At 36.8% G+C, this 72,089-nt stretch overlaps 1 protein-coding gene across 1 annotated transcript; it reads right to left on the bottom strand.

Moving 5' to 3' along the window:
• Positions 1–2,924: 2,924 nt before the first annotated feature.
• LOC143230095 (transmembrane protein 65-like) lies at positions 2,925–32,789 on the bottom strand. The gene is made up of 6 exons (XM_076463139.1): positions 32,502–32,789; positions 31,189–31,295; positions 28,707–28,761; positions 25,644–25,686; positions 17,146–17,251; positions 2,925–6,722 (listed from the first exon to the last, which is right to left on the bottom strand). The coding sequence occupies exons 1-6, from the start codon at positions 32,785–32,787 to the stop codon at positions 6,597–6,599; spliced, it is 723 nt and encodes a 240-aa protein (XP_076319254.1). The 5' UTR covers positions 32,788–32,789; the 3' UTR covers positions 2,925–6,596.
• Positions 32,790–72,089: the final 39,300 nt, after the last annotated feature.

The following is a 72,089-nucleotide window of genomic DNA, read 5'->3' on the forward strand; positions in this document are numbered from 1 at the left end:
TCTGAAAGTCAGCATCTTCATAGAGGTTTTATAAACATTAAAATCTCAGACAGAAACTGGACCACAGGTTAATTATACTAACATTTACATAAATCAACTAACCAATAAAAATAGATACCTGAATAACAGCTCAACAATAAAACACACTAGCCAAAAATATCTTATAAACTAGCAACAAACATTATCTTTGGAAGTAGGTACACTGAATATATTATAAATATTATTTCATAACTTAATCAAACTACTTTAAAAATCAGCAAAAACAGTAACTTATAAACTAACACGATAAACCGTCTTATAATCTCTACATTAGCATATCAGTGCAGGTTAAATGGAGGGTAGGATGGGGCTGCAGCCCTGAAGCCCCAAAATAAATGGGGGATCCTAATATTTTAGGAAAGGATATTATATGTAAAAAAGTGATTAGATATCAGTATGTCTGGACTGATGTGCAGAACACATAATTTTTAATCAGTTTCAGAGCAAATAGTTAATTTATAACAGTAGTTTGTAGATGGTGATATAGAAAAATATTAAAAAGTGCAACCTACATGACACAGTAGGAACCTACCACTTCATTTGGTGTTACTCTGATGGAAGTAGCTTAATCACAGTTAACTTATGAGTAATAGGCAGGAATGAAGAGTCTATGTTTTGTTAACATGGTCAAAAGAAGGATTTCCAAAAAGTTACATAAATTATTTGTTGAAAATGCAAGTCAGTTGGTAAGTCACATAAAATTATGATAAAAATGAATAAACTTAAGAACAAGTAATGAAAGACATGGAACACAAAATGTTAATTAAATAGATTATTTTAATTATGGATACCCAACACATGCATTTTAATGAAGTAATTGTCTGCTACTTCAATTAGTTTAATTAATATTGCTTAATTATAAATATAATAATGATGTTCTTTTTTGACAAGTATTTAAAATTATAAATTAGCAATTTTAATGTCTATCAATTTTTATGTGAAAAGACAAACATTTAGAGTTAACAGTTAAAAATAATAAAACTTAGAGTTCACAACTAAAAATACAGTTAAAAGTTAATAAAGACAATAATTATCTGTTTTCTTCACAAATGAACATAAGTATACATATGTAACATGTCGAGTTAGTATATTTAAATATTACATACAATAAATATATATCACATATGTATGTAATACAAACTGTTTATATATAAATGTTATGAAACATTTGTGTGTGTGTATATATATATATGTATATATAACACAAGAATTTAATTGCATTCCACACTTTATATACTAATTTAAAATTGTCTTTCAAACAGTTTCTGCCTTACAGTTCGGGAGTTATTTACACAGATTGCAGACATGGAATTATCCATTATTATATTCATCATAAATGTGGAACATGGAGAAAAACAGTGGAATTATGAAAAGGCAAAGAAAGATAAACAGTAACCAAATTATCCTTGAAACTGTCTTAGAAATTGTAGAAGCTAAACACTTCTTATGTAGTATTGATTTCACTAACACTGACCACCAAATTGTGGTAGTTCACTGACTGACCACAGAGGAGAGGTTCCCTACGTTTCTACCTACTGAAAGCCACACACACAATGTCTAGATGTCATAAAGGAAAGCAGGCACAAATGTTTCAAGTATATGTCCGAGCTCATATATACTCAAGGTGCTACTTATTTAATGAACTTGGTTCATTCTTCTCAATTTTCATGTTTGTTCAGCAGGTTTTTATATTCTTCTCATCTTTGTGTTCTTAAGAGATATTAGGATACTAGATGGTCTGCCCATGCAGTTAGAACTACAACTCTTTACAATGATTACAATAAAAGAAACATTGAAAGGATGGCCACATATGTGAGAGAATACACACTGAAATTTGCTGTGAAGCTATTCTTGATGACGAGAAACCCACCTGAAATAAAAATGTATTTCAGAATGGCTGGTATGGGTATTAACACGTTTATTGATAAGCAGAGAACATCTAGAGAACATCCTAGTTGTTTTGAGATACATTTTTACTGTGGGCTCAATCTCTATAAGCAGTTGATGCAGCCGAGACAGTTTTCCTAGCCAACCATTAGTAGTGTAGTTTGGAACAGTTTGATGCAGTCAACTAAGCCATTCAGCACGAGGATACTGAGCTAAGCATGGCAGTTAACTGTTTAAAATAATTGCAATGATACATAGATTCCTTACACACTGATTTTACAAGCCTTGAGAATGATGCAAAAAGAAAGTCCTTAACCCAAAAATATTAGGAGACTACAAAACAAAATAAATTTAAAAAGCAGCTATTAGCTAATGTAAATGCTGAAGAAACAGTTTTTTCTGGAAATGAAAAGTTCAGAGTGAAAACTAATGTTCCTAATCTCGATCAGCCTTAGCACAAACATTATAAGCCTGTGATAAGCATTTAAGAAGTTTGGATTTTCATTGAACATAAAAGTAGAATAGCTACAGAGGAAAAAAATCCTGTAATGTATTACAAACAAATGTATGAAAATGATTTGGATGAAAATTTTCCACATGAATTAAAACATTTTTGTTTTTCCCATCAGACTCCAAAAACTTTCTAGTTTGAACATATCAGCTTCAAACATGTATTCACTTATATTCAAAAATAACCTGTAATAAACTCTTCCCAATACTGAAGTACCTATGTAAATATACCTGTGCCTGATAATTACAAATTTAACTGTGGAAAGGTTAAAGATAAAACTAAAGACACTAAAACTCTACAATAGTGCCAAACTGTTTTAACTCAAGATTGACTTTCATTCACAGAAGTTTTGTGGAGAAAAGGAATCACAAAGTTAATGTACAACAATAAATAATGATATATATGTAAAACGGCTCGCTTTTACATATATATTCTCTACAAGTGGGTTTTCTCGACATCACTGAATAAATAATAATGTCCTTTTATCAAAGTGTGTTGTTAAAAACAGAAGAATAACCAGAAAGGAAGGGAGCAAACATTTTTTGTTTTTTAATTGGGAGTGATATTTGAAATTTTATAATAGTTATGAATGAATTGTTTTTTCAAGCAACATTTATGTTGTTAAAATAGGATTAACAATTAAAAATGTACATATAAATGAAATTTAATTATAAATATATACACAACTGTAGATAAAGGTGTATATTTTAATCATAAGGTAGTGTTTGTCTCATTAAACAAAAATAATATGCATGATGAACACCCCAAGATGTCTCAGACACTGAGACAAATAATCTAATACACAACCAGAACAGAAAAGCTAGAACACCATGCAGTGCACAACTGCAGAATTTCCTCCAAAGGACAACAAAGACTAGAAGCAAAGGAAATGGAGTACCACTTTACTGTCCTAATCTGGAAGTACCAGATGCCTAGGAGACCAATATGACTGAAAAGAATGAATCAAAATGACAAGGACAGGGGAAACAAAATGTGTGTGTTTTCTAATAACAAAGCCACATTGAGCAATCTGCTATTTCCACCAAGAAGAATTGAACCTCTAATTTTAGCATTGTAAATCAGTAAACTTACTGCTGTCTCAGTTGGGAATGGGAAAGAAAGACTGTGCTGCAACTAAGAAAATGAAAAGTATTGGATAGAGCTGCCTAATAACCTGACATTGAGGAGACTGAAAACCCCTTCTCAAAAAGCCACATAAGAAATACCAGCAACTGTGGGACGAGAAGCTGGAATACTTCAAGCCAGGGCCCAGGTGCAAAAAACATTCCATTTCTGCTGATACACAGCCAGAGATGAAGGAAGAATGGAATGAGTTAAGTGAAATGTCACCCAACACAAGAAACTGGATCCCCTCACCAAAAAAGGCATGAAGATTAGATGTAGAACTGGCAACTGTGGTGGAGGAAGGTTGGAGAATAATGAAAGAGAGAACAACTGTAACTGGAGAAGGTGACGAAACCATGGCTGATCAGTCAGTAAGAAGAATCAGATAAACTTTGCATGGAGTGGTATGAATGAGGGAGACTATCCAATGAAAGAATCAGATAGGAAGATAAACATAAAAAAACTGGTTCAAGCCAAATTTAGCTGAAGTCATCTATAGGCAAAGCCCAAGGATAGGGAACAAAGAACCAAAATAAAGGTAACTGGTGATTGAGGGCTGTGGCAATGCATCAATATGAAGAATACCCCACCAATCACAAAGCCACAAATAAATAAAAGGATGAAGAAACAACTTTGTTAGGTAATCCCTATTAGAACGACCATCTGGAACCAGATTGAAAGCACCATGGGTGCCACCACTGTTGAATAATCATGAAGATAGGAAGAAAGTGACCCAAAGCCTAATGACAACAAAGAGTTTGAGAACACTGATATGAAGAGAATATTCCCCTACAGACCAATGACTCAAAGCATCCTGATGATCAATCCATTCACTCCAATTCCGAAGGAATGCATCTGTGAACAGATGTAAATCTGGCTGCAGAGGAAGAAGTTGAACACTAACCAGTGTACATGTCTTGTCCAAGCACCACCAGAGATTGTTCACAATGTAGAAGTGAAGGGTTACAGGAATATCCAAGGAATCCCCATTGAAGGGATTGCATATGAGCCCAGCTGAGGAGTCACAGGAGACTACATCCACAAAAGTGATAGAACCTCACATGCAGAAAGTGTAGCAGCAGACAGGTCATTCCAATTAGGCAATTCCATTGAACAGAGCCAGAGAGAAGATTGGGCTTGATGGAGATGGGTATTGAAGAAAACAGAAATACATAAAGCATAATAATCTATCTCTCACCAAAACAAATAGAACAAGAAAACAGAAATACATAAAACATAATAATCTATCTCTCACCAAAACAAATAGAACAAGAAAACAGAAATACATAAAACATAATAATCTATCTCTCACCAAAACAAATAGAACAAGAAAACAGAAATACATAAAACATAATAATCTATCTCTCACCAAAACAAATAGAACAAGAAAACAGAAATACATAAAGCATAATAATCTATCTCTCACCAAAACAAATAGAACAAGAAAACAGAAATACATAAAGCATAATAATCTATCTCTCACCAAAACAAATAGAACAAGAAAACAGAAATACATAAAGCATAATAATCTATCTCTCACCAAAACAAATAGAACAAGAAAACAGAAATACATAAAGCATAATAATCTATCTCTCACCAAAACAAATAGAACAAGAAAACAGAAATACATAAAGCATAATAATCTATCTCTCACCAAAACAAATAGAACAAGAAAACAGAAATACATAAAGTATAATAATCTATCTCTCACCAAAACAAATAGAACAAGAAAACAGAAATACATAAAGCATAATAATCTATCTCTCACCAAAACAAATAGAACAAGAAAACAGAAATACATAAAGCATAATAATCTATCTCTCACCAAAACAAATAGAACAAGAAAACAGAAATACATAAAGCATAATAATCTATCTCTCACCAAAACAAATAGAACAAGAAAACAGAAATACATAAAGCATAATAATCTATCTCTCACCAAAACAAATAGAACAAGAAAACAGAAATACATAAAGCATAATAATCTATCTCTCACCAAAACAAATAGAACAAGAAAACAGAAATACATAAAACATAATAATCTATCTCTCACCAAAACAAATAGAACAAGAAAACAGAAATACATAAAACATAATAATCTATCTCTCACCAAAACAAATAGAATATTTTTTCAGTACTAATTCTTGTTCCTAAAATCAGGAATAATTAGATTTACATCTATTTTAATACTCAACATTTTACACAATTAGAAACAAATTAAACATTTAGATTATGTGATAAAACACAAAGTAAGAAGAAATATGAAACACTTGGAATGCTCACACTGTGGACAATGCTGTGTTTTGAAAACAAAACTACAAATCTAAACTGCAGTGCATGTCTTGCAATTATCTCAGCAATATTAGAATGCATATTACTTAATTTCATACCCGTAAGAAATGTTTTATCTCTAATCAGCTACTAACACTTTGAAGTATTGAGCAAAGCTAACAAGAAAACCAATAAAAAACTTTAACCTCCCATCAGGGAAGGGAAAATAAATCATTAACCAAAAATCATAAGACTTGGTTCATGATTTACTTTTAGCAACCTGATGTTAACATTTTGAGAAGTTCAATAAAAATACAAAACTGAAACTGAATTTTCTTCAGTTTTCAAAACTGTTCTAAATAAATATGTGAAAAAAAGACATTAAATGTTATTTATAAACAAGTGCTAAAATTTTAATTTACTCTTGGAGCTAAAATACAAAAAAAACCTTGACAAAAGAAAATATTTAAGAAAAAGACATTTGAGGCTGAGAATAGATACAATACTGTGAATGTGTACACCAAACCTCAGGTAATCCAATTCTATGTAAGATACTAAAGGTCAGGTTTCTGTCACTCCCTGTGGAAATGTAAGCAACATGATTTATGCTGCAGATAAATTCAAAACGTTGAACAAATATAAATATATTCGTGTGGCAATCACTATAACTAACAGTGCAAAAATTATGAAACTATTGGTTTCCAAAATTCCAGTGACACCAATGGGAGCATAATGGTACAGTTTTAAACATGGTGATACAGCTTTAGTTAGGTGTTTTGGTATCTACACTGTTATCATCCAGTCCTTCCTTTAGTTTCCCCCTGTCATGAAGAAAAAGAAGTGGCACCATGCCTAATAAACATCCCAGGGTGATACCGACAGCTCGACCCTAGAACGTACATCACGTAAGTATTAAAGTTTAAGACATCTTGATTAAGAGACAAATTATTTAGTAAATAAAACATAACTGGGTGATCAAAAATTGTACATTATTAGCTTTTAATTGCCTAATCATCTGTAGAAATAATAATAGCTACATACAAGTTACTCATCAATAACTAATGTTTAGATACTGAGTTGTAGTCTTATGTCAATATTCTTTCTGAGACAGTTTAGTTGCTTGTTTGGAGTTTATTGATGCAAAGCAACTAGGCTATCTGTGGCAAACAACTGTTAAAAAATCATAAATTGTTACTAAATGTAAAAATGAATAAAGTTAAAACTAAACAATAAAATTTCAGATAAAAGATTTAAACAGAATTAAAAAGGCAAATGGCTCATAAAAAGTTAAAAAAGACAATCCAGTTGAACAGTGTCAATACTTCCAATAACACTGTCCAATATTAGGACTAAACCTGAAGAAAATGTGTTTAAAATCTTGCTGTTGCTCAGTGTCATAACAACAGCCTGACAGTAAAAGGTTGGCTATTGTAACTTGGTATCACAAACACCATACATTAGTGAGTCAGTCCCTAATAAAAGAAAACAATGGGTTATTGTGACTAATGCATAGCCTAGCTAGGATAACTTATTCCTTGTGGAATAAAAACAACCAAAGATTAACAGAGGTTTGATCTGGAAAAACTTATCACATTGCTCATGCCATGTAGACTGGCAACTGGATGGTAAAGAAAAACTTATCACATTGCTCATGCCATGTAGACTGGCAACTGGATGATAAAGAAAAACTTATCACATTGCTCATGCCATGTAGACTGGCAACTGGATGATAAAGAAAAACTTATCACATTGCTCATGCCATGTAGACTGGCAACTGGATGGTAAAGAAAAACTTATCACATTGCTCATGCCATGTAGACTGGCAACTGGATGGTAAAGAAAAACTTATCACATTGCTCATGCCATGTAGACTGGCAACTGGATGGTAAAGAAAAACTTATCACATTGCTCATGCCATGTAGACTGGCAACTGGATGGTAAAGAAAAACTTATCACATTGCTCATGCCATGTAGACTGGCAACTGGATGGTAAAGAAAAACTTATCACATTGCTCATGCCATGTAGACTGGCAACTGGATGGTAAAGAAAAACTTATCACATTGCTCATGCCATGTAGACTGGCAACTGGATGATAAAGAAAAACTTATCACATTGCTCATGCCATGTAGACTGGCAACTGGATGATAAAGAAAAACTTATCACATTGCTCATGCCATGTAGACTGGCAACTGGATGATAAAGAAAAACTTATCACATTGCTCATGCCATGTAGACTGGCAACTGGATGATAAAGAAAAACTTATCACATTGCTCATGCCATGTAGACTGCCAACTGGATGATAAAGAAAAATTGGCCAGCCAGTTTTAAATATCAATGAGAACAGGGTGAGAAGTAAGATGAAGTAGAGAGCTAAGCAAGTCAGTATAAATAGTACAATTTGAGTTCTGCTTAGCTTCTATGTAATCCAAAGCAAAAGAAATAGTGTACAATTGGTTGGTTGGTTGGTTGATTTAGTGTTTTATGGCACAAAGCACCTAGGCTATCTGTGCCAAATGTCCAGCAAAAAGTAAAAGTAAATTCAGTAAAAATTCATAAAAGGAAATTAAGGTAAAACAAAACAAAGTTAAAAATAAATAAATAGCATAAAACTAATGTTTACATCTAGTCTACAATGTTAAGAGAAAAACTACAGTAATTCAAGTTGTAAAGGAATTTCTGTAGCGTAATTGTAATTATCATAACTCGCCACAAAGACTAACAGGTCAGTACAAAAACCACCGTCAGTCACCTGAAGTTGGCCTTTCCAGTCCTGGTTTCCAGTTACTTAATGTTACAGTCAGTTTCTAATTTCAAATTGAACTAGATCAATTGTGATTTTTAAAATGGAGCCACAATAAAAAGGTGTAAAGTATATATTAAAAAACTTAAGTGGCATTAAAAAGATTAATGGCCTTCAAAAACTAAAAACACTACCAAGGTGGACAGTGTCACCATCACCAGTAACACTGTCTAATGTTATGGACAAACCTTGGTACAAAACATGCTTAAAATGGTGTCATCATTGTCAATCATAATGATGACAAGACAGTAAAATGTGTCTTATTGTGATCTGAGTGTTACACGGACTACACACTGGTGCATCAGTTCCAGACAAAATAAAACGCTGAGTTAAAAACTGTGACCAATGTGTAGTCTAGTTAGAACAACTTCCTCTTTCCGATCCTTACGGGAACAAGATGGCAAAAGTCCAATATACGGGTTTCATTTGGAGAAGCTTGTTTTTGCATTGCTCACTCCAAGTCAACTGCCAGATGGCACAGAGCCGAGCCTTGAATACAGGACCATAGCCCATGTATGGGACAGGCACAGCGATAATAGTGCCAGAGCAGATAGACTTAGCTGCAGTGTCTGCGAGCTCATTCCCATGAATACCAATGTGGCCTGGTATCCAGAAAAACTGGATAGAAGTAGATGTTAAAGAGGAATGGGTGAGTCGGTTTTGAATATCGGTGAGAACAGAGTGTGAACCACGTGAAGCAATTCCAGGGCCAGTGGAGAACTAAGAAAGTAAATATAAATTGTGCAGTTTGAGTACTGCTTAGCTTCTATGTGATCCAGAGCAAGAGAAATGACATACAGTTGAGCAGTGAACACATAGAGGGGATTCTGCACGTTACCACCAAACCACAACAAACCATGACAGAGCCCACACAGTCACCTGATTTCGAACCATTTATATAAATAGGAATGGAAGGATGGTTCAAAAGATGTTCAGCAAATAGCGGACAGTATTTCCAATCAGGAGTGTCTACTTTTCTCAGATGACTTAAAGATAGGTCACAATTGGGGACTGTAAGAAGCCATGGTGTGATGGGCTCACCAGTGGATACAGTAATGTTATCCAAGGACAGACTCAATAAATCTAACTGCACCTGGATACGAAGGCCCAAAGGAGGAATAGCAGCCCATCTGGTCTGAAAATACATGGCCCATCAAGAAAGGAAAATACAACCCCAGGTGGGATGCTTTAGTAAGAAACAAAGTTTCAAAGCATATAGTAGAAACAGTTGCAAATGGAGGAGGTACAAAGAAGGTTCATGAGCCTATATGTATATGCTCTGAACTGGGGAAGTGCAGAAAGCCCCAATACAGAGCCGAAGACCTTGATGATTAATAGGGTCAGCATCTTTAAGGCTGACGGTCTGGCAGAGCCATAGACCAGTGATTGATAGTTGATCATTTCCATCGATTAAGAGCACGATATATCTCTAGCATAGAATGTCGACCCGCTCCCCAAGTGGTGATAGAGAGGACACTGGGAATGTTCAGTGCTCTTGTACATTTGACCTGTAGCTGCTTGACGTGTGGTATAAGGTTTGCTTACAATCAAAGATAAGCCCCAAGAACTTAGTCTCAGAGACCACAGGCAGTGCAACTTCACCAATACAGAGTTCAGGGTGAATACCCCATTGGTACAAAAATGCATGCAAACGGTGTTAGAGAGAGAGAAGGTAAAGCCATTTGCTGTGGTCCACTTCAGTAAACAATTGAGGGCATTTTGTAGCTGCTGCTCGATATACCTCATGTTCAACGACTGACATGAGATGTGAAAGTCGTTGACATAGAGCCTGTTAGCAACAGTGAGAGGGAGTTGTTCAGTGATGGCATTAATTTTTATACTGAAAAGTGTGACACTCAGAACACAGCCCCGAGGGAATCCAAGTTCCTGTAGAAAGGAACAGGAAAGTGTCGAACCCACACAAACTTGGAATCTTCTGTCCATTAAAAAATGTTAATAAAAATGGGCAAATGGCTATGTAACCCATATATACGGAGGTCTCGCAAAATACCATACCTCCATGTTATATCATAAGCCTTCTCAATGTCAAAGTATCTTGATACAAGATGTTGTCATTTGAGAAAGGTGGTCCATGGTGAAGCAACGTCGTCAAAACTCACACTGGGTGGACGAGAGGAGGTTGGTTGTTTCGAGGAACCAAACAAGATGAGCATTAACTATCCTCTCTAATGTCCTACAGAGACAGTTTGTGAAAGCAACTGGATAGTAGTTTGAAGGAATCTTGGGATCCTACCCAGGCTTGGAGAAAGGCAGGACAATAGCCTGGTGCCAGGCATCAGGAAAAACATACTCCTGCCAGATCCTGTTAAAAACAACCAGAAGGATAGCAAGAGAAGCAGCAGATAGATGGCGCAGCATCTCATAGTGTATATCATCTGGTCCAACCAATGTACTGCCAGGCCAATGAAGGGCCAGTTTGAGTTCTACCAGTGTAAAGAGACGATTATTGTCATAGAGACAATCAATTCGAAGGGAAAGAGGTGATTGCTCTGCCCAGGTCTTGATGGCTAAGAAGGTAGAAGAAGAAACAGAAGTGCTAGATACCTGGCAAAAACTTTCATCTAGAGTACTGGCGATGCTCTGGGTATCAGTTACTTCCTGGCCATCAGAGAGCAAGATCGAGAGGGAGACAAAGTGATATTGTTGCCCACTGACCTTTCGAATCTTGTCCCAAAAGACTTTGGAACTGGTGGTAGAGGATACGCTGGTTGTGAACTCAATCCAAGATTCCTTCTGGCTTTGACATCTTATGAATCGAGCATGTGCACAGGCCCGCTGAAAAGCTATGCAGTTCGAGAGTGTGAGATATCCACGAAAGTATCCCAGGTCTTCCATGCCATGTGGCAGGCAGGGTTCTACCATGGGCAAGGATATAGTGGAAAACGTGTCGAGGTTTTAGAAATACATTGAGCAGCTGTTTGTATAATACATTCAGTTACTGCTGCCACACAGTCATCTATTGATAGCTTACAGACAATGGCAGGATCAAGTTCTGGGAGAGCAGTAAAAGAGGGCCAGTTTGGCTGATCCAGCTTTCACTGGGGCACGCGGGTTGTGTGACATCGACCACAGCCGGCCATTCTCTCTCAAGATTATAGGAAAATAATCCACTGCCACGTGGATTATTGTCAACCCTCCATTAAAAATGGGAAAATAAGGAAGGAGAGCAGATTGAGAGATCAATAGTAGTAAAGGACTGACTAGGTGCATGGAAATAAGTAGAAAATCCAGTATTCAAAAGAGAAAGATTGTAATCAAAGAACATACGCTCTACAGAGCACCCCTCCTATCAATACCAGCACTTCCCCAGAAGGGATGATGTCCATTGAAGTCCCAAAGGATGAAAAAGGGAGGCAGCAACTGTTCAATGACAGCATCAAGGACTGATTGATCATATGTCTCTCCAGGCAATGGGTAGAGAAAACAAACAGTGATGATATGACTCAAGAATACACGGATGGCTACGACCTCCAAGGGAGTGTTGAGCAGCAAAGACAGGGTGGGCACATGCTGATCAACCAACAGTGCCACCCCTCCAGGCACTCGTCCATCACACAGCCTGTCATTTCTGTATAAAGGAAACTGCTGAAAAGTGACTGTATCTGCAAGTTTCAGAAATGTTTCCTAGATCTTAAGGTTTGGTGGAATGATTATAAGGGACAGAGATAGGTGTCAAAGTTGATTCATCAACTATTTTAACCATGAAAGTCAACAGACTTTCCATTTACTGCACTTTCACATTAGTTGTGGAATGAAGTGCAGCAGCATGTCCGATGTGAGGTGGTGGACAACAATTTTCAAGCCTCAGGATAGGTAATGTTATGAATTGTTTTCAAATGCTGCACCTCTTTTTCTTCCAACCATTTAGGGTAAGAACGAAAGTAGGATGGGTGAGAGCCTTTGCAATGGACATAATGAGGGTCCATTTCACACTCATAGGCATTGTGGTCCTTGCCACTGCAACGAGCAGACATCAAGGAACCACGACATGACATCTTCGAGTGATCAAACTGTTGACACTGAAAACATCAGAGAGGGTTCAGAACGTATGGCCATACTCTGCAATTAAGACAACTTGCCTTGATGGTGGCAGGTGGACGTGGTGATGTAAATATCAGAATGAGGACATTGCTCGGCACCATAATTCCATCTTTGAGAGTGGAGATACGTCTCACTGCAGAATGAGGTACAACAGGTGGTACAGATGATGAGGATTGTTGCTCAGAATCTTCAAGACATTGTCATTTACCTATAGAGTGTTTTTCACTATTTTATTTAGATTTTTAATTTTAGTATCCATAATAAAGAAAGGGAAATTTTTGTGCCCATTGACCCCACCCACCATGGAGCCCTACGAGGGGATGCACTGCAATGTCAAACAAAAACACCGCAGCAATGCCAGGGTTCCGTGAGCACTGTTCCCAAATATCAGCATAGATATAATGTCCACAACACCTGTTAAGAACATCCAACTCTGGTACTTGTTTGACTCTAGCCCGAGTGATCCAGCCAATTGACCCAAAGGGGACCAACCCAAGGCCACTTGTCTACAGGAATTCAAGGCCAAAGTGGTGTGTTAGGGTTGGACACCCTCAACCACCAGGATCTTCTCTTCCTCTTCACAGGTTGCCATGCACGGCAAACACGTGGGTGGATGTTTAGATCCCAGAGGAGGTAAACTGAAAGAACAGGACCTTCCCTGGGAGGTCCCCTCACCACGTACAGGAATCCACACCAAGGAGGTATCACTGAAATGAAGCTTGGGGTGTAGATCCAGTTGGTGGCAAAACAAACGCAAACAGTTTTAAAAACAGAAAAGGTAAATGTGTTTGCTATGGTCCACTTCAACAAGTAACTGAGGGCAGTCTTAAGCTGCCAAACAATAAACCTCATGTTCAGCAAACAACATGAGAAGCAGAAGTCATCAACATAGAACCCATTTATAACAGTAGGAAAAAGGTGTGCAGTAACAACATGAATCTTCACACTGAAAAGTGTGATACTCAAGACACAACCCCTTGGGGGACTCCAAGTTCCTATGGAAAAGAACAAGAATGTTTTGAGCCAATGTGAACTAAGAATCACCTTTTCTTCTACACATGTATGGGTTGCATGGTAATTTACCCATCCATGTGTAGGTCATGCAAATTTCTGAACCTCCACGTAGTGTCATAAACCTTCTCAATGTCAAAGAACATGGAAACAAGATGTTCTCTCTGAGGTGCGCTTTCCAGACTGAGGTTGAGTTGAATTAGGTGGTCCATGTTGAAGCACTGCCAACAGAACTCACACAGTAGGAAAAGATGTTTGATTCAAAGACCCAAACAAGACAAGCATTAACTATTATCTCCAAGACCTTACAGAGACAAAGCAATTAGGGAACAATCAGGAATCTTTTCCCAGGCTTAGAGAAAGGGAGAACAATTGCCTGATAAAACATTCTCCTGCAAGATCTGGTTAAAAATAACCAATAGAATAGGACAGATATTTGGCACATAATTTTATAGTGAATAACATCAGGTATTGCTAGACAGATGAATAGTGAGTTTGAGTTCAACCAGTATAAAGGGGCAATCATAGTTGTAGAGATGACCGCATGAAAGGAAAGAAGCGATCATTCTGCCCAAGACTTGATGGCAAAGAAAGCACAGGAAGAGACAGAAGTGCTGGAAAGATAAGCAAAGTTGTTGCCAAGAGTACTGGTGATGCTTTATACATCAGCAACTTTCTGGGCATTGGAGAGCAAGATGGGAAGAATACCTCCCACTAACCTTCTGCATCTTGTCCTAGATTACTTTAGAACTGGTGATAGAAGAGATGCTAGCTGTAAACTTGTTGTTGCCAAGAGTACTGGTGATGCTTTATACATCAGCAACTTTCTGGGCATTGGAGAGCAAGATGGGAAGAATACCTCCCACTAACCTTCTGCATCTTGTCCTAGATTACTTTAGAACTGGTGATAGAAGAGATGCTAGCTGTAAACTTGTTGTTGCCAAGAGTACTGGTGATGCTTTATACATCAGCAACTTTCTGGGCATTGGAGAGCAAGATGGGAAGAATACCTCCCACTAACCTTCTGCATCTTGTCCTAGATTACTTTAGAACTGGTGATAGAAGAGATGCTAGCTGTAAACTTAATCCTAGATTACATTTGGCCCCAACATTTGACCAGCCATTCATGGGCACAGGCCTCTAGAAAGAAATGCAGTTTAAAATAGTGGGATATCTAGGAAAGGTAACCCAGGCCCATTTCTGAGCCTTCCATGCCTGCTGGTTGGCTGGAGACCACCATGGATGAGGCTACCATGGGAAATGTGTCAAGATTATATGTATAGAACAAACAGCTGCTTGCACAATGCAATCAGTTACTGTTGCTACATGATCATTAATAAATATTAGATTTACAACAGCAGAATTAAGTTGCAGAAAAGAGGTGAAAGACAGCCAGTCAGCCAGTTCTGACTTCCACAGTGGCACTCGGGTCAGATGACATCAACCACAGCCAATCTCCCTCAAAATGACAGAAAATGATCACTGTGAACCCTCAAAGAAAAATAAGAGATTGTGAAGGGGGAGCAAATAAAGATCAATGGTGGTAAAAGACTGACTGAAAATAAATAAAAGAACCAGTATTAAAAAGAGAAACATTGTAATTTAAGAGTACTTGGTTTATGGAATGGCCCCTCCCATCAGTATCAGTGCCACTGCAGAAGGAACTGTGTCCAATAAAGTCTCCCAGGATTTAAAAGGAAGTGAGTAATTGTTCAATGACAGCATGAAGATCTAACTGATCATAAATCACTCCAAGAGAACAAATAGTGATGGTACAACCGAAGGAGAAATACCTAGATGTGGCTTCCAAAAGCATATTGAGTGGTATAAACAAGTTGAGCACATGCTGATTGACCAGCGATACTACCTCATCATAAATTTGTCTGTTACATAACCTATAATTCCAATATAAAGAAAACTGCCAAAAGGTGACAGCATCAACAGGTTTTAGGAAAGTTTTCTCTAAGGAGAGAGAAATGTAAAGATAGGAGTCAACAAAGGCTTTAATAACATCTTGATTAGAAAGAAAACTTCGACAGTTCTACTTTACCAAATTGACAATATTTACCTATAGGGAGAAGATTTGGGTGGAAAACCCTTTGGTTTATGACGACACCATTTTACTTTACTAGTAGAAGGTCTCTAGTCCTCCATGAATCCTGCCCTGAAATGAGTAGGCAAGTTTCTGTCAGTATACATAGGTTCCTATGACTAAGAACAAGAACAAATAATTGTCCTGCATCTTGAAACCAAAGAAGATGGACCAAAGCAAACACCAGAAACTGACACCAAAGGAAATGGACATGGGTTGTCACTGGAAAGAAAGAAGGGGAGAGAGACAGGAGAAGAGGCTGATTTGTCAGGTACAGAGAGCACTGTCTGCAGTATGTTCTGCTACTACAGGGGGTGTGCAGACAGTGATTTCTGTACCTGACAAGTTCGACAAAAACTTTCACATCTCTGGATAAGAAATGTTGTTAACTCTTTTTAATTACTGTACACCATTCTCCTGCACGCACTCAGAGCAAAATCAATACCAAGAAGGGTGTGAACTAGTACAATTAACACAGTGAAAGTTCAGTATGCACTTGTAGGCAGTGTGATCTTTTCCTCCAGAACAAGCACATCACAGAACCACAACAAGACATTTTTGAATGACTGAACTGCTGACACTTAGGGTTGAGAATATATGACCATATGTTGCAGTTTGGATAACATATATTCACAGAAGCTGTTTTTTTTTATGGTATTTTTTGGAGGATTTGTGGGATCCATAAGGAAAGGAATATGATTCAGTTCTCACTGGCCCCACCCACCAAGGTATTCTGTGAGATGACTTACTACAATGCTATACAAGGACACTGCAGCAATTCCAGGGTTTCATTAGCACAATACTCAAACACAAGCATCAGAGACAATGTCTGCAATATCTGTTGAAAATGTCCAAAACTGGTACTCGTTGGACTCTGGCCCAGCATGACCAGTGCACTGATTCTGGAGGGCCACATTAAGGCCACCTGTCTAGAGGAAATCAAGGCCAAAGGTATGTGTTGGGGTTGAACCCTTCAACTACAATGAGGTATGACTTTGAGCAAGTATTTAACATGAAAAGTTAACTAACAGTAAAATAGATTACTTCTAAACAATCAAATCATTAACTAGTTCTTAGAAAGGTGGTTAAATTTTGAGAAAGAGAGCTTACAATAATTAGATAACTAAATTAAATTCATTTTGACAAATTTCACATCTATTTAGAAAAAATATTCACTTTCTCTAAATAATTAGATAGAACAGTGTTTAATCATTTGCACTAATTTGCTTTTTGTCAATTTATAAATGAAATGTTCTTGTCCTATGAGTAAAGTAGTTACAGTGCTTGCATTTCTAAATAAAAAAACGTTTATATTTTTTGTCATTGTGCATAACATGACAATTACCATGTTGATACTCCACCGAGTGGATGACATCTCTAACTGTGCTGGGGTCAGTTCTGGCATGTGTACTCCAACTCGAGATGCCAAATTTTCAACATACCATGCCGAGCTGAGTATAGAATGAGATAAAAATATTGAAATAATTTCACGAGAGATAAATATTCAAAATTAAGAAAAATCTATTTCATATACAAAGACACAAAAGAAAAATAGTGGGTAAAACATTAAACCTGTGGTGACAGCAGCTACATTAGCATTACAATTAGTCAGATAAAATAGTGGGTAATATATTAAACCTGTGGTGACAGCAGCTACATTATCATTATAATTAGTCAGATTATTAGTGGGTAATACATTAAACCTGTGGTGACAGCAGCTACATTATCATTACAATTAGTCAGATAAAATAGTGGGTAATACATTAAACCTGTGGTGACAGAAGCTACATTATCATTACAATTAGTCAGATAAAATAGTGGGTAATACATTAAACCTGTGGTGACAGCAGCTACATTATCATTATAATTAGTCAGATTATTAGTGGGTAATACATTAAACCTGTGGTGACAGCAGCTACATTATCATTATAATTAGTCAGATTATTAGTGGGTAATACATTAAACCTGTGGTGACAGCAGCTACATTATCATTACAATTAGTCAGATAAAATAGTGGGTAATACATTAAACCTGTGGTGACAGAAGCTACATTATCATTACAATTAGTCAGATAAAATAGTGGGTAATACATTAAACCTGTGGTGACAGCAGCTACATTATCATTACAATTAGTCAGATAAAATAGTGGGTAATACATTAAACCTGTGGTTACAGAAGCTACATTATCATTACAATTAGTCAGATAAAATAGTGGGTAATACATTAAACCTGTGGTTACAGTTGCTACATTATCATTACAATTAGTCAGATACCAATGGTGACAGCAGCTACATTATCATTACAATTAGTCAGATACCAATGGTGACAAAATTTTGAAGCATACAGTAAAAACAGTTGCAAACAACAGAGGTGTAGAAGAAATTCCCGTATACTTTGTATACAAGCTCTGAACTGGAAAGTGAAAAAAGCTTCAGTGCAGAGCTGAAGTCCGTGATGATGAATGGGGACCAGAACCATAGACCTGTGACCCATAGTCTAGTTTTGATCTAATAAGAGTACAATATATCTTTAGCACAGAACATCGATCCCCTCTCCAAGTGGTGGAAGAGAGGATGCAGAGGATGTTCAGTCAATTTGACTCATAGCTGCTTGATGTATGGTATAAAGCTCAGCTTATAGTCAAAGATAACCCCAAGAACTTTGTCTCAGTGACCTTGGGTAGCACAACTTCACCAATACAAAGTTTGAGATTGGGGGGTGAATACCTTTTTGGCAGCAAAAGTGCATGCAACTAGTTTTAGCGAGAGAGAAGTTAAAACCATTTGCTGTGGTCCACTTCAGTGAATTGATTGAGGGCAGGTCTGTAGTTGCTGCTAAATATACCTCATGTTCAATAACTGACATGAGATGCAAAAGTTGTTGACATACAGCCTGTTTGTAAAGGTAAGAGGGAGTTGTTCAGTGATGGCATTAATCTTTATACTGAAAAGTGTTTCACTCAAAACATAGCTGTGAGGGACTCCAAGTTCCTATAAAAAAGAATGGGAAAGTGTCAAACCCACACAAACTTAAAATCACCTGTCCATTAAAAAAGTTTTAATAAAATTGGGCAAATGACCAAATAACCCATATAAGTGGAAGTCTTGCAAAATGTTGTATCTCCATGTAGTATCATAAGCCTTCTCAAGATCAAAGAATATTGATACAAGATGTCATTTGAGAAAAGCTACTTCGATTGAATCAGGTGGTCCATGGTGGAGCACTGTTGTCAGAACCCACACTGGGTAGGCAAGAGGAGGTTGTTTGGTTCGAGAAACTGAACTATCTGAGCATTAACCCATCCTCTCTAAGGTCTTACAGAGACAGCTCATCAAAGAAACTGAACAGCAGTTTGAAGGAATCTTGGGATCCTTCCCAGGCTTAGAGAAAGGTAGGACAATAGCCTGGTGCCAGGAAAAACATTCTCCTGCCATATCCAGTTAAAAATAATCAGAAAAATAGCAAGAGAAGCAGGAGATAGATGGCACAGCATCTCGTGGTGAATGTCATCAGATCCGACCAATGAAGAAGCAGTTTGAGTTCCACTAGTGTAAAGGGGCTATTATAGTCATAGAAACAATCAGCTTCAAAGGAAAGAGTGATGCTCTGCCAAAGTCTTGATGGCTAAGAACATGGAGAATGAAGCAAAAGTGCTAGATACCCAGCAAAAGCTTTCACCTAGAGTACTGGCAATGCTCCAGATATCAGTTACTTCCTCGCCATCAGAGGGCAAGTTTGAGAGGAGGAAAAAATTATATTGCCCACTGACCTTTTGACTCTTGTCTCATATGACTTTGAAACTGGTGGTAGAAGATATGCTGGTTGTGAACTTAATCCAAGATTCCTTCTGGCTTTGATGTCTTACCTGCTGAGCATGTGCACGATCCTGCTGGAAAGAGGTCGAAAGTGTGAGATACCTATGAAAAATATCTCTGACCCATTTTTGAGTCTTCTATGCCATGTGGCTGGCAGGATTTCACCACGGATGATGACATCATGGAAAATGTGTCGAGGTTTCAGGAATACATTGAGCAGTCGCCTGTATAATAGTCAGTCACTGCTGCCACACAGTCATCTATTGATAGCTTACAGACGATGGCAGGATCAAGTTCTGTGAGAGCGTGAAACAGGGCCAGTTTGCTCAAATCATCTTCAATCAGGGAAAGCAAGTCAGGTGGTATCGACCACGGCCAGTCTCTCTCATAATTATATAGAAAATGATCACTGCTTCATGGATTATTGTCAACCCTCCATGAAAACTGGGAGAATAGTGAAGGGGAGCAAGTTGAGAGATCAATAGCAGTAAAGAACTGACTAGGTGTATGAAAATAAGTGGAAGAACCAGTAATGAAAAGATAAGGGTTGTGATCAGAGAGCGTCCCCTCCCATCAATATCAGCACTTCCCCAGAGGGGATGATGCCCATTAAAATCCCTGAGGATTAAAAATGGAGATGGCAACTGTTCAATGAGAGTATCAAAGGCTGATTGATCATAGGTCTCTACAGTCAACATGTAGAGAGAAAAAACTGTGATGGTATGACCCAAGGAAACATAGATGGTTACAGCCTCCAAGGGTGTGTCAAGTGGCAAACACAGGATAAGCACATGCTGACCAGCCACCAGTGCCACCCCTACATGCACTGGTTTATCATAGAACCTGTCATTTCTGTACAAAGAAAACTGCTGAAAGATGACTGTATTGGGAGGTTTCAGAAATATTTCCTGTAAGGAAAAACACACAGGATGGTAGGAAGCAATCAGTGCTTTGATGTTATCCTGATTAGAATATAAACCTCAACAGTTCCATTGGATCAAAGTGGTCATTTTTATTGATGTGTAGGCAAATTGGGTGGAGAGTCCTTCTGTTTTTGACCATGTCTTTTTTCTTTATTTGAGAGAGTTATGTTAACTTCAATGGAGGTCTTTGTCATTGGAAGAAGATTCCAGGAACTGAGGATGTGAATGAACGATTGTTTTGCATCTTGGGGTGGGAGAAGATGTACCCGAGGAAATGCCCATACCCAGAACCAAAGGTAGTAAACCTTGGGGTTTAGTGGAATGAATGTTAGGGACAGAGATGGGTGTTGATGTCGATTCATCAACTTTTTTAAGCATGTAGGTCAAAAGACCTTTCATGTGGTTTGAGAATGATTCTTTCAGAAACACAGAGAGATCCATATGCACTCCTACTGTAGTAGTGGAATGAAGTGCAGTAGTATATTTATGAGATGAAGTGGTGGACAGCAACTTTCGAGCCTCAGGGTAAGTAATGTTTTGAATCATTTTCAAATGCTGCACCTCTTTTTCTTCCAACCACTTAGGGCAAGAATGAAATTAGGATGGGTGAGAGCCATTGCAATGGACACAATGAGGGTGTTTCACAATCATAGGCATCATAGTCCTTACCACTGCAAGGAGCACACATCAAGGAACCACAACAATGTTTTTGAGTGACCGAACTGCTGACACTGGAAACATCTGGGAGGGTTTGAAATGCATGGTTGTACCTTGCAATAAAGATAACTTGCCTTGATGGTGGCAGGTAGATGCAGTGATGTAAATGTTAAAATAAGGACATTGGTCAGCATCATAATTCCAACTTTGCGAGTGGAGATATGCCTCACTGCAGAAATTCCTTGTGTGGAGAAACCTGCAGGAGTCTCTGACTTGGAAATGTTCTTCAGGTCCTTCTCAACAATATTTCCTCATGACAAATTCAAAGTAGCATGGGGCAGAACCTCAAAGGCTATATCTCCAATTGCCTCTGAATGCAAGAGGAGTTCACTGTGTTGAGATGTCCACCAATGTCACCAGATCGAAGCTTTTTTACTCACTTTGGAAAGCCAGCAAGTCCTTCTAGTCCCTTCTGCATGAAAAAGGGAGATGTTTGCCCTGAAGTTTGTTTGAAGGCAAATGTAGTACAAGAAAATTAGGTACAGATATTACAGATGTTGAAGATTGTTGCTCAGAATCTTCAAGATGTGGTCATTTACCTATGAACTGATCCTTCACTATTTTATTTAAGTTTTTATTTGGAGGATTCATGCAAAGAAAAAGAATTTTTGGTGCCCACTGACCCCACCCACCATGGAGCCCTTTGAGGAACGAAATACAATGTCAAACAAGGGCACTGCAGCAAATGCCAGGATTTCATGAACACTATACTCAAACACCAGCATCAGATACAATGTTCACAACACCTGTGGAGAACATTCAATGCTGATACTTGGTTGACCCTACCCAAGTAAACCAGCCAACTGACCCTAGGGGGGTCTACCCCAAGGCTACTCATCTACAGAAATTCAACGCAAAAGTAGTGTTAGGGTTGGACCCCTCAACCACCAGGATTCTCTCCTCCCCTTCAGAGGTAACCACCCATGGCAAACATGTGGGTGGATGTTTAGATCAACTGTGGAGAAAGTCTCCATGGTCCTCCATTTCAGGAGTTAGGAACTGGTAAATGAGGACTCCCATGTACCAGTGGTAGAGGGGGCAGACATTGTCAAGAATTTAGTGGAATGAAACAATGGAAAACAGTGCAGTGGTTAACCATAAAGTTCTTATTAGAAGGGAGGGACACAATACTTACATCACTTACTTTCGATAGTTCATAAGTAAGTACAACCTGGTTTGGTCACAGCTTAAAGGAGCAAGACACCACAAGGGAATCTCAAGTGGCCTTGTAGAACACCCCCTTGACAGTGAGAGTTAAAGACTGATAAAAGCCATAAAGTACAATTCAGAAATGAGAAAAGGATCACTCTAATGGTAGGAAATAAAAAACTACCCATTCACAGTCAAATGTTGAGAATTGCTTCAAAACAGAAATTAATAGCCAGAGGAAGAGGAGATGGCCAAATGATGTAAGTAGTGGTCTATAAAAATAAGGGAGAGAGGAAGTTGGTGGACTTGGTTTGAAGAGACCTGGAAAATGAATTGAAAATCCTTAGATTAGTATGCACAAGCCAGTCAAGTAAGATGCTACATCCAGCATATAAGGGTCACTGGAGAGAGCTATTGGGTAGAAGAGGAATTTCTTAGGATAAAGAGGTTTGAAACAGAAACCACAAAAAGAAACAGTGTGGTCGATATAACAATGTAGAGCACATATTTGACAAACACAATTTGAATTGGAGTGGGAATACAAGTGATAAATGGTCAGAAGAGAAATAAGGGTGAAGATGATGTACCCTCCACATGCAGTAAGCATCTTTGGGAAAACTACAATCCAGATAATGGATAATATAAAGACAAGGGAGAAGCTGAGAGTGAAGATATCTGATGGATAAGGCTCACATGCAAAAAGGAGTAAAAAAAGAGGTCTTTAAGGAAAAGTGGTTCAAGATTCAAATGGAGAACCAGACTGAGTTTTCAATCAGGAAGAGATGTTGAAAGAAGTGAATAAAAGAGGCAAAAGGCACAAAACAAGATAGAAGAGTAAAATAGCAGCAGAAACTTTAAAAAATGAAAAGTATTGGATAAAGCCATAATGTAACTTACAATGGTGAATAATGACAAACCATTATTAAATAGCCAGGTAAAACATTCTGAAAATTGGGGAACAGTACATTGGGAGGGCAATAAACTATCATGCAGAGACCAATGGTGGAAATTTTGCCATTTTCTTGTGATAAACATTTAAGAAGGAAGAATGGACAGAATGGAGGTTACTCATAAAGAAAATTCAGATCGCTTTGCAAGGAACCAGACAAACATCATAAGTAAAGCTAGTGTGTTGCCACAACAGGATAACATACAGACGATTAAGGTTGTTGGAGAAGGGAACAGCACAAGAAGAGATAATAAAGAAGATGGCTGCAGGATGATCCAGATCAGAAACTTCATCTGAGCAGGTCAGAATGGGGTAACAAAAAGGACCTGGCACACAGTGGTTTGGATCAGGGAGAGAAGGAAGAAGATGAACAGAAGGATAGGCATAAAGGTAAAAGTTGACTTTTACAGCCAAAAGATGTAGAACTGAAGACCCACAAACTGGAAGCTTCAAACTGGGATGAGTTGCTTTCACAGCCAAAGGATGTGGAACTGAAGACCCACAAACTGGAAGTGTCAAACTGGGATGAGTTGCTTTTACAGCCAAAGGATGTGGAACTGAAGACCCACAAACTGGAAGTGTCAAACTGGGATGAGTTGCTTTTACAGCCAAAGGATGTGGAACTGGAGACCCACAAACTGGAAATGTCAAAGTGGAATGAGTTGTTTTTACAGCCAAAGGATGTGGAACTGGAGACCCACAAACTGGAAATGTCAAAGTGGAATGAGTTGTTTTTACAGCCAAAGGGTGTGGAACTGAAGACCCACAAACTGGAAGTGTCAAACTGGGATGAGTTGCTTTTACAGCCAAAGGGTGTGGAACTGGAAGCTTCAAACTAGGATGAGTTGCAAATGCATCCAGAAGAAAAGTATCAAACTTGGAACATAACCACCAAAAAGCCTGCAGAGCAAGGAACAACGTGTGTAGTTTGTTGTCTTTATGAGATAATGGATATGAAAGAAAAAAATACAACTGTACACTAGAATGCCAAATGATGAAGTGATGATAATGTTACTACACCTAGATGGAGTCAGCTGTGTTAGAAGAATGTGTCACATGTTTATTTGCATGTTACAGCTCAGCTATACCATGTGTAATCATGTGAGGGTAGGTTGGAGCATCAAAGCTAATGGTAGATGAAAATTCTGCATATAGAGAATAGCACATCTTAAGAAAAGCTATTGTGGGGAAGTACCATATAAGAAATAGCCTATCTCTCGATATTAACTTGCTACAGAATATTAGTTTTAGTCTGTAGCAAAATCACCCTCCACAATCAATAGTAAAGAATACAAAATGAAGCCTTGCCAATAATCATTACACCCAATTTATACAAGAACCTAGTTAATAGTTAGGTAATCAATTAGAACAGCTTTCTTATTCCATAATAATTAATGATAAAGAAAGGTACTGATGTAGACAGACCAACAGCCACATTGACATGGTATATGTACCAGAATTAACCTGTATTACATTTGTTTACTAATGTTAACTTTTTTCCACCTGCATTTTAAAAGCAGCACTATATCACATGAACCTCCTACAGGTTTCCTTGTTCTACTCTGTGTAATGAATTTTTCTAATGATTTCCAGAAAAGACGTTACCCACTTTTGTAAGTCTCTGGGAACCATGAATATACAGGTTTCATTGAAAATGTAATGAGAACTAGTCATTTTTCAAACAAGACAAATTTATAACAGTTTTCATTAGGAAGAATTTGATTCTTCTATTCTGGAACACCTCTGTCATTCTTCAGTATGTTTGTCTTCAATCCAAACAAGCTACATTGAGATAATAGTGGTAACAGATGGTTGTCTGTCCATCTGTCTGTACTAAAAAACATGACATTCAACAGTTTTTAATAGAACACAGCACTGTGAACAATAGGAACATAGTCAAAATTAGACTAAACTCAAAATAAGTTTTCATTTCTATATGTAGAAGCTATAAGAACGTTATATTTAATGAACTACGGTACTACTCTTAGGCCTAACTCATTCTTAATGACTTCTAAATCTCCCTTATTTATTACATATAAAAATATGCTCAGTTTTAATAACTAGGAATTGGTATTTACTTGTAGTACTTATACTTTTGATAGCCTATTCTGTGTGCATGTGCATATGTATATATTGTTTTCATGAAGAAATGACACAATTAGAATGAATTCAGTAACCATAACAGGAAAACCTTGGTGAAAAAGAACATTATAGTTCTGTATACAATAATTCAAAGAAATTCATTTTGACTACAGTTACTTATAAAGCTACAAATATATTACAAGCTTACCCAATGCCTGCTATATCGGAAAGTGTGTTACCTAGGCCTGCAGCTGCAATGGTTATAAAAAAAACATTTTAACAAACAAATAAAAACATTTTATACAGAATAATCAGGATGTTATCAATATCCTCTTCTATCATGTATACACACTTACAGTTTGAAGAAAAATGTTCAAATATAACTACAACTGCACATAAAATCTTATTTAAAATATTACAGTTTTAAAAAGAACTTTACCTTTTTACAAACAAAATTAATCTTATTAATTAATAGTAATAATCAGTGATAAAAGTAATATTAAGGAAGAATTTTATACATTTTTACAACAACTTTAAAACAATTTTTGTATCACAATTGAATTTATCAAACATAAATTTTAAAGCTTACCAGACTATTTTTAAGAAAAATAAGCTAAAATATTAGCCAGAAAATATAGACTTTTACAGGTTTTTCTTTGCCTTATTTATTTGGAAATAACTAATTTTTCAACATGAATTTCTCAAAGTTGCAATACCAAATCTCACACACACACACACACAAAGAAGAAATATGCATTTTGCATTGTTAGACTCAACCATTTATTTGAGTAGAGCTTAGAAAGATGAAAATAAGAAAAGGGAAAATAAAAATATACTTTTTAGTATTTAATAGGGAAAATGTGAACACTATGAAATTAGCCTAAATACTAGCTAGTCAAAATTTTAGATCATATCAAAAAGAAGTTCTAAACAGGGTAGAAAATGCCCAACGAGAGGTCTCAGTAGTAATTCGCACGACCGCCATTGCTAATAACTTCAAACATTCGCTTTGACACAGTCGATCTAAACTTTTGCAGAAGGCTAGATGGAATGTTATTCCAAGTGGTGAAGATTGCTTCATGGAGATCGTGCACTGTTTGGAATTGACGTCCATTTATACTTCCCTTACCATCAAACCCCAAACATTTTTAATGGGGTTCAGTTCGGGCAAACACGCTGGATGGTCCAAAAGAATCACGTTATTCACCACGAAAAAGTCCTGTGGGCATTGTGGATTGCAGCATTGTCCTGCTAAAAGATCCAGTCATTTCCACAAAAGAGAGAGCCTTCTGTCAATAAGAATGCTCTCTCCAACATGCCAATGTAGCCAGCTGCTGTTTGGCGCCCTGTATAACCTGAAGCTCCATTGTTCCATGGAAGGAAAAAGCACCCCAGATCATGATGGAACCTCCCCCACTATGTCGCGTAGAAAATGTCTCCGGTGGGATATCCTTATCGTGCCAGTAACGGTGGAAGCCATCTGGACCATCCAGGTTAATTTTTTTTCTCGTCAGAAAATAAAACCTTCGTCCATTTTTCTACATCCCATGTTTGGTGCTTCTCAGCAAAGTTTCGTGTGGTGTGGAAGGAGCGTGACCTTTGAAGGCGTTCACGGTTTTAAAGCCTTTTCTCAAGATGCCGTCCTATTATTCTTGAGCTGCATTCTGCGTCTGTAATGATCTTAATCTAGTTCTACGACCAGATGGTGTTTTGCCGGACAATCCGTCGAATCCTCCTGCTCAACGCTGGTGAAATTTTCTCAGGCCGACCACTTGAAATTCTCGTTCCGTATCCCTCAGGGTCTTTTAAGAAATTTGCAACAGCAGTTTTACTACGCCCAATCTTACCAGCGATGGCACGTTAAGAGAAACCTTGCTTTTGCAGCTTGAAAATTCTGCCATGTTAAAACTCTGTCAATTTTTTAGCCTTTGTCATGTTTTTACCCAATACAACACAGGAGATGTCAGTGGTAAATGTTAACAACACTAATACTTGAACACAAATGACAACATTTTGTTACATGTTTACCTATTAACGCTTCATTTTAGTATGGTTTTAAACTTTTGACCAGCTATTATTTAGGCTAATGTCATAGTGTTCATATTTTCCCTATTAAATGCTAAAAACGTTTTTTATTTTAATTTTCACTTTTCTTATTTTCGTCTTTGAAAGCTCTACTCAAATACGTGGTTGTCTAACAATGCAAAATGCATATTGTTTCTTTATGTTCATTGGCCTTAGGAGTGGAGTGCGTGCATGCATACACACACCACTGTTTAAGTTTAATGTATTATGATTTTGATAGTTTTAAGTTTACCATGAGTGTTGGATTTAGTTATTTTTAGAAAGGATAGTTTATCACAATTTTCCTTATGTAACTCTGCCAATGATATGTTACGTACTTTGACTGTCGTGAATTGGATCTTTTTGCATTATTGCATGATGTCACTACAACATTTAGTTTTTCTCTAGTGCTGTTGTATTATAATATCTCTCAGTGTGTGGAAAGTTCCAGACCTATGTCACGTGTTATAAATACAGAAACAAAATTTAGTTCCAGTAAGTTAATGAGATATTAAGTCAAATAGATCTAGACTGCATGCTTCTGAGTTTAGCCATAAAAAGAGTATTATGGCAATTTTTAAAATGAAATTGCCAAAGATTGTATTGCAATAACAGAGTATAGAAAAAGAACTTGTTTTGTCAGCTGTTATATAAAGTAACTGAATCAGTCTGCATGTGATTTGATGAAAAACAAAAGGAGAATTATTTAAAACTTTGAATACAACCAATAGGTACAGTGGTGGTTTTAAGTGAAATAATCACAAACTATAAAAACCTGGAGAATTATTTAAAACTTTGAATACAACCAATAGGTACAGTGGTGATTTTAAGTGAAATTATCACAGACTATAAAACCTGGAGAATTATTTAAAACTTTGAATACAACCAATAGGTGCAGTGGTGATTTTAAGTGAAATTATCACAGACTATAAAACCTGACAACTGAAAAGGTTTCTTACATTTTTCAAATATAATTTATCAATTTATAGAAATTTTGTTACACTTTGTTTACAGTAAAAAATTCTTTCAGAGTCCCATTTTTTAACATCTTATATGAAAAATATAAAAATGTAAATAAATTTGGTTAAAAAATATAGAGATCACATTTATTAATAAAAATAAGATTTAATAAATTACTTCACTAATTTGTTTTGCAACTACAAGAAGTTTCACTCTTAAGACTAATTTTGAATATTATTTTAGTTACCTGCCATTGTAGATATTCCTAAAGTCAGGCCTATTGTTGTATCAATGTAATCTCCCTGGAAAACAAAAGTATAATGCTTAACATTTGATAAAGCTTCTTATTAATTCCAAAGAGACCTGATCAATTAGTTTGGTTATCCATGAGTACCTACTATACTGTTTAGTGTCACATAATCAAACTTACAAGTAAATCAATATCACAGAAAGGATGAACTATATGAAATTAGCAGTTTAAGCTAGTTTGTTTCCATACATACAAGTAATCAAAACATTTGCCATTAGGATTTCTTATTTTTGATCTTAATTCAAAATTCTTGGTAAGGAGAAACCCATTCAAAATAAAAATGTATCTCAGAATAGCTGGTAAGGGTATTAACACTTTTATTGACAAGTAGCCATTTCAAGATACATTTTTAATTTATGATTGATTAAATTAATGTTCTGACTGACAAACTAATTTATTAATTGAAACCAGTGTTCCAGAGGTTATTACCACTTTAACTTAACCCACCTGTCTTACCCTCATGTGGGAATATTCGATCAGCTGAATGTAACTCATTAATTGATTAATGGTCCAGCTCTTCTTTAAGGCTTCAATTTTTACAAGTATAGATGGATTACATGCACTGTGATGATTTGTTTTGTACACAATAGACACTGTAGATCTAAAATATCCAAATCACAAATACTTTGTCTTAGTCTCTCTGCTCCAATGATAGAGAGGAATCATTTTCAGTAATTTCTTTTAACACTTCTTCAATTATTTAACAAACTGTTTAGGGACAACAAGAGGCCTATTGATCCCACCTAAACTGTCTCATTCTCTATAATAAAACAAAACAAACCTCAAAGCCAGCCCTTATCATTATATTGTTATAATGCTTTCTCTTAAACTCACTTAAATTTACTACCTCCACAACATCTGAAGAAAACTTGTTACATTGGCCAACCACCCCATTAGAAAAATAAAACCATCTTAGCTGAAGATGACTCAACCCTGCCAAAACATATACTTGTGTCCCCGAGTCTTACTCTAATCACCAAGTATAAGAAAAGATCACTGTCAATTCCTTAGCAATCTTAAACACCTCAATCAAATCCCTTAACTCTTCTAAAATGAAGACCTTCACCTCTCTCATATGACAACCCTTTTATACAAGGCATCATTTTAGTAACCCTCCTTTCAACCCTTTACAACAGTTTGTCTTTTTTAAGAAATGGAGCCCAAGACTGAACACAATACTTCAAATGTAGCCTAACAAGTGTCCTGTAAAATGAAATTATCACCTCAACTTGTATTCAAGATTTCTGTACATACAACCTAAAATCCTATTTTCCCTACCACTAACATCACACTGCTCAGATGACTTAAGAGACTGATTGACTATTACACCAAGATATCTTTATTTCATGACATTGTTAGTCATTTCTATTTAAATTGTATTTAAAATTCAAATTATGACTCAAATGCATTATCTTGCATTTATTATAATTAAATGTCTACCCATGATCTAAACCCTTTTGTAAATCAGTAGCATCCTCTTCACATCCATCAACACCTAATACCTAAATATCTTTAAGAAATGTTATGACCATTCTTCCATCTACATCACTGATGTAAATAAAAAAATCAAAGGTTCTGAAACTGATCCCTAAAGTACCCCACTTGTAACATTAAACAAATTTGGCTGAACTTCATTTGTAACAACCCTTTGCTTTCTTCCATCTAGCCACTCTTTTATCCAATTCACTAACTTATCTCCCACATCAATAGATATATTTTTACAAGCCACTCATGTGGCAGGTGTTAAATGCTTTCTGAAAAGACAGATGTATCCAATCTACACCCGTACCCTCATCTACACAGCCAATAACCTTTTAAAGAATGTCAAAGGTTTGTCTGGCAAGATATTTCCTCACTGTGAAACTATGTTTACTATCCAACAGACTTTTGAAAACTGTTCCCTCAACTGATGTAAGACCAATAATACGTCTACCATTACAGGGACAATTTTTATCACCTCCCTTGAAATGGTGAATTGAATTAGTTAATATTTAATCCCCTGGTACCTGCCCACTATTCAAAAACTGAAAAAAAATAGTAGTAAGTGTCTCACATATCTAATCTTTAACCTCCTTCAAAACCATTGGAGAAATACTATCTAGCCCAGGAGCCTTGTAATTTTTTATACCTCCAAACTGTTTCTTAACCAGCTCAAAATTTATGCAGTCATCTTGTTTCCATCTATCAACTGTTCAAGATGTGAAATATTGTTTAAATGTTCATTAGTAAAAATGAAGAAAAAGAAAAATTTAACCCAGCCATGTCATGATTATCAAGTACGAGTTTTCCATTTATTATCCCTCACAAACCTTACCCCATTCTAACATTTCATTTATCCTTAATGTATTTTGACAAATTCTTACTGTTAATTTTTAAATTTTCAGTCATTTAAAATGAAGAAGAACTAAAATCAACTTACTGCTACAATCATTATAAAGTTATCCAGAAATCCAAATCCAACAAATGGAAGAGCATAGTGTATGCCAATAGCACGAAGTTGTTGAACAGTTGGGGGACAATTCTGTTCTTTTTGATGAAAAATATGATATTCATTAATAAAAACTATTCCAAAATATTCAATGTTTTTTTGTCTTTACTGTAAAATCAGCTAAAGGTACCAAGTTTTGTTAAAATATTCAATGTTTTTTTGTCTTTACTGTAAAAACAGCTAAAGGTACCAAGTTTTGTTAAAATATTCAATGTTTTTTTGTCTTTACTGTAAAACAGCTAAAGGTAGATAAAGGTACTGCAAAACAGCTAAGTTTTGTTAAAATATTCAATGTTTTTTTCTTTACTGTCTTTTGTTAAAATATTCAATGTAAAAAACAGCTAAAGGTAAAGGTTCAGTTTTTTGTCACTGTAAAACAGCTAAAGGTACCAAGTTTTGTTTACACTTCTACTTATACACTTTCTGTAATGACCATTTAGTTCAGTGATTTTTGTGTTAGGTCCTACTTCAGATTTTAATTATTAAAATTTATCAAGTTATTTTAATATAAAAATAGTAAACTAAGCTCTTCTATTAATAAATGAAGAGTATTTGTCCACGAATTTAAGTTACGTCTTAATTGGTGCATTTGTTTTAAATACTTTGAAAACTGAAGTCATTATAAATAGGACAAAAAAATTAAAAACTACACATTTTGAAGACATATCAAACACACACATATATATAAGCAAATATAAAACCACATATTTAAAACTTACTCTCAAAGTTTTCATTTATATGATACAATAAAATTATTTTACTTCTATGGCCATTGCAAAAAAAAAAAACAGTATTGTATTAACTGGTCATTGAACTTTTCTCATGCTGATACATACATAACAAAGAATATTGTTTTTGTTTTTACTGGACTATGTCAATATTTATAGAAGATAACAAGTACATTTAAACAGTATTAATATATAACTAATGAACCAGGTTCATTTCAAAACATCATAAACTTAAATATAAAGTATTACATCTTTAAATATTATATATAGTTCAGCTAAAATGCCATTTGAAAACATTACAGGAAAACTTGTTAGTTTTAATAATACAATAATAATAATAATACTCAAAACACTGTTCTACCTCACTGGTAGTTTTAACAGTAAAATAATACCCAGTCACCAATGGCACAGTGGTATGTCTGCGGACTTGTACTGCTAAAAACAATAATACCAAAAACACTGTTCTACGTGTTCAGTACTTTTAACAGTACAATAACACCCAAAACACGGTTCTACCTTTCTCTTGTGACTTTCTTTGAAAAGTTTGAAGCTCCTCTAATAAAATTTGTCGTTCCGCAGTAGTCATGGAATAGATAAGATCTTTCACATTACTGACATTAACTACCGCTGGTATTTCACGTCTTCCTTGATATTTTCTCAATCCTCTATGCACATCTGATGTCGAAAGTTTTCGACGTACATTTGAAGACAGTTTTCCCACAACACTCGAAGAAATTTTACGTTTAAAAAATAAAGACTGGCAATTCCCTAAAACCATCTTTATAACTACAGCCATTATCATACTCTCTGAAGCGCCATCTGTGTGTATATAAACATTCAAATCTAACTTCAATTCTTCTAAAACAACAAAACACACACTTATCGTACTATATTAAAATTATTTAGTTTTAGTTATCACTTCAGTCGAATACCATCAGTTAATGCTCTTTCAGATAATATGTCTACAAATACTATAGGTGTTAAGAGCAGAGAGCTTGTGAAGTATGATAGAACCTGAAAAAGATGAGTGAAAATTGTAAGAAATGTCGGTACGACTTACAGCAGAAGTTGTTGTTGTTTTTTTTTAAATGGAGGATTGCAATTAGTAAGCAGGGATTTCAGGAATGTTAATAATGGGACAAAAAGTTTTGAGAATAATGCATTTAGGTCTAGGGAAAGTGTTACATTGAATTATAGACTTCCGCCACTAGCTAGGGAAGGGAAACACTTGGGATAAGAAGTGACGTTTTTATGGAAAAATGAGTTAACAACGCTTTTATAGGTTCTGTCGACTAGAGGTTCGCTCAAGCTGTTGATGACAAAGTAATGCTAAATCTCTTACTGAGCTGAATATAAATGGAATAATGAGACTCAATACAAATTAAAAGTGAGCAATCTCTAATAATACTAAAATAAACACAGTGCATGTACTTGTTCTTTCTTACACGAGATATTTGCTTTTACTGGATTCACCCAGCTGTTTCTCCTTCAAGATCCTGATTAAAAATGTCTTAATCCAGTTTTCCTTAACTCAGAAGAAATGTCGAATCTACCCTGAGTAACCAGTGTTATCTACGTGGATATTAATTTTCGTTAAATTTGCTTGCTTGTTTGTTTGTTTGTTTTGGAATTTCGCACAAAGCTACTCGAGAGCTATCTGTGCTAGCCGTCCCTAATTTAGCAGTGTAAGACTAAAGGAAAGGCAGCTAGTCATCACCACCCACTGCTAACTCTTGGGCTACTCTTTTACCAACGAATAGTAGGATTGACCATCACATTATAACGCCCCACAGCTAAAAGGCGAGCATGTTTGATGCGACGGGGATGCTAACCCGCGACCCTTAGATTACGAGTTGAACGCCTTAACCCACCTGGCCATGCCGGGCCCAAATATAGGAGAGAATATGAGATATTAGTTGAATGATATAATGTAATATTACAAAAAAAGAACTTGGCCACATCAAACTATGTCTATACTGAGGTCATATATTTAGTCGTATTTTTTCATTTCCTTTTGTATTCGTGCCTGACAAAGGAATGTGTTGATATAGATGCCACAACCCTTAAGCGAAGAAAATGCAATACAAAATTATACCAAATTATCTTCAAATAAAGAAATACAGCAAATGCCCTTTATCAAAGAAATATTACCAATATACATAAACAAACCGCTTAACTTTTAACAAAGGTACACAAAATAGAATCTTGTCTAAACTTTAAAATGATGATAACTTAATCATGAATTGAGATTGAAACACTATTAATAATAAAGAGACAACTGATTGAAAGTCAAGAGGAGAGAGATGCAATATTTAAGAATGAATTAAAACTAAATCTCATTGAAGGCAATATTTATGAGATTTTGAAGAAAAACCGAGAAATTACAAGAATAAGATCGAATAAATACAAAAATAAATGACAAAATAAAACATCTGGAAAGCAAATCGGCGAATCAAAGATTAAATTAGCTACACTTTTTTATGTATCTACTTAAAACTTTCAACTTAATACAACATATAATGCCAAATATCAAGTAGGATAACTTGCTTGTTCTACAATTATTACCGCTGCTGCTGTGCCATCTATTACTGAAATACTTTTCTCGACTGCTACACCACGTAATTACTAAATCTAGATCCAGCTGGCTAGTTCAACAATATTTCTCTATTGAGAAATCAACAGATTATGATGAAAAGGCATTAGGGAGGCATACTAGGCTGAATTTTGAAATAATGTACACAGTAAAAAGTAGAACAGAAAACAAAATGATGCTAAACGTGCTTCTTATTTAAAAGGACCATTGAAAAGACATTAAATAACCTTACAGCCAGAGGTGGGTTTCAACGGGTTTGCATCGGTTCGTAACGACCTGTTCTTAAAATTTCACGAATTCGTCGAACCAGTTCTTAGCAGCTCTTAACAATCTGATGTTAGATGTACAATGTATCGACTATCACTATGGGTATTCATACTATGTAATCTACTGACACTACGGCCAATTCTTGAGGCACGCGCAATAACACAATTATAAATTAGTACGATAACGTTAGAGACCGGATTTGTACGGGCCTCTACAAGTGGCAGATCAGCCATTTTAGACGAATGAAGAAGAGCATTGCCTAGACTAATGTAGGCCTACATTTTCCTGTGTGAACATTTGGTATCAGTCATCTATCATACTTGAAAGTTTGAAAAATGATGTTGTCTGTGCTGATGTCTAAGCTGTTAACTTTAAACTGTGAGACTTGATCACATTACAAAGGAAATTAGAAATAAAATATTTGCTAAAACACTTGAACAAAATTTAAAACTCTGTGTCATCATTGATGAAGCTCCAATTATATCTAGTGAACCAGTGAAGATCCTACCATATCTAGTGAACCAGTGAAGCTCCGACCATATCTTGTGAACCAATGAAGCTCCGACCATCTCCAGTAAACCAGTGAAGCTCCGACCATATCTAGTAAACCATTCAAGCATCGACCATATCTAGTGAACCAGTAAAGCATCGACCATATTTAGTGAACCAGTGAAGCTCCGAGCATATCTAGTGAACCTTTGAAGCTCCGTCCACATCTAGTGAACCATTGAGCTCCGACCATATCCAGTGAACCAGTGAAGCTCCGACCATATCTAGTGAACCAGTGAAGCTCCGACCATATCCAGTGAACCAGTGAAGCTCCGACCATATCTAGTGAACCAGTGAAGCTCCAACCATATCTAGTGAACCATTGCTCCGACCATATCAATTGAACAAGTGAAGCTCCGACCATATATAGTGAACTAGTGAAGCTTCGACCATATCTAGTTAACCAGTGAAGCTCCGACAATATCTAGTGAACCAGTGAAGCTCCGACCATATCCAGTGAACCAGTGAAGCTCCGACCATATCCAGTGAACCAGTGAAGCTCCGACCATATCTAGTGAACCAGTGAAGCTCCAACCATATCTAGTGAACCAGTGAAGCTCCGACCATATCTGGTAAACCAGTGAAGCTCCAACCATATCTAGTGAACCAGTGAAGCTCCAACCATATCTAGTGAACCAGTGAAGCTCCGACCATATCTAGTTAACCAGTGATCATAATTTTTGTAAAGGTTGATCTGTTTCCAATCATTTCTTTATTATAAAACTTGAATGCTGAAACTATATACACATCTCTATTATAAAACTTAAATGCTGAAACTATATACACATCTCTATTATAAAACTTAAATGCTAAAACTATATACACATCTCTATTATGTAACTTGAATGCTGAAACTATATACATATCCTCGTGTATCCTTGTACTTCTCTGCTTCCTTATTGACCAAATCGTGAGAAGAATACCTTTCTGGTCTTCCAAAGGTATATCTTATTCTGTTTGTATTTTCCTATATTCAGTCAGCAAACAAATTTTAAAGCTTGTGTTTCGTTGGTAAAGAGCAGTCCAAAAATTGATGGCAGTTAGTGTTAACTAAATGCATTCTCATTAGTCTGTCACTTCTAAATGAGGATAGCTTGGCATCCAGTTCAAGAAAACAAATAATTAATTTCCGAAGTTGAGCAAAAGAAACAAAGTTTCTTTGAGCCATTAATCATTCAAGTTCACTGTTTAGTCGCTTTTATTGTTGTCACGTTTTTCAACTTTTTTCGCAAATTTGGAAATAATTCTGTAAATATAACTTTATTTTACGACGTTTCTCAACTGAAAATTTGTTGTCTGTCAAGTCTGCACCTTGCTTTTATATTATGTATGTCATGGTAATCTAGTTTCAAGAAATGAATTTTTAGAATTATTTCTATTGTGTACTTTTTTGTGAACAAAAGGATTTCTTTATCTGTATCAGGATTGCTGTTTGTTTTAGGGCAAAGACACCAAGAGAATTCTGGTGTTCTTCAGCAGGTATTCGAGCCTCGGATTTTAACATTGTATATCAGTAAACTTTATAAATGTTTGATAATATTAATCTGAACGGTACTTTATGCGAAACACTGTCAAAATAGCCAGGTAAAGAACCCAAAACTTTGGTATAGCTGTCTTTAATTTTGTGCTGATGACAAGAGGAGAGAGAAGAACCTGCTGCCTACAGGACTGTTCTTGATCCAATTGTGGTGTTCATTTTTAATTTTATTACAGGACTCTTCTTGATCCAAATATGTGGTTTTCATTATTAGTTTTATTACAGGACTGTTCTTGATCCAACTGTGGTGTTCATTATTAGTTTTATTACAGGACTGTTCTTGATCCAACTGTGGTGTTCATTATTAGTTTTATTACAAGACTGTTCTTGATCCAACTTGATTATTATTAATTTTATTACAGGACTCTTCTTGATCCAACTGTGGTGTTCATTATTAGTTTCATTACAGGACTGTTCTTGATCCAACTGTGGTGTTTATTATTAGTTTTATTACAGGACTGTTCTTGATCCAACTGTGGTGTTCATTATTAGTTTTATTACAAGACTGTTCTTGATCCAACTTGATTATTATTAATTTTATTACAGGACTGTTCTTGATCCAACTGTGGTGTTCATTATTAGTTTTATTACAAGACTGTTCTTGATCCAACTGTGGTGTTCATTATTAGTTTCATTACAGAACTGTTCTTGATCCAACTGTGGTGTTCATTATTAGTTTCATTACAGGACTGTTCTTGATCCAACTGTGGTGTTCATTATTAGTTTCATTACAGAACTGTTCTTGATCCAACTGTGGTGTTCATTATTAGTTTCATTACAAGACTGTTCTTGATCCAACTTGATTATTATATATATATTTTATTACAGGACTGTTCTTGATCCAACTGTGGTGTTCATTATTAGTTTCATTACAGGACTGTTCTTGATCCAACTGTGGTGTTCATTATTAGTTTCATTACAGGACTGTTCTTGATCCAACTGTGGTGTTCATTATTAGTTTCATTACAGGACTGTTCTTGATCCAACTGTGGTGTTCATTACTAGTTTCATTACAGGACTGTTCTTGATCCAACTGTGGTGTTCATTACTTGTTTCATTACAGGACTGTTCTTGATCCAACTGTGGTGTTCATTACTAGTTTCATTACAGGACTGTTTCTGATCCAACTGTGGTGTTCATTACTAGTTTCATTACAGGACTGTTCTTGATACAACTGTGGTGTTCATTATTAGTTTCATTACAGGACTGTTCTTGATCCAACTGTGGTGTTCATTATTAGTTTCATTACAGGACTGTTCTTGATCTAACTGTGGTGTTCATTATTAGTTTCATTACAGGACTGTTCTTGATCCAACTGTGGTGTTCATTATTAGTTTCATTACAGGACTGTTCTTGATCCAACTGTGGTGTTCATTATTAGTTTCATTACAGGACTGGTCTTGATCCAACTGTGGTGTTCATTACTAGTTTCATTACAGGACTGTTCTTGATCCAACTGTGGTGTTCATTATTAGTTTCATTACAGGACTGTTCTTGATCCAACTGTGGTGTTCATTATTAGTTTTATTACAGGACTGTTCTTGATCCAACTGATTATTATATATTTTATTACAGGACTGTTCTTGATCCAACTGTGGTGTTCATTATTAGTTTCATTACAGGACTGTTCTTGATCCAACTGTGGTGTTCATTATTAGTTTCATTACAGGACTGTTCTTGATCCAACTGTTGTGTTCATTATTAGTTTCATTACAGGACTGTTCTTGATCCAACTGTGGTGTTCATTATTAGTTTCATTACAGGACTGTTCTTGATCCAACTGTGGTGTTCATTACTAGTTTCATTACAGGACTGTTCTTGATCCAACTGTGGTGTTCATTACTTGTTTCATTACAGGACTGTTCTTGATCCAACTGTGGTGTTCATTACTAGTTTCATTACAGGACTGTTTCTGATCCAACTGTGGTGTTCATTACTAGTTTCATTACAGGACTGTTCTTGATACAACTGTGGTGTTCATTATTAGTTTCATTACAGGACTGTTCTTGATCCAACTGTGGTGTTCATTATTAGTTTCATTACAGGACTGTTCTTGATCTAACTGTGGTGTTCATTATTAGTTTCATTACAGGACTGTTCTTGATCCAACTGTGGTGTTCATTATTAGTTTCATTACAGGACTGTTCTTGATCCAACTGTGGTGTTCATTATTAGTTTCATTACAGGACTGGTCTTGATCCAACTGTGGTGTTCATTACTAGTTTCATTACAGGACTGGTCTTGATCCAACTGTGGTGTTCATTACTAGTTTCATTACAGGACTGTTCTTGATCCAACTGTGGTGTTCATTATTAGTTTCATTACAGGACTGTTCTTGATCCAACTGTGGTGTTCATTACTAGTTTCATTACAGGACTGTTCTTGATCAAACTGTGGTGTTCATTATTAGTTTTATTACAGGACTGTTCTTCATCTAACTGTGATGTTCATTATTAGTTTTATTACGGGACTGTTCTTCATCTAACTGTGATGTTCATTATTAGTTTTATTACGGGACTGTTTTTGATCCAACTGTGGTGTTCATTATTAGTTTTATTACAGGACTGTTCTTGATCCAACTGTGGTGTTCATTATTAGTTTTATTACAGAACTGTTCTTGATCCAACTGTGGTGTTCATTATTAATTTTATTACAGGACTGTTCTTCATCTAACTGTGGTGTTCATTATTAGTTTTATTACGGGACTGTTTTTGATCCAACTGTGGTGTTCATTATTAGTTTTATTACGGGACTGTTTTTGATCCAACTGTGGTGTTTATTATTAGTTTTATTACAGGACTGTTTTTGATCGAACCGAGGGGTTCATTGTTAGTTTTATAACAGAACTATTTTAGATCAAACTGTGCAGATCAATGTTAGTTTTATAACAGAACTATTTTAGATCAAACTGTGCAGTTTATTGTTAGTTTTATAACAGAACTATTTTAGAGCAAATTGTGCAGTTCATTGTTAGTTTCATAACAGAACTATTTTAGATCAAACTGTGCAGTTCATTGTTAGTTTTATAACAGAACTATTTTAGATCAAACTGTGCAGTTCATTGTCAGTTTCATAACAGAACTATTTTAGATCAAACTGTGCAGTTCATTCTTAGTTTTATAACAGGGCTGTCCTTCATCCAACTGTGGGTTTATTTGAGTTCCAGGTTTCATAATGCTATTATTCAGGGTTCGATATCTTAAATTGTGAGATAGCAACTTTCTTTTGTTATTATTATGCCTGTGTGTATCACTCATTTATTTTTTTCCTTCTGTTGTTTATCTTATCTATGAGTTTTTAGTTCCATTAAAACATTAACTCACCTTCTATATAATCATTTGTATTTCGAGTAAACCTGTGTGCACAATGAAAATGATGTCAACTTCCTGGCGGTGACGTACAGATATTATTAGTGTAGCAGAAATTATGTACATTTATGATTACGTGAAGTGTACTATAGTGACCAACTCAGTAAATAAATATCCTGCCTTCACTAAAAGAGATCCGAGGGTCGCGGGTTCGAAACCCTGTGACACCAATCATGCTCGCCCTTTCAGCAGTGGGGGTGCTATAAAGTGCAGTCAATCCCACTATTCGTTGGTAAAAGAGTAGCCCAAGAGTTGGCGGTGGGTGGTGATGACTAGCTGCATTCCCTCTAGTCTTACACTTCAAAATTAGGACGGCTAGCGCAGATAGTCCTCGAGTAGCTTTGCACAAAATTCAAAACAAACAAGCTATAGATAACCAGTATTTTCACCAAATTTAATATATCCGAAAAACTTAAAACAGGAAAGAGTACCAATTATCATGTACGTTCTAATTATCTACATTTGGATTTTAAATTAGTAAATGGTAAAGTACAATTGAACATTTTCATAAAGAAGAGCATTTAATTTTCCCATCATTGGTCTACCCATGCCCAACAGTGTAGTTTTGGTCTACCCATGCCCAACAGTGTAGTTTTGGTCTACCCATCATGCCCAACAGTGTAGTTTTGGTCTACCCATCATGCCCAACAGTGTAGTTTTGGTGTAGTTTTGGTCTACCCATGCCCAACAGTGTAGTTTTGGTCTACCCATCATGCCCAACAGTGTAGTTTTGGTCTACCTATCATGCCTAACAGTGTAGTTTTGCCCTACAGTGTAGTTTTGGTCTACCCATCATGCCCAACAGTGTAGTTTTGGTCTACCCACATGCCCAACAGTCCTATGCCCAACAGTGTAGTTTTGGTCTACCCATCATGCCCAACAGTGTAGTTTTGGTTTACCTATCATGCCTAACAGTGTAGTTTTGGTCTATCCATGTCCAACAGTGTAGTTTTGGTCCACCCATGCCCAACAATGTAGTTTAGGTCTACCCATGCCCAACAGTGTAGTTTTGGTCCACCCATGCTCAACAGTGTAGTTTCTCGTAAGATGTTAAAAAGTGTCATAATATCACAATAAGAAATATTTGTAATAACAGTTAGCTCTTCATGAATAATATTATATTATTCGTAGCTATAGTTAGCTCTTCATGAATAATGTTATATTATTCGTAGCTATACTAGAAAATAATGGCTATATATACTGGCAAGTAAAACGTTTTATGCAATATTTTATAACAAATCGAAAATTTTATTACTACGTAAATATTCAAATAGATCTCATTTTGTCACTAGAGGTAGTTAGATACCTTTAATATCTAATATTAACATTTAATCAATATAACTGGTGACGGATCAGCTAACTTCAAGTAGTTAGGCTTATATGTAATTCAGCATTTCCGTACTAGCCTTGAAAAATATTACAACAACAACACGAACTACTTACAGCACATAAGGTAGGTTTTGTAGTTATTTTTAACATCAGTACGAAAGAAAATATGTTATTTTCAGAAAAGGTTGGGAATTGGGAATAACTTGTAGAATTTTTAGGGTAGTTATTATTTTCCTGTAGGAAGTTTTTTTAAGAGAGGATAATGGGAGGTAATGTATAACAGAAGTATTTTTAGTATTTTATTTATAATTCAATGCATCTCTTCAGGGTATCTGTCTTCCCACAACTGATCTCATACAGTGAAATGGAGTAACAGTTGCGACGTTGGTATAATTCAATACATCTCTTCAGGGTGTCTGCCTTCCCACAACTGATCTCATACAGTGAAATGGTGTAATAGTTGCGACGTTGGTACAATTCAATACATCTCTTCAGGGTGTCTGCCTTCCCACAACTGATCTCATACAGTGAAATGGTGTAATAGTTGCGACGTTGGTATAATTCAATGCATCTCTTCAGGGTGTCTGCCTTCCCACAACTGATCTTATACAGTGAAATGGTGTAATAGTTGCGACGTTGGAGGTATAAACACACAACTTTGCACCCTTAAATTAATTAAAGGTTAATTAATTTTCCATGACAACTGATTGGTTTCTCATTTGCTTTTTGGATTTCTTAATGTTCCTACGTGATGAAGCAAAACCAAAACTATATTTGTGCATACCCACCAGGTAGCTGTCACAATCAGCAAAAACTTTTCAGGAAGCAAAAATTTTCAAAAAAAGTGTGTTAATAATAGTTTGTACCTTGGCAAGTCGATTTATATATTTTTTTTTATGAAACGTTCTCGAAAATTCTTTTGGTAACGATACTATCAAATCACAAATATTACATATCCATCTAGTATATTGTCGATTCTTACGCTCGAGAATCTTCTACAAATTTAAAGAACAGGAAAGACATGCGCAATACACAGCGAATAATATACGTCATATACAAAAAGAAAACTTTACTTAAAGAAGCGTAAGTATTAAACTAAACATTACACTCGTCATTCTCAGATAACTAAAATTTTAAACTAAAGTATTACATTTATAAGTTGACAACAATTCGTTAAATACAATACATTGCCAAAGAATTGTACAGTTTCAAAAATTACAACATATAACACAATGAATACAAATAATCTTTTGAGAATAAATAAAATTTTATATCACCTGAAAGTGCTTAAACACAAATGTTATCATTTTAGCTTAACACAGTAACTTCTTACAATACTGAGACATTCTTCGATAGGTTTTAAAGGAGTAACAGGAATTGTTTGGTTAGGTTTTCGAACCAATTGAAATTTATGACAAGTTGACTCATGTTGACTCCTAAATGGCCTTCCATGAGGAGTTCAATGGCAATTTTCGATATTTCAGAATGACATGCTTTTGGAACAACAATTTGATAAACTATAGCCCATTTCTCTGAAGTTGGCACATGTGGCGGTTTCCATTTTCTCATGAGCACATCATTTTTTGGGGGAAAAAGTGACTATTTGGAACTTTCTCCAGTTGATGTTTTGGAAGTGAATATTTGAATAGTAAAGGGATCTGTGGATTCTTTTCTTGCTCATCTGTCAGTTTGCTAAAAGCAAACTGAACTTTACTAGTTTAAGTAGATCCCTCACGCTCATCATTGTGACTCATCAAAACCTTGTCAGCATCATTCACAAGATTCGTGTGGGATTCAAAAATCTTTGCGGCAAATCTATAATGTCATCCTCTGAGCACGTGTCTATTATTTGCTTTTAGCTTAATTTCTTAGTCTGAGCTAGAGTCACAGCACATGAGGGAAAGACTTGTAAATTCCCCTCAGCAAAAACATCATTCTGAGATGAAAAGGTTATCGACTTGCTTACTATCTTGTATTTGGCAACAATTCTTCCATCAGCCAAATCGTTTTCCAACAATAATGATACACCCTTAATTGCCAGAGTAGGTTAAACAAATGTTAAGAAGAGGGACATTAACATAGCAACCTTCAATACCCTCAACCATTATAGACTGACTAGTTACACAACCCGAATAAAAAGGCAATACATCTTCTGATAACAATGGCTGAGTCGCTCCATTATCACTTAAGAAACAGGAGTAGGTGTTATAGTAAACGTATAAGAGTAAATCCGTTACAATCTTCATAAAGTAGTGCCAGTTGTGTAAATGACCTTATTAACAATTAAATTCTGTTTTCAAGAAACTTTCAGTCAAATATCCTTAATATTTCTCCTCGGTGTGGATTTCTGTACGTGGTGAGGGGACCTTCCAGGGAAAGTTCTGTTCTTTCAGTTTACCTCCTCTGGGATTTAAACATCCACCAACGGGTTTGCCGTGCGTGTCAACCCGTGAAGGGGAGGAGAGGATCCTGATAATTGAGGAGTCTAACCCTATCACACCACTTTGGCCTTGAATTCCTGTAGACGAGCGGCCTTGGAGTGGCCTCCCTTGGGTCAATTGGCTGGACCACTCGGGCTAGGGTCAACCAAGTACCAGTGTTGGGTGTTCTCATCGTGTGTTGTGGACATTGTGTCTGATGCTGGTGTTTAGGTATAGTGTTCAGGAAACCCTGGCGTTGCTGCAGTGTCCTAATTTGACATTGTGGTGCATCCCCTCGTAGGGCTCCATGGTGGGTGGGAACAGTGGGCAACAAAATTTCCCTTTCTTTATTATGGATACTCCAATCAAAATCTTAATAACATAGTAAAAAACAGTCTAGGTAAACGACTACGTCTTGAAGATTCTGAGCAGCAATCATCACCATCCGTACCACCTGTTGTACCTCATTTTCTTATATTGCACTCACTTTCAGACAAACCTTTAGGGCAAATGTCTCCCTTTTTCATTCAGAAGGGACTAGAGGGACTTGCTGGCTCTCAAAGTCGGTAAAAAAGCTTCGATTTGGTGACATATTGATGGAAACATCCACATCTCAACATAGTGAACTCCTGTTGCATTCAAAGGCAATTGGGGATATACCTATAGAGGTTACACATCATGCTACTTTGAGTTCGTCACAAGGAGTTATTGTTGAGAGGGATTTGAAGAACATCCTAGAGTTGAGAAACCAGTGAGAATCTCCAATTCAAGGAGTTTCTGCAGTGAGGCGTATATCCACTCGCAAAGATGGAATTATGGTGCCCCCCAATGTCTTTCTTCTCACATTTACATTACCAAGTCTGCCTGCCACCATCAAGGCAGGTTATCTTAATTGCAGAGTACAGCCATACATTCCAAACCCTCACTGATGTTTCCAGTGTCAACAGTTTGGTCACTCAGACATCATGACGTGATTTCTTGACATGTGCTCGTTGCATTGGCTAGGACCACGATGCCTGTGAGCGTGAAATGGACCCTCATTGCATCAATTCCAATGGCTCTCCACCGTCTTACTTTTGTTCTTGCTTTAAATGGCTGTAAGAAAAGGAGGTGCAGTGTTTGAAAAAGATTCATAACATAACCTATCTTGAGGCTCGAAAAGTGCTGTCCACCACCTAATTTCGGATGCATGCTGCTGCATTTCTTTCCACAGCTACTGTGGGAGTGCTGACAGATCTCTCTGTGCCTCCTAAAGAACCGTTTTCCAAACAAATGAAAAGTCTTTTGATCTCTATGGTTAAAAAGTTGATGAATCAACTTCAGCACCTATCTCTGTCCTTGATATACATTCCACCAAACCCCAAAATTCACATCCTTTGGTTCCAGGTACAGGCATTTCTTCGGATCCATCTTCCTCTCTCACACCAAGATGCAAAATAATCATTCGTTTACGTCCTCAGTCACTGGAATCTCTTTCCAATATCAAAGACGTGCCCAATCGACCCAGGGCAGGATCCATGTTGATCGACAGACCTCCCTTGAATAGGAAACTTAAGGGAAAAAAGGCGTGGTTGTAAACAGAAGGGTTCTCCGCCGAATTCGCCTACACCTAAATAAAAATTTAATACAACGGAACTGTCGAGGTTTACGTTTTAATCTGGATGACATCAAAACACTGATTGCTTCCTACCATTTTGTTTCTCTCTCCTTACAGGAAACATTTCTGAAACCTGCCGATACAGTCACCTTTCGGCGGTTTTCTTTATACAGAAATGACAGGATGTATGATGGACGAGTGTATGGAAGGGTGGCACTGTTGGGTGATCAGCATGTGCCCACCCTATCTTTGCCACTCGACACACCCTTTTAGGCCGTAGCCATACGTGTTTTCTTGGGTCATACCATCACTGTTTGTTCTCTCTACCTGTCACCTGGAGAGACATATGATCAATCAGACCTTGGCGCTTTCATTGAACAGTTGCTGTCTATCTTTTTAATCCTGGGGGAACTTTAATGGACATAATTCCCTTTGGGGAAGTGCTGATATTGATGAGAGAGGTCGCTCCATAGAATGTATACTCTCTGATCACAACCTTTCTCTTTTCAGTACTGGATCTTGCACTTATTTTCACGCACCTAGGCAGTCCTTTACTGATATTGATCGATGCCACCCGACTCACGTGCCTCGGTGGAAGCTGGATCAGGCAGACTGGCCCTCTTTTACTGCTCTCGCAGAACTTGATCCTGCCATTGTTTGTAAGCCATCAATAGACGACTGTGTGGCAGCAGAAACTGACTGTATTATACAAGCAGCTGCTCAACGTATACCTAAATCCTCGACACGTTTTCCAGTATATGGAACGAGGATCCATGGTGGAATCGTGCCTGTCACATGGTACGGAAGGCTCAAAAACAACCCTGGGATACTTTCTGTAGATATCCCACACTTTTGAACTGCATCGCTTTCCAGCGGGCCCATGCACATGCTCGATGGGACGTCAAAGCCAGAAGGAATCTTGGATTAAGTTCACAATCAGCATATCCTCTACCACCAGTTCCAAAGTCATTTGGGACAAGATTCGAAAGTTCAGTGGGCAATATCACTCATTCCCCTCTCGATCTTGTTCTCTGATGGCCATGAAGTAACTGATACCCAGAGCATCACCGATACTCTAGGTGAAAGCTTTTGCCAGGTATCTAGCACTTGTACCTCTTCTTCCACCTTCTTAGCCATCAAGACTCGGGCAGAGCAATCACCTTTTTCCTTTCGAGCTGATTGTCTCTGTGACTATAATCGTCCCTTTACACTGGTGGAACTCAAACTGGCCCTTCATCAGTCTGGCAGCACATCGGTTTATGATATACACTATGAGATAGCTCCTGCTTCTCTTACTATCTTTCTGGTTGTTTTTAAGCGGATCTGGCAGGAGAATGTTTGTCCTGATGCCTGGCGCCAGGCTGTTGTCATGTCTTTCTCCAAGTCTTGGAATTATCCCACGATTTCTTCAAACTACTGTCCAATTGCTTTGGCGAGCTGTTTCTGTAAGACCTTAGAGAGGATGGTTAATGCTCGTCTTTTTTGGTTCCTCGAATCAAACAACCTCCTCTCGCCCACCCAGTGTGGGTTCCGACAACAGTGCTCCACCATGGACCACCTGATTCGTCTTGAAATGTCAATCAGAGAAACCTTTCTCAAATTTTTATAAAAATTTTAGTGAAAGGAGATTCCAGTAGGTGTGGGTTCGACACTTTTCCTTTCTTTTCTACAGGAACTTGGAGTCCCTCATGGCTGTGTTCTAACTGTCACACTTTTCAGTTTTTGGGGCTTATCTTTGATCGTAAGCTAACCTTTATACCACACATCAAAAAGCTACGGGTCAAATGTACAAGAGCACTGAACATCCTCCATGTCCTCTCTACCACCACTTGGGGAACGGATCGATGTTCTATGTTAAAGATATATCGTGCTCTTATTCGATCGAAACTCGACTATGGATCACTGGTTTACGGCGATGCCAGACCATTAGCCTTAAAGATACTAGACCCTATTCATAATCAAGGACTTCGGCTCTGCACTTCTGCCGTTTGCACCTGTCTTTACTATATGCTTCCAAACTTCGTTCCTTACCAAAGCATCCCATCTGGGGTTGTGTTTTCCATCCTCGATGGTCCATGCTTTTTCAGACCAGACGGTCTGCCATTGCTCCTTTTGGCCTTTGTAGTTGGATGAATTGGGTCTGTCCTTGGATAAAGTTGTTGTATCCACCAGACAACACATTCCACCATGATTTCTTACAGTCCCCAATTGTGACCTATCTTTAAGTCATCTGAGAAAAGCAGACACTCCTTATTGGAAATACTGTCTGCTATTTGCTGAACATCTTTCGAACCGTCCTTCCATTCCTATTTATACAGATGGTTCAAAGTCAGCTGACTGTGTGGGCTTTGCCATGGTTTGTTGTGGTTCAGTGGTTGAGCATGGAATGCTCTCTACAGCTTCTGTGTTCACTGCTCAACTGTATGTCATTTCTCTTGCCCTGGATCACATAGAAGCTAAGCAGTACTCAAATTTATATTGACTCGCTTAGTTTTCTACTGGCCCTGGAATCGCTTAACGTTAGTTCACACTCTGTTCTCGCAGATATTCAAAACTGACTGGTCCATTTCTCTTTAACATCTACTTCTATCCAGTTTTTCTGGATACCAGGCCACGTTGGTATTCGCGGGAACGAGCTCGCCAACACAGCAGCTAAATCAATCTACTCTGGCACTATTACAGCTGTGCCTGTTCCATTCCATACATGGAATATGGTCTCGTATTCAAGGCTCGGCTCCTTGCCAGTTGGCAGTCGACTTGGAGTGAGCAATGCAAAAACAAGCTTTTCCAAAGGAAACCCTATATTGGACTTTGGCCATCTTGTTCCCGTAAGGATCGGAAAGAGGAAGTTGTTCTAACTAGACTACACATTGGTCACAGTTTTTAACTTAGCGTTTTTGTCTGGAACTGATGCACCAGTGTGTAGTCTGTGTAACATTCAGATCACAATAAGACACATTTTACTGTCTTGTCATCGTTATGATTCACAATGATGACACCATTTTAAGCATGTTTTGTACCAAGGTTTGTCCATAACATTAGACAGTGTTACTGGTGATGGTGACACTGTCCACCTTGGTAGTGTTTTTAGTTTTTGAAGACCATTAATCTTTTTAATGCCACTTAAGTTTTTTAATATATACTTTACGCCTTTTTAATGTGGCTCCATTTTAAAAATCACAGTTCATCTACAATAGTTCAATTTGAAATTAGGAACTGACTGTAACATTAAGTAACTGGAAACCAGGACTGGAAAGGCCAACTTCAGGTGACTGACGGTGGTTTTTGTACTTACCTGTTAGTCTTTCTGGCGAGTTATGATAATTACAATTTATTTTATTATTATTATTAAGCCTCTCGATTCCATGAAGAAACATAGGGCCGCAATCGCTCGCGGATTCATTAATAGGCTGGTTTTTTAAGTGAGCAGATTGTTAGCCTACTGCACAACCCCCAACCAGGAGAAGAAACCAGAGCCGTCCCTAATTTTGCAGTGTAAGACTAGAGGGAAGGCAGCTAGTCATCACCACCCACCCCCAACTCTTGGGCTACTCTTGTACCAACGAAATGTGGGATTGACCGTTACATTATAACGCCCCCACGGCTAAAAGGGCGAGCATGTTTAGCGCGACTTGGATGCGAACCCGCGACCCTCGGATTACGAGTCGCACGCCTAACGCGCTCAGCCATACAGAAAGTTCTTTACAACTTGTATTACTGGAGTTTTTTTCTTAACGTTGTAGACTAGACGTAAACATTAGTTTTATGCTATTTATTTATTTTTAAGTTAGTTTAGTTTTACCTTAATTTCCTTTTATGAATTTTTACTGAATTTACTTTTACCTTTTTGCCGGACATTAAACACAGATAGCCTAGCTGCTTTGTACCATAAAACATTAAATCAATCAATCAACCAACCAATCACTGCTAATATTTATCACTTTATTTATTAATTATTTTATTTATTATAGAATTTTTAATACTTTTTTAAAGTTGTATTATTAAATCCATTAAATATTAAGTTTTGTATTGCTATTTCAACATTAATAATAAAATATTGCAATTTATTACAAATTTTACAAAATCTGAATAATTATGAAGTTATAATGCTTATAACAGAAGAGTATGGTATCTTACATTACTATTGATATAGGGAAAACCGTATATTTGAAAATAAAATAAAAAAATTATTTTATAAAAAATATTTACATTTAATATCATTATTGGTTATTTTAATTTCATGATCTAAATAATACACCATAACATTATAATTTGAAGTATTTACAGTTTCTAATTTTACCTAATAAATAGTGTTAATAAAATTATTTATCTCAAGATTATTTATAGTAATTAATTTATCTATACATCTGTCAACTTTTAAGTAAAAATGTCCGGATTTATGTAATTTTCAATAAACCTATTCATATAAAAAAATAGATATAACTTTGCAATACCAGTAGAGTAGTTAGCTCCCTTTGGAAATTTTATTATTGGGCCTGGCATGGCCAAGCGCGCAAGGCGTGCGACTCGTAATCCGAGGGTCGCGGGTTCGCGCCCGCGTCGCGCCAAACATGCCGTGGGGGTATATAACGTCACGGTCAATCCCACTATTCGTTGGTAAAAGAGTATCCCAAGAGTTGGCGGTGGGTGGTGATGACTAGCTGCCTTCCCTCTAGTCTTACACTGCTAAATTAGGGACGGCTAGCACAGATAGCTCTCGAGTAGCTTTGTGCGAAATTCCAAAAAAACAAACAAACAAACTGGAACTTTTATTACTCGTATAAATATCTGGTTATTGACAAAATATAATTATTATAAATATGTTTTTGAAACTAATATTTTTTGTTCCCATACAGTGAAAGGGTAACAGAACTGTTATGTCAATGAATTTATAAGAGAAGTCTTTTATTGGAATTGTAGTGTGGTGAAATCAAATGTTTGAAAACTTCTTGTTCACGATTTCTTAGAGGTCCTGTATGTTTGTTCATTGTTTAACTACACCTACGTCACTGGTCCAGTTCAATCAAGCTTTGTGGGATGATAGGTTTGTACAAATGGGAGGATCATAGTACCTCCCCGACCCCTGTTATCTTTAACATAAGCTGCCTACATTCGTAGTTAGTGCCATGTCTTTATACCAAAAGAAAGAAAAACTTTTTTTAACACAACATACAGTAAGGTGGGGGCACAAAACGTCTTGTATATCTCAAAGAGTGCCCTAGCACTCTCTACAGAGGAATGCAATGGAAAAATGGACACCTCTGTTGCAATAATACGTAAACTCGAATGAAGTTTCTACTCCAAACTGCTCCATAAGGCTAATATTTAAAGTTTAAAGTTCGCAGACATGTCGCTGTGCCACTGGGGGGGTATAAAGAATCATCCATGTCGCACGTTTAGTTCGGTAATTCGTGTGTGGATTTATAACTCAAAAATTCGAGTTTAAATACTCATTGTAGCTACAGCACAGAATTTTGTTGTGTAGTTCTGTTCTTAAGTGTAAAGAAACAAACAAACAAATAAATAAATACAGATGTTAAATTGACACTTATAATACTAATAAGACGTTTTATTAACTCAGGAGGACCGCAACAATCTTTGTGACTAAGGTAGAACACAGAGGACAACTTTTTGTATGTAATCTATTTGGTATATGAACATTTTTAAAAGATTTACTCTGTGCATAAAAAAATGCACTTATATTCTGAAGAAAAAGAGAGAAATTACAGAACTTGGGAATCGTTGTTGGTAACGTCTAGGACTTGGGAACCGTTGTTGGTAACGTCTAGGACTTGAGAATCGTTGTTGGTAACGTCTAGGACTTAGAAATTGTTGTTGGTAACGTCTAGGGCTTGGGAACCGTTGTTGGTAACGTCTAGGACTTGAGAATCGTTGTTGGTAACGTCTAGGACTTGGAAATCGTTGTTGGTAACGTCTAGAACTTGGGAATCGTTGTTGGTAACGTCTAGAACTTGGGAATTGTTGTTGGTAACGTCTTGAACTTGGGAATCGTTGTTGGTAACGTCTAGGGCTTGGGAATCGTTGTTGGTAACGTATAGGACTTGGGAATCGTTGTTGGTAACGTCTAGAACTTGGGAATCGTTGTTGGTAAAACTTTCCTTCGATTGATGTTATCTTGAGAATTTTACATGAAATCCAACAACTAAACTGTGATGCATCAGCCTATGATAACGGATTATGAGGTCTGATCAAAATGTTCTAAGACTTCCTCTGTTACAGGTGATAGTACAGAGGCAGTGAGCTTCACTGAAGTGTGTACACCAGTGGTGCACAAACGTTTTGAGTCAGGGGCCACAAACAGACTTCTCTTAACCGTTGGAGCCACAAAAAAGTTAAGATTAAAATCGTCCAACAGTTCTTTCACACAAGATGGACATCACATTTAACAACACACAAATAACGATTACATCAAAGAGTTTGCACATTATTCTAAGAAATGTTATGATACGTCAACTGTCACAAAGTCAGTGCGATGTGCTGCATGTCATCTTCAAGCTTAGAAATGTCCAGCTTGATGTTTGACGTTGAAAGACGCAAGACTGCTTCCAGATGATCATCAATCAGCTGATTGCGAGTGTTGTTTTTGTTCAGTTTCATATGCGAGAAAGCCTGTTCGTGCTGCCAAACATGCTGGTGTGGACAAATGCGTTCTCTTTCAGATTAGCAAATGTATCAGAAAACGTTTTGTATCAGAAGTCAATCAAACTGTTTTCTTGGTAAATAGCACGCAGTTCATCAGATGTTTGGAGATCAGTAAGTTCGAGCTGATATTCTGCTGACAAGTCATCCACTGACACACTGAACGGATCAGCAAAAAGTTTCATCAACAATCTGCATTGGTCAAAGTCATGAAACCGTGATTTGAAGGATTGAATCAAGGTATCTAGCTTCCCAACATAAACTTGTGTGTCAATGTCCTGATTCTTTTGTAGCTGTGACTGGAAAATGGGAAAGTGCACGAAGTTGTCCGATGCTGCTTGCTGCCGGTACAACTGCAATTTTGTCCTGAAAGCTGAGACGTGATTTGCAAGCTGACAGACAAGCTGATTTTTACCTTGCAACTTCAAATTCAGATCATTCAAGTGTTGTGTCATGTCGACTAGAAAGGTCAAATCAGCTTGCCATGCTGGATCAGTCATGGAAATCACTTTTGTGTCTTTGTTATTGCTTCTGAGGAATTCTATCACCTCATCAATCAACTCCCAGAATCTTCTGAGCATCTTCCCTCGACTCAGCCAGCATACTTCACAGTGATACACAAGGTTACTATAGTCTGAATCAATTTATTCAAAAAGACTTCGAAACTGACGGTGATTGAGCCCTCGTGATTTTATGAAATTAATGGTTTTCGTCACTAATGCCATCAGTGCCTGAAAACCAAGTTCTTTACTGCACAGGTTCTGTTGGTGAATAATACAGTGCAACTTCAACAACCGTCTGTTTCGCTTTTCTCGATGCTTCATCAACAGTATTACCAGTCCGCTACTTTCTACGGTCATGTCTGGTGCTCCATCAGTTGTCACACTTACTAGTTTCGTGAATCCAATGAAACACTGCTACACACTCGTACTGTCTTCTCGAATAGAGCAGACCCAGTTGTCTGAGCCTTCATGGAACCCATGCCGATTAGTTCCTGTGTGATATCAAACGATGACGACACACCACGAACAAAAACTACTAGCTGTGCTGTTGAACTGATGTCAGTCGACTCGTCTGCTGCCAAAGAGAAGTAGACAAAGTTGGCTGCTTTATTTGTAAGCTGCCTTGTCATGTCTGCTGAGAGGTGTGAAATTCTTTGTTGAACTGTCATACGATTCAAAGCCACCATCTGTAGCTTGCGAACTGCTTCCGTACACAACTTTTCTGATGCAGTAATCATATATTGCTTGACAAAATCACCATTAGTAAACGGTCGGCCAGATTTCGCTATCATCAACGAAATATCATAACTGATCTCACCTGTTGCACCTAAATCTGCTGACTGCTTTGAGAAAACGTTCTGCTGGTGATTCAGCGACTGCTGCAGAGATTCAATTCAAGCTGTTCGTTCATCACTGACAACGTTGTGGAAATCTCTATGCTTTGACTCATAATGACTTTTTATATTGGATACCTTCACCACTGCTACTGTCGAATGACACAAGACAAATCACGTTATTCTGTTGTTGAATAAAACAGTATTGCGCAATCCAGTCATAATGAAACTGCCGGTTTTCGTCGTCAACTTTTCTTTTACGATTACCTGCCATTTTTGTTACAAAATAATATCAAAAATAGGGCTTGTAAGTAGATCTCGAAGAACAATTGGAACGCGTGAGATTTCGTAATTACGGAAATATTACGTCATTACACCAATGATTAAATGCCTATGCAGTAACGAGATTTGCTTATTAAATTTTCTTTATTGCTCGACACAAATATGAAACCATCCAGTATCTAATCTAATGCATATTCTTCTATAGCGCACAGGCGCGAACTCTCTATGTTTAACTTTCCCGTTGACCATCGCGGGCCACTCGACGACTCGTCGCGGGCCTGATTTGGCCCGCGAGCTGGACTTTATATACCACTGGTGTACACAGTACAAATAGTGACCTATCTAAGGAACAAGCCATTTCTCGAGACCTAATACCCGTGTTGCAAAAAATGTGTTTAAAGACAGAGGTATTTCTTGCCCTTGTCGTAATAAAATAAACAGGAAATAAGAGCAACGTGTTTGCATAAAGTTTTGTGTGAAAATGGTAGAGGAGGAACAGAAATCCTCAAAATGTTAAGAAGTGCCTTTGCCGATGACTGTTTAGGAAGGATGTCGTTTATCAGTGGATGAAACGCTTCCAAGATGGCCGGGAATCAAAGCCTTTCTCTCGTAGATGCCATCTTATTGTTCTTGAGCTGCATTTTGCGTCCGTAATGGCCTTAATCTGGTTCCACGATTGTCTTGTGTCTTGCCGGACAATCCGTTGAATCCTCCTGCTCAACGCCGGCGAAATATTCTTGGGTCGACCACTTCAAATACACGTTCCGTATCCCTCAGGATCTTTTAAGGGATTTGCAACAGCAGTTTTACTTCGCTCAATCTCACCAGCGATGGCACGTTGAGAGAGACCTTGCTTTTGCAGCTTGACAATTCTGCCACGTTCAAACTCTGTCAACTTTTTAGCCTTTGCCATGTTTTTACCCGATGTAACACAGCAGATGTCAGTGGGAGATGTTGACAACACTAATGCTTGAACACAAATGACTAAATTTCGTTACGTGTTTACCGATTAACACTTCGTTTCAGTATGGTCTTAAACTTTTGACCAGCTAGTATTTAGGCTAATTTCATCGTGTTCACATTTTCCCTATTAAATGCCAAAAAAGTTTTTTTTTTTATTTTCCCCTTTCTTATTTTCATCTTTCAGAGCTTTGCTCAAATAAGTGGTTGAGCCTAACAACGCAAAATGCATATTTTTTCTTCATGTTCATTGGCCTTAAGATTTTGGCCAGCAGTGTATACATATCTAGTGAGCAATTGTTTGTAATTATCTATGTATGTTTATCTATCTTGTAACTTCTTCAACAAACTCTAATAATATTTAAATCAAAAATAGGAAATTTATGATAAAAAATGAAATAATGAAACTTTCCAGGAGAAAACACGATGATAAAACCAGCAAACGTGAATATTCTGCCTATCAGATAAAATCCATACCCAACAAATGTTATGGATACCTGGTCTATCAGTTAAACCCATACACAACTTGCTGTGGATATCTGGTCTATCAGTTAAACCCCATACTCCACTTATATTTATTGTGGATATATGGTCTATCGGATAAACTTCATGCCTAAGTTTGGAATATCAGTCGAGGTAGATTTTTTACGTGGTGAGGAGACCTTTCAGAGAAGGTTCTGTATTCTAATGTACCTCCAAGGTATCTGAAAATCCACCTATGTGTTTGCCATACGTGGAGACCCGTGAAGCGGAACTGAAATTCCTAGTGGTTGATCGGTATTTTGGTACTGCAACACTCGGCTTTGGCATTGAATTCCTGTAGTCAAGTCTCCCTTAGAATGATCCCCATGGTCAGTCAACCTGTTCTATTGGGCCAGGGTTAATTGAGTACCAGTGTTGATGTTCTCAATGGGTGTTGTGAACAATATTGTGTCTGATGTTGGTGTTTGGGCGTAGTGTTCACGATATTCCTGGTATTCCTGCAATATTCGTGTTTGGCATTGCAGTGCATCCTTTCGTAGGACTCCATGGTGGGTAGGTTCATTGGACATTGAATCAATCTCCTTTATTATAAACCACTCTGCTGAAAAATAAATATAGTAAAAACGCAGCTCATTGGTAAACGACCTCGTCTTGAAGACTCTGACCTGCAACCTTCATCTTGACCCTGTATCTCGTTAGTGATTTTACATTCCTTGTAAGAAAAACCTTTAAGACAAATACCTTTCTTGTCTTATTCAAAAGCGAATAAAAGGGGCTTGCTGACTCTCCAAAGTTATTAAAGAAGTCATGTTCTGGAAGTAGTTTTATGGAACCATCTACCCTAAAACACACCAAATTTCTCGTAAATTCGAAGGGCATGGGGATATACCCATTGAGGTTACACCTCATGCTACTTTGTTATTGTTTAAAATAATTTGAGAAACATTCCTGAGCCAGAGATTCTTGCTGGGTTTTTTTCCAAGACGTTTCTGCAGGACGACGTATCTCTACTCATAAATATTGAATTATGTTGCTATCAATGTTTCATTTTGATGTTTACATCTCCACGTCTGCTCTCTGTGTCAAGCCAGCGATTTTAGTGTCAGTGTTTCGCTTAGTAAAAGACATCTTGTCATGGTTCTCTGACATGTGCTCATTCTGGTGGCAAAATCATGATGCCTACGAGCATTAACTGGAACTTCAATGTGTTAACAGTAATGATCCCTCATCCTTTTTATTTTCGTTCTTGTTCTGAATGGGTGGAAAAGGAGGAAATACAGCACTTGAAAAATGTCAATAAATTTCTATCCCTAGGTTTGGAAGTTATTGTCTCCTGCTGTATCTCGGGCATATGCTGCTAAATTATGCTCAATTGCTACTGTGTATGTGCAGATTGATCTTTCCATTCCTCCGTCAGAGTATTTTTCACACCACGTGAATAATATTTTGCTTTCTATCAACGTCTACTCCTGTCCCTTTCCTCACTGTTGCTTCCATCAAGATGCAAAACGATCATTCGTTTACCTCCTCAGTCGCTGGAATCCTTTCTCAACAGCATAGACCTGCTCAATCGATCCAGGACAGGATTCATGGAGATCGATAGACCTCCCTCGAATAAAGGCAATAAAGAAAAAAAACGTGGTCGTAAACAGAAGGGTTCTCCACCCAGTTCGCCTGCACATCATTAAAAATGGCCACCTTGATACAATGGAACTGTCGAGGTTTATGTTCTAATCTGGATGATATCAAAACACTGATTGCTTCCTACCATCCTGTATGTCTTTCCTTACAAGAAACATTTCTCAAACCTGTTGATACAGTCACCATTCGGCAATTTTCTCTGTACAGAAATGACAGGCTGTGTGATAGACGAGTACATGGAGGGGTGGCACTGTTGGTTGATCAGCATGTGCCCAGCCTGTCTCTGCCACTCGACACATCCTTGAAGGCTGTAGCCATCCGTGTTTCCATGGGTCGTACCATTACTGTTTGTTCTCTGTACCTGTCTCTTGGAGAGACCTATGATCAATCAGACGTTAATGCTCTCATTGAACAGTTGCCGTCTCCATTTTTAATCCTGGAGGACTTTAATGGACATAATCCCCTCTAGGGAAGTGCTGATATTGATGAGAATGGTCGCTCCATAGAATGCATGCTCTCTAATCACAACCTTTCTCTTTTGAATACTGGTTCTTCTACTTATTTTCATGCACCTAGTCAATCCTTTACTGCTATTTATCTCTAAATTTGCTCCCCTTCAGTATTCTCCCATTCTTCATGGAAGGTTGACAATATCCACGAGGCAGTGATCATTTTCCTATAATCTTGAGAGAGACTGGCCGTGGTCGATGCCACCTGACTCACGTGCCCCAGTGAAAGCTGGATCAAGTAAACTGGCTCTCTTTCATGCTCTCACAGAACTTAATCCTCCTCAGGATCTAAACGTCCGCCTGCGTGTTTGCCATGCGTGGTGACCCGTGAAGGGGAGGAGAGGATCCTGATGGTCCAACTCCAACACACCACTTTGACCTTGAATTCATGTAGACTAGCGGTCTTGGGATGCCCCAAGATCGATTGGCTAGTTCAACTGAGTGCCATCATAGGACGTTCTCAACAGGTGTAGTGAACATTATGTCTATGGTGTTCAGGTGCTGACGAAACCCTGGCGTCACTGCAGCGACCTTATATGGCACTGTAGTACGTCCCCTCGTAGGGCTTTATGGTAGGTGGGGTCAGCTGGCACCGAAATATTTTTTTTTATTAAGTAAACCTCTCAAATAAAAAAACCAAGCATGACAGCATAGAGAAAAATCCGACTACTGGCAAACGACCTTACACTGATGACTCTGTATGGTCAAACTCACAAATTGAATATGTCCCGCGATTTTTAATTATACATTCTTTAACTGAGAAATTCTTGGGGCAGATGCCTCCATTTTTATTTAGAAGGGTTTAGAAGGGCTTGCTGGCTCACCTAAATCGGTAAAATAATTATGTTCTGGGGACATTGTAGTGGAAACATCTTCATCACAACATTCCAAACTCCTCTTGAAATCAATAGCCATTGGGGATATACCCATTTAGGCTACTCCTCCTTTTAATTTGAATTCTTCCAGAGGAGTTATAGTTGAGAGGGATTTAAAGACCATTCCAGAGTCAGAGATCCTCGCAGATTTCACCAACCAAGGTGTTACAGCCGTGCGCCGAATTTTTACCCATAGAGGCGAGATTATGGAACCGACAAATGTTCTAATATTAACATTTATAACATTGCGTCCTCCTACCACAATCAAGGCAGAATATCTAAATTGTAAGGTTCGGACTTATATTCCTAACTCTGTTAAATGTTTTCAGTTTCAACGATTTGGCCACTCAAACATCTTGCCGTGGTTCCTCAACATGTGCCCGTTGTGCAGGTAAAGACCATAATGCTTTTGAATGCCAACTAGAACTGCATTGTGTTAACTGTAATGGTCCACATCCTTCCTATTTTACTTCTTGTCCTAAATGGGTGGAAAAGAAAAAGTATAACGTCTCAAGACAGTTCATAATATTACTTACCCAGAGGCTTGAAAATTACTATTCCCAATTCCATCTCAGATTTATGCTGCTGTAATCTGTTCCACTACTACAGTAGGAGTTCAGACAGACCTTTCTGTGCCTCCTACAGAATTCTTAACAGTGCATCTTAATCTAGTACCCTCCAAAATCAGCAAAGTTAACGAATCAGTATCTACTTTTATCTCTGTCCCTACCTCATCTCCAAGTCATTGTCCAACTTCATCTTGTTCAAGCCCAGGTGATTCCATGGAATCTTCCTCTCTTGACACACCAAAAATTAAACAACCCATTCGTTCACGCCCTCAATCACTAGAACGTATGTCTACAAACACCAACCTGTCTACTTGATCCAGAGCAGGATCACTAGAGAGTGACTGACCCACATCTAGCAAAGAAAAAGTGCAGTCGCAAGTAAAAGGTCTTCTTGTCATATTCTCCTCCAAAATAAATAAAAATGGTCACGCTAATCCAATGGAACTGTTGAGGTTTTCAAATGTGAATGATATCAAGGATTTGATTGATTTTTATCATTCCAAATGTCTTTCTTTAGAGGAAACATTTTAAAACCTACTAATACAGTCACAATTTGACAATACTTCTTATACCGAAATGGCAGGTCATGTGTAGGACAAGGACATGAGGGAGTAGCACTGCTGGTTGATCAACATGTGCCCACCAGGTCCTAGTCATTGAATACACTCTTGGAGGATGTATCCATCTGTATCTCCTTGGGTCATACCATTACTGTTTGCTCTCTGTACCTTACCCCTGGAAAAGATTATCATCCATCAGACCTTGATGCTCTCATTGAGTAACTGTCAACCCATTTTATAATTTTGGGGGACCTTAATTGGCATAATCCCTCTGGGGTGGTTCCAGCACTCATGTGAGGGGTCGTGCTATAGAGCATATGCTCCTGAACCACAACCTAACCTAACCAGAACCTGTCTCTCTTCAATTCTGGCTCTTGACCTTATTTTCATACATCCAGTCAATCATTTACTTTCTAGCTCTTTCTAGATCTTTCTAGCTGCTCCCCTTCACTTTTCACTCGCTTTTATTGGGAGGTTGACATCAATCCACGGGGTAGTAATCATTTTCCTTTCATATTAAGAGAAATTGGCCGTATTCAGTGCCACCTGACCCGTGTGCCGCGGTGGAAGTTGGACCAGGCCAACTTGGCCTTCTTTCACTGCTCTCTCGGAAATTGATCCTGTCATCTCTGTACATCATCGATAGGTGATTGTGTAGCAGCAGTAACTAACTGTATTGTCCAAGCAGCTGCTCAGTACATCCCCAAAATCTCGGCATCTTTCCACGGCATCCCAGCCCTTGGTGGAATTCTGCTTGTTCTATAACACGAAAAGTTCAAATATGCTTGGGATAAATTTCGTAGATATCCCACGCTTACAGACAAACCGCTTTGTATTTTAGCAAGCCCGTGCACAGGCTTTGCGAGTTAGACGTGAAAGCCTGAATGAATCTTGGATTAAATTTACTTCCAGCACTTCTTCAACCACCAGTTCAAAAGTCATATGGGACAAGATCTGGAAGGTGAGTGGACGGTATACTTCTGCCCCTCTCTATCTTAATATTCAATGGCCATGAAGTTACTGATGCTCAGAACATTGTCAATACTTTTGGTGAATGTTTCTCTCATGTATCTAGCTCTTCAAACTCATCCCCTTCCTTCTTAGCTGTTAAAACACAAGTTGAACAAATGCCTTTTTGGCTTACGACTGATCATCCTTATGACTCCAATCGCTCTCTTACAGTGGAGGAACTCAAACTTGCACTTCATCGGTTTGGTAATACATCAGTTGGGCCTGATGATATACATTATGAGATGATACACCACCTTTCTCCTGCCTCTCTTACTATTCTCCTGGCTGTCTTTAACCAGATATGGCAGGAAAATGCCCGTGTGGACTCAACACTTTCCCATTTTTTCCCATAGAAATTTGGAGTTTTTCAGGGCTGTATTCTGAGTGTCACACTTTTCATTATGAAGATTAAAGACACCATTGAACAGCTACCCCCTACAGTTGCAAAAGGTCTTTTCGTTGATGACTTTCACATCTCATGTCAGTTATCAAACATGAGGTTTATTGAGCGGCAGCTACAAACTACAATCAATCATATACTTAAGTGGACCGCAGCAAATGGTTTTCAACTTTCTCTCTCTAAAACTGTTTGTATACATTTCTTTCGCCAACAGGGTATTCATCCAGATCCAGAACTTCGTATTGATGATGATGTACTTCCTGTCGTCTCTGAGACAAAGTTCGTAGGTCTTATATTAAACTTCATTTCACATATCAAGCAACTTCTTGTCAAGTGTAAAAGAGCACTAAACATCCTCCGTGTCCACCTTTTGGGGAGCGGACTGATACTCCATGCTTAAAACTTTATCATGTCCTTATCCGATCCAAACTTGACTATGGGTTCATGGTTCTGCCAGAACCGCAGCACTGAAAATGCTGAATGCTATCCACCATCAGGGGCTTCGACTTTGCACTGGAGCCTTTCGTACTTCTCCAGTCCAAAGTTTTATGTGGAGTCCCATGAATCCCCTCTGTATATTCGCTGTTTACAACTGTCTCTTACGTGTGCTTCCAAACTTCGGTTTTCACCGCAGCATCCTACTTAGGGTTGTGTTTTCCATCCTCAATGGGCCACACTTTTCTATAATAGAAAATCTGCCATTGTTCCTTTTCGCCTTCGTATTCGGGCACAATCAGAAAATTGGATATATCTTTGAATAGCATAGCAGTATCAAGAGTTCGGTTTCTTCCACCATGGCTAATTACTATCCCCAACTGTGACCCATCTTTGAGTCATCTGAGGAAGACCAATACTCCCAATTGGAAATATCGCTCTTTATTTGCTGAACATCTTTCAAATGATCCATACATTCACATATATACAGATGGTTCAAAATCAGGTGACTCTGTAGGTTCTGCCGTGGTTTGTTACAGTTCAGTTGTAGCACATAGGATCCCCTCTACAGTTTGTGTGTTCACTTCCAAATTGTATGCCATTTCTCTTGCCCTGAATCATATTTAAACTATGCAATATACGAATTGTATGATCTATACTGATTCACTCAGCTGTCTATTGGCCCTGACATCATTCCTTGTTAGTTACCATCCTATTCTTATCAATATCCAAAATAAACTGCCCATCACTCTCTATCATCTATCTCTGTTCAGTTTTTTGGATACCAGCTCATGCTGATATTCGTGGGAATGAGCTAACTGACATGGCGGTAAAGTCCATCTGCTCTGGTTCTATCACCACCGTCACTGTTCCATATATGGACTATAGTCCAGTTATCAAAACCCGACTATACACCAGTTGGCAGTTGACCTGGAATGAGCAACGAAATAATAAGCTTTTTCAAATCAAACCTTCTTTAGCTCTTTGGTCATCTTGTTTCTGTAAAGATCAAATAGAGGAAGTTGTTTAGGCTACACATTGGTCAGTTTTGTAACTCATCACTTCCTTTTATCTGGTACTGATGCACTAATGTATAGTCTATGTGGCACTCAGGTCACAATCTACATATTTTATTATAATACCGTAGTTACAACCAAGAACGACGACGCCATTTCAAACATATTTTGAAGGTAGGTTGCCCTTGACATTAGCCAATGTCAGAGGTGAATACTGGCCGCCTCATAATGTTTTTACAATTTTAAGAGCCATTGATCTTTTTAACTTAATTTAAGGTTTTTTTATTGGACTACACACTGTTTTGGCACGATTTCTTTTACACATTTTAATTTTATTTTGACCTGAACCCAGAACTGGAAAGGGCAACTTCAGGTCACTGACAGCAAGTTTGAACTTAATGCTTCAGTCTTCCTGGCTGGTCTTAATTTTACATATTTTACGTATTTTTTCCTTTATTTCCTTATACCATTATAGTGTACTACATCTTGTTTGGCATAGATAGCGTAATGGTTTGTGCCAATAAACATGAAATACCTACCTACCGACCTGATTGGAAATACTGTCTGTTATTTGCTGAACATCTTTCAAACGTCCTTCCATTCCTATTTATACAGATGGTTCGAAATCAGCTGACTGTGTGGGCTTTGCCATGATTTGTTATGGTTCAGTGGTTGAGCATGGAAGGCTCTCTACAGCTTCTGTGTTCACTGCTCAACTGTATGTCATTTCTCTTGCCCTGGATCACATGGAAGCTAAGTAGTACTCAAACTGCACAATTTATATTGACTCGCTTAGTTCTCTACTGGCCCTGGAATTGCTTTACGTGGTTCACACTCTGTTCTCACCGATATTCAAAACCGACTGGCCCATTTATCTTTAACTTCTACTTCTATCCAGTTTTTTTGGATACCAGGCCACGTTGGTATTCGCGGGGACGAGCTCACCGACACCATAGCTAAATATATCTGCTCTGGCACTATCACTGCTCTGCCTGTTCCATACATGGCCTATAGTCCTGTATTCAAGGCTCGGCTCTATGCCAGCTGGCAGTCGACTTGGAGTGAGCAGCGTGAAAACAAGCTTTTCCAAATAAAACCCTATATTGGACTTTGGCCGTCTTGTTCCCGTAAGGATCGGAAAGAGCAAGTTGTTCTAACTAGACTACACATTGGTCACAGTTTTTTAACTCAGCGTTTTATTTTATCTGGAACTGATGCAACAGTGTGTAGTCTGTGTAACACTCAAAACAGTGTAAGCCACATTTTACTTTCTTGTTATTGTTACGACTCTAAACGACGGCACCATTTTAAACATGGTTTGTCCATAACGTTAGACAGTGTTATTGGTGATGGTGACACTGTCCACCTTGGTAACGTTTTTAGTTTTTTAAAGGCCATTAATCTTTTTAATGCCATTTAAGTTTTTAATTAATACATTAGACCTTTTTTAATGTGATTCCCTTTTAAGAATGACAGTCCACCTAGTTCAATTTGAAATTAGAAAATAGCCGTAATGTTAAATAACTCGAAACCAGGACTGGAAAGGCCAACTTCAGGTGATTAACACTGCTGTATGAACTATCCGTTAGTCATCCTGCCGAGTTATAATTATAATTTTGCTTGAAGCCTTTTAACATTTTTATTACTTTACTTTTGGAAAATGGCCGTAATGACACAAAACTCAGAACCAGGACTGGAAAGGCCAACTTCAGGTCACTGACGGTGGTTTTTGTACGAACCTGTTAGACTTCCTGGCGAGTTATGATAATTACAGTTATGCTACAGAAAGTCCTTTACAACTTGAATTACTGTAGTTTTTCTCTTAACGCTGTAAACTGGATGTAAACATTAGTTTTATTTATTTATTTATTTTTAAACTTTGTTTCGTTTTAGCTTCATTTCCTATTATGAATTTTACTAAATTTACTTTCATTTTATCTTTTTACCGGACGTTTGGCACAGGTAGGACTAGATGCTTTGTATCATAAAACAATAATTCCACCAACTAACCAATTTGCAGTTTATCAATTTCTGGTTGTTCTAGTCTTTTTGTATTTTTTTTATTTTTGTTACAGTCCTCTTGTAGTTACTAATTCCTTGTTACAGTCCTTATATAGTTACTAATTTCTTATCACAGTCCTCTTGTAGTTACTAAATCCTTGTTACAGTACTTATATAGATACTAATTCCTTATCACAGTCTTTATATAGTTACTAATTCCTTGTCACAGTCCTTATGTAGTTACTAATTCCTTGTTAAAGTCCTTATATAGTTACTAATTCCTTGTCACAGTCCTTATGTAATTACTAATTCCTTGTTACAGTCCTCTTGTAGTTACTAATTCCTTGTCACAGTCCTTATGTAGTTACTAATTCCTTGTTACAGTCTTTATATAGTTACTAATTCCTTGTTACAGTCCTCATATAGTTACTAATTCCTTATCACAGTCCTTATATAGTTACTAATTCCTTATTACAGTCCTCTTGTAGTTACTAATTCCTTGTTACAGTCCTTATATAGTTACTAATTCCTTGCCACAGTCCTTATATAGTTACTAATTCCTTGTCACAGTCCTTATGTAGTAACTAATTCCTTGTTACAGTCCTTATGTAGTTACTAATTCCTTGTTACAGTCCTCTTGTAGTTACTAATGCCTTATCACAGTCCTTATATAGTTACTAATTCCTTGTCACAGTCCTTATGTAGTTATTAATTCCTTGTTACAGATTTATATAGTTACTAATTCCTTGTTACAATACTTATATAGTTACTAATTCCTTGCCACAGTCCTTATATAGTTACTAATTCCTTGTCACAGTCCTTATGTAGTTACTAATTCCTTGTCACAGTCCTTATATAGTTACTAATTCCTTGTGACAGTCTTTATGTAGTTACTAATTCCTTGTTACAGTCCTTATATAGTTACTAATTCCTTGTCACAGTTTTTATGTAGTTACTAATTCCTTGTTACAGTCCTTTTGTAGTTACTAATTTCTTGTTACAGTTCTTATATAGTTACTAATTCGTTGTCACAGTCCTTATGTAGTTACTAACTCCTTGTTACAGTCCTCTTGTAGTTACTAATTTTTGTTACAGTCCTTATATAGTTACTAATTCCTTGCCACAGTCCTTATATAGTTACTAATTCCTTGTTACAGTCTTTACATAGCTACTAATTCCTTGTTACAGTCCTCTTGTAGTTACTAATTCCTTGTTACAGTCTTTACATAGTTACTAATTCCTTGTTACAGTCCTCTTGTCGTTACTAATTCCTTGTCACAGTTCTTATATAGTTACTAATTCCTTGTCACAGTCCTTATATAGTTACTAATTCTGTGTCACAGTCCTTATATAGTTACTAATTTTTGTCACAGTCGTTATGTAGTTACTAATTCCTTGTTACAGTCCTTATATAATTACTAATTCCTTGTCACAGTACTTATGTAGTTACTAATTTCTTGTTACAGTCCTTATATAGTTACTAATTCTTTGTTACAGTCCTCTTGTAGTTACTAATTCCTTGTTTCAGTCCTTATATAGTTACTAATTCCTTGTCACAGTCCTTATATAGTTACTAATTCCTTGTCACAGTCCTTATGTATTGCTAATTCCTTGTTACAGTCCTTATATAGTTACTAATTCCTTTTACAGTCTTTACATAGTTACTAATTCCTTGTTACAGTCCTCTTGTAGTTACTAATTCCTTGTTACAGTCTTTACATAGTTACTAATTCCTTGTCACAGTCCTTATGTAGTTACTAATTCCTTGTTACAGTTCTTTTGTAGTTACTAATTTCTTGTTATAGTCCTTATGCAGTTTTTTATTCTTCTTGTCTTCACCATTCTATAGTTATTCAGTGTCTTCCTTGTAGTAGCGCCTTAATTTCTCAGCCATCTTGATATAGTCCTTCTGCAGTTCTTTAATATTCTTGTTTTAACCATTCTGTAGTTCTCTATCAAGAAAGCTATGGTCCTTGTGTATTGTATTATCTTATTGTTACAGTTCTTCTGTATTTTATTAATTTCTTATAGTTTTGTAGTTTAACTTGTTGTTGTACTTTTGCATTTTTTTTTTAACTTTCTTGTTTTAACCATTCTGTAGTTGTGTAGCCTTCTTTATATAGTCCTTCTGTAGTTTATCAACTTCTGGTTATTGTAGTCCTTTATAGTTTATTAATTTGTTGTTGTAGTCCTTTGTAGTTTATTAATTTGTTGTTGTAGTTCTTTAATCATTTTGTCTTAACCATTCTCTATTTTCAGTGTTCTTGTTGTAGCAGTCCTTAGTCCTCTGACCTTCTTGATACAGTCCTTCCATAGTTCTTTTGTCATTTTACTTTAACCATTCTCTATTTTCAGTGTTCTTGTTATAGCAGTCCTTTAGTTCTCTAACCTTCTTGATATAGTCCTTCCGTAGTTTTTTTAATTTTCTTGATATAATCCTTTTGTATTTTATTGACTTCTTGTGGTCCTTCTGTAGTTCTTCAGTATTCTTGTTATAGTAGTCCTTATTTGTGTAGACTTCCTAATACAGTATTTTTGTAGTTTATGAAATTCTTGTTATAGTCCTTTTCGTGTCTTAACCATTCTGTCATTCTTCAATGTTTTTGCCATAATAATCCTTTATTTCGCTATTGTTTTTGATATAATCCTTCTGTAGTTTATTAACTTCTTGTTATAGTACTTCTGCAGTTCTCTGATATCCTTCACTTCATCATGGTGTATTTCTTGACTGTTCTTGTTATAGGAGTCCTCTATTTCTCTAGACTTATGGATATAGTGTTTCTGTAGTTTTTAATCTTCTTATAGTCCTGTCATTTTTAATTTTCTTGTTGTAACTCTTCTGCAGTTCATATCTCTTAATATTCTTCAATACTCTTAATACACTCCCTCTGTAATTATTCAGTCAATTTAATATAATCCTACTGTAGTTCTACAATATTTCTGTTGTAGTTCTCGGAAGTTTTACAATATTCTTGGTAACAGCCCTCTTGTAGTTCTTTAATCAATCTGGTATAATTCTTTCTGCACGATTTCCTATTGTTTTATCGACTGAACTGTCAGTTTCGCTTGTAATGACCTTACCTGTGTTAGAATTTTTCAGTAAATTCAATAACTCGTTCTTGTAATTTCTCTCATAATTAAATTCCTCTTACTTTGTTGGTGATATTTCAGCTTTTGCTTTTTTGTTATTGATGTCCTTTTATTTTACCTCCTTCTTCAAAGTTTCTATTTTCTTCTTCTTGGTGGTCTTTCTAATGTTTCTGTAATTTTTATGAAATTTTCAATTTCACTTGGTGCACGTGTTATTTTTTAAAGTAATATTCTTTTTTATTATAAACAGAATCATTCCACTATTAATACCATTACTCTAACAGTTGCAGTTATAGAGCAGGTGCTGTTGGATTATTCAATAAAAAGAAAATAATACACGTTTTTTATTTACTCGAATATAAGTCTACGAGTTGGCTTCATTAATCTTCACTAAACAAGTGTTTCGAGCACTACTGAATTTATTGTATTCGGTCAACCTGATTAACTCTGGATTGAGCAAAATGCGACTTAGACAACTGATGTTTAGGATATACTATGTTGTTGTTATTGTACATTCGTCTAATTCTTAAATTCCCGAGAACTAGATAAAAACGTAGTTTTTAAAAATGAATGAAAATGTAACAGGCCTAATACTAATGTCGTAATATAAGTAAAATTACTTGTCATACTTCGTTAACTAGTAAAAGGTGTTCACACCATAGCAATTGTTGTTGAATCAAATGGTTTAGATAAGTAATGTTGCGGCCACTGTTGTATTTGGTGTATTTCGGCTGGTCTGACAAGCTCAGGATTGAAGGAAACTTGTCAGCAATAGATAAATGTAGTGTAATTGAAGGACTGTTATTATGCACTGTTCTAATTATTCAAAATCGTTAAGAGACTAGGTAAAGAATATAACTATTTAATTCTGTAATATACGTCTAATACTAACATCTTATAACAAATATAGTTGTAAGTATAATTACACTTTGCTAATCGTTAATCTATAAGGAATTTGGGTGTTGATTACTATAATCAGCGATGACGTCTAGCCGTGTTAATATTACTGGTGTAGAAATTGTGATTTCATACTGAAACATTGTTGGAATGTAACAGAAAGTTAACTTTGATAATGGCATATAACTAACTGTTCGACATTGATACTTTGTTAGAATTTTAAAACTGTCATATGTAGCGACCTCTTTCCTCACTGGTCTCCAAAACCCTGTTAGGTCTAAAAAAAAGTGTCACTGTACTTTAATTACTTTTTAAGTTTCAATCCTTCAGATTAAACTAAACTTTTCTACGAAGTTGAGGCCTATCTATTTGTTTGTAATATCTATTTCGCTAAGACGCATATTAATAGCAAAAACAAAATTGCACTCGAACTACGTCAACGTAAAATCTGTACAGTGTGTTGTAAACATACGTTTAAAAGTAATTCTGTAAATTGTTGTATAACCGATTACTTTTTCTTTGAAATATATTTCTGTCGCTATTAAAATGTAACACCACGCCCAATCCTAAAAAAAAAACAGTTATTCGCCCAACTCGCTCACGTCAAGGCCACCCAGACAATTACGGTGTCCATACTTATTTCTTTATTAATAAGTGCTTGCTTATGACGGCCTACTGGTTACGTTGATTCTTATTTCAATCCTTGATATTTTATTTAATTTTTTGACTGTTTTTTAAGTCCAAAGCTACACACAAGGCTGTGCCCACCACAGGTAATGGAACCCTGAATTTTAGTGTTACCAATGTGCCACTGCGTGACTTTCTGTTAGTAATTCTGTTATCACAGAAATACAAAAGTTCGTACATGGTTTCCTGATACATGTTTAAAATCATGACAACGCCAAACAAATGCCAAAGGTTGAGCATTAGATGTGTACATAAAAGTACTAGCCTAGCTGCATGATATTACATTTTAGAGAAAAGCCTTAAAGTATGAAGAAAGATCTTAATTATATGTTTCTTCTGATTTCGACAGTTTGTTAAAATGTATTGGTTTCGTATGATGTTATATTACACATTGCCGAGGTGTGATGGTAATTTATAATTGTGTGGTCTCTTTAGTCTTTGCTGTGACATTACGTTATAGTTTCGTATTGTTTACTGATTTTCCTGTTTTACCAGTTAGAACATTAATTATCCCACTGAAATAGTATTGTCATATTTTTATAGGCGGCAGAACCAGGAGACATGTACCCCCAATTTTAATAGATAATAAACTTGTGTTTATTCATCATTAACAGTTGTCGTTTCGGTTTTGAATTCACTGCATATTCTAATCTTAGCAATGTTTGTTCAAGCACAGACTTCAGACGTAAAGGCATTCAGGTAACAAAGATAATCAGACGCAAAAGTTTGCAGGTAACATAATTAGATATAAAGGTTCTTATGTGAAATAATTAATTAGGTGTACAAGTATGCATGCGACATAGACCTAAGTCATGCAGGTAACATAGCAGATAATTAGATGCGAGTCATTACCAGTTGTTGTTGTGTTTTTAACATATGATACATTTCAATTGCCTCTACTTTTAACTACTATAAAAGTTTTGTTCGCTAAATAAATATTATTTGCTTTCTCTCTAATAGGTCTTATGTCGTAGATCATATTGAAGGTTCTTATGTTTATTACCACATGTGAGGACTCGTTACTCTTATCTACAGGGTCTGTGGACATTCAAAACGCCTTCGGTCAAATTACCAAATACCCTGTAAACCAGAAACCGTGACTTCTTTTCTCATGGTCAAATTGGATATTAGTTATCACTTCAGACAGTCTTAGGTTTACACGTAGACGCCTGAGGCTAAAACAGAAAACTAGCTAAAAAAAAGCCTCACGACTGAACGAAGTGTAACATTGTTATGAATACGTAATTGTATATCTTCTGACTATCAACTTTCAGAAATGTCTTTTGTGATTTCATTTTTGAGAACCTATAACGAACCACAATAAGGTTGGCCGATTGTGTTTCCAATGAGCTAAAACGAACAGTTATGAAATTCGTTGTATTGGGTTGAGGAATAATTCGTGAGCGTTTTTTCAAGTTAACAAAATATATTCATAAATGAAACGCTTTCGCAAAATATTTCATGTCATTTGGTAGATAAATTTTTGCTCTAATAGATGGTGTGTTTGATTTTCATATGTCTTTAATTTTTGCTTTCATTTTCAGCTCATTAAATGGAATGTCAAGTGGACAAAATCGAGCATTTTCGACACCATCTGCTTTTCGCATTTAATTTCTTGCAATTTCGTTTAAAACAATGCATACTATATATCTAGGTATTACATGAAATAAAGTATCATAATAAATGTTTTGGGTGTAATGTGTTCATGCATTGAAGTATTATAGTCTTGCATGTAATGCTTGAATGAAATTATTTAAAAACGCTCACGAATTATCCCTCAACCTAATACTTTACTTAAATACAAATTACCTATTGGCGTCTTGTAAGATTAGGCTAGTACTTTCCTTGGATGTACCAGTTTAAATCTCGCAGTATATACTGATTCTTGAAACAAATTATTTGGATCCGTAATAAATATTTATAATTATATATGATATTAATTATAAATAATTATCCAATTTTCAGTCACATTTCGGCAACTCGAGAGTTTTTGTTTTCTAACAAGCTCGTCTTGTTTAATTTTGAGCTCGTGACATTGGTGAGACTGCTATATTGTTTACACAAAAAAGTAACTTGGTCGAGTAAGGTTAGTCTTAGCTTGAAAGATTTCCTGTGTAATTTCTGAAAAACTTTCATATTTTAGAAATGGCTTTAGTCCTTGATATTAAAAATTTCTTATCAAAAGTTCCAGATTTTCGAAGATTAGGTTTGGTTTGTTTTGACTTTCACGCAAAGCTACACGAGGGTTATTTGTGCTAGCCGTCCCTAATTTAGCAGTGTAAGACTAGAGGGAAGGCAGCTAGTCATCACCACCCACTGCTAACTCTTGAGCTACTCTTTTAAAACCAACGAATAATGGGATTGACCGTATATTATGACGCTACCGCGGCTGAAAGGGCGACATGTTTAGTGTGACGGGGATTTAAACCTGCCATTCTCAGATTACGAGTCGAGTGCGTTAACCACCTGGCCATGCCGAGCCCGTAGATTAGGATTAAATAATACCGTATAAAGTAATTACGCAGATAGTCCTCGTGTAGCTTTGTGTGAAGATTCAAAACAAATTCTATATTATTAAATTTACTTTATTGTTGGTTGCTGCGTATAATTTAAATATCTTGTCTTAAACTTTTATCAATATTTCACATAAATATTTAGAATTAATATTTCTTATTTAGCTATGTATCGAAATACGTTTCATGTATCAGAAGAAACAAATCAAACATTTCTTTTAATTATATGTATTCAGTAACATTATAATTTATTCCATGTAATACCTGAATTAATTGTAATTCTTCACATTGTTTAACGCAAGCTGGAGTATATTATAGATATTTTTATAAATCAAATCGCTATGTCTTCAGACTCCCGGAGCTATCGATACACTACTGTATTAGTGAACTTGAAGGATAACAACAACTCATGACGAAGCGAAATATTGAGCTAATAATGTAACACTATAGGTTGTAAATTTATACAAATATGTGTAATGTTTCGATTATTTCTAATTTTAATAGGATTCATTTAAACTG

The sequence above is a fragment of the Tachypleus tridentatus genome, chromosome 10, assembly GCF_004210375.1.
Source record: "Tachypleus tridentatus isolate NWPU-2018 chromosome 10, ASM421037v1, whole genome shotgun sequence".
Lineage (NCBI taxonomy): Eukaryota > Metazoa > Arthropoda > Merostomata > Xiphosura > Limulidae > Tachypleus > Tachypleus tridentatus.

Coding starts and splice junctions, on each gene's coding strand:
- LOC143230095 (XM_076463139.1), bottom strand. CDS start 32,787: ATGATAATGGCTGTAGTTATAAAGATGGTTTTAGGGAATTGCCAGTCT. Junction 28,762..31,188: donor ACTTTATAATGATTGTAGCA/GTAAGTTGATTT, acceptor TTTGTTTTCCAG/GGAGATTACATTGATACAAC. Junction 17,252..25,643: donor TCCGATATAGCAGGCATTGG/GTAAGCTTGTAA, acceptor TTCTATACTCAG/CTCGGCATGGTATGTTGAAA.